Source organism: Silene latifolia, unplaced genomic scaffold, assembly GCF_048544455.1.
Source record: "Silene latifolia isolate original U9 population unplaced genomic scaffold, ASM4854445v1 scaffold_20.1, whole genome shotgun sequence".
Classification (NCBI taxonomy): Eukaryota; Viridiplantae; Streptophyta; class Magnoliopsida; order Caryophyllales; family Caryophyllaceae; genus Silene; species Silene latifolia.
This window is the reverse complement of record NW_027413163.1, coordinates 8964778-9036866: the sequence shown is the minus strand read 5'-3', so window position 1 is coordinate 9036866 and position 72089 is coordinate 8964778. Positions and strand designations below refer to the sequence as shown.

At 39.4% G+C, this 72089-nt stretch overlaps 2 protein-coding genes across 7 annotated transcripts; one reads left to right on the top strand and one right to left on the bottom strand.

The window, feature by feature from the left end:
• The first annotated feature begins 45569 nt into the window (after positions 1–45569).
• LOC141638223 (protein SPIRAL1-like 5) lies at positions 45570–51239 on the top strand. Of its 6 annotated transcripts, none has more exons than XM_074447637.1 (5): positions 45570–45711; positions 46760–46792; positions 46916–47036; positions 50120–50373; positions 50883–51239. In XM_074447637.1, exons 4-5 carry the CDS (start codon positions 50143–50145, stop codon positions 50955–50957), a joined length of 306 nt encoding a protein of 101 aa, XP_074303738.1. In that variant the 5' UTR covers positions 45570–45711; positions 46760–46792; positions 46916–47036; positions 50120–50142; the 3' UTR covers positions 50958–51239. The 6 variants fall into 6 exon arrangements, with proteins under 6 accessions (XP_074303738.1, XP_074303736.1, XP_074303739.1 ...); XM_074447635.1 differs by having other exon boundaries at positions 46760–46824; XM_074447636.1 differs by having other exon boundaries at positions 45571–45711; positions 46760–46824; positions 50141–50373.
• Positions 51240–61425: 10186 nt separating this feature from the next.
• LOC141638218 (mitogen-activated protein kinase 4-like) lies at positions 61426–65658 on the bottom strand. Its single transcript, XM_074447631.1, has 6 exons — positions 65353–65658; positions 63038–63167; positions 62751–62888; positions 62321–62653; positions 61971–62154; positions 61426–61884 (listed from the first exon to the last, which is right to left on the bottom strand). The coding sequence occupies exons 1-6, from the start codon at positions 65523–65525 to the stop codon at positions 61712–61714; spliced, it is 1131 nt and encodes a 376-aa protein (XP_074303732.1). The 5' UTR covers positions 65526–65658; the 3' UTR covers positions 61426–61711.
• Between the last annotated feature and the right edge of the window lie 6431 nt (positions 65659–72089).

The following is a 72089-nucleotide window of genomic DNA, read 5'->3' as shown; positions in this document are numbered from 1 at the left end:
TATGTGATATGACATCAAGGGAGAGGCGCACCAAAGATAGGCCCACAAAATAACGAACTTATAACGAATCTTCAAAAATTCATATAGAGGGAAACTGACGAAGAGGCGCAGCACGAGCTGCGTCCCTTGGAAGAGGCGCAGCACTTGCTGCGTCTTTTCCTGGGCGTGGCATTCCTGAGTAAAAACCCGATGAAACAGGGCTTTTGTTTCATTATTTCGAAACACAAAATCCTAATTTCTCTCTCAAATTCCAACCATTTCTCGTCAAAATTTGATCAAAAACTTGCATTCGCCATGGCTAATCTAGGCATGTGTATTATTTTGCATTAATCTTCTATAATTGATCAAATTGGACCGACAAATTAGGGTTTCCAAACCTAATTATGTCGAAAATTTGGGGCTTTTCCCCCAAATGATTTTTCCATGCAAATTTGACCTTGTAAATGGCTAATTGGTAGTATAAGGATCATAACCATGTATTTGTTTCGAATTTTCGTTGAGTTTTGAGCATTTGAGTGAATTTGAGACGGTCTCACAGATAAACCGTAAATCGCTTGGAAAATAGCCTTAGGATTACCCATTTGTGATGAAACTTGATATTTGGAATCCTTGTACAATGGGTAAACTTCCTATCATCTCGGAATTTGGATTTGTGACGGCTTTTTAGGACACTTTTCTAGGGCATAATCGTCGTTATAACGAAATGCTGTCGAAATTCTGACTCGAACCCATGACTAGGCTTCAACTTAGGCTTGACTTGACCCAAATTACCACATGAGCGGTCGGGTTTGTGGGAAAATTGCCAAAGCTGGCGAGAAAAGAGCGATTTCGGAGCTTTGAAAACTCGAAAATCCCCTAATTAAGGCTTGTCGTCACTTGACGCGGCCTAAATTCACTTTAATTTTTCAGGTGATGAGGCTTCTACGTCAGGGAGAGCTCCCATGGACGTGGATACTGCTATTGACCCTTCTCATTCGCTTGAGGAGGCGTTAGAGCAGGCTTTTACCGCCGCGGTGACGGCTACTGAGGACGAGGTCCTTGAGGAGGAGGAGGCCCCGAGACGGGCCAACGTTGGACGGGGTGGTCGCCAGCTAAGGGGAGCACCTGCGTAGGCTGAGACTTGGGACAGCAGGCACCTACTTTGGGCTGCAGAGGGTCACCTGTCCTACAGGACGGTGAAGAGCTTGGTAAATCGAACTCATCACTCTTCACTCACCTTCTTTCATTTCTTTTTGTTATTCCTTTTCTTCTTCATTCAAGCTAAAGATAGATTTTGTTTCGAATCCAAATAGGAGGCCGGGAACATCAGATCGTTCTCGGGCTACACGACGGCGATGGGGTGCAACGAGAGGCTGTCGGCTGAGGAGCGAGCCATCATTGAGCGGGGAGCGTTCGGTGCTTTGGTGCAGGGTTAGAGGGATATCACAAGGAGGAAACTTCGGGCTAACCTCACCCTAGTCCGAGCTTTCTTGGATCGATTTTGGGACACGACCTCCACATTTCACATGCCTTTTGGCGAGGTGGGGGCCACGTTGGAGGATTACGGCATGATTTCTGGTTTGCCGTGTGGGATTGAGGTGGTGGAATGACCGGAGACAGCCATGAGGGTAGACTCGGCTGAGGCTAGGAGATTGATCGGCTGGAACTTGATGCCAAAGGCTGCTGCGGTACCCGGGTTGGTGCTTAGTTCTTACGTCCGGGACTATTTTGCGGGGAAGACCCCGACGTCGGTGGTGATCGAGGGGAGGGAGACGGCTCCTCCTCCCTGTACTGCAGAGTAGAGAGTCTGTTTGTGGCTCTAGTGGTTCTTGTCTTCGATCTACCTCGGAGACAAGGGCGAGAGGCTATCGACGAAGCTCCTTCCCTTTCTTTCTGACCTGAGTGACCTAGGCCATTGGGACTGGGTCACTTTTGGTTTTGCGGTCCTCATTTGCTTTATGGGGGCCATGGTTCGTCCGAAGTTGATGGAGAAGGGGACTTCTCCTGCTGCTGTTAGTCCTGGACAGTTGTTGGAGGTATGAACCTTCATTTCATTTCATGAAAGATCATTTCCTTTTCTTATCAAATCACGAAAGATCGTTATTGATTATCATATTTTACAGGCGTGGGTGTACTACTACTTTCCGAGCCTCGCGCCCAAGAGGATGGAGCCGGTGGAGAGGGCCTATCCCGTTGTGAGGGATTGGGTTATGTGCCGTACGAGGAGCCGAAGTTCCTTTCACGACGTCTATCGATGGGAGGTGAACGCTCTTCAGTTGGATGGCGTGATTATTTCACCTTACGTTGTTTATCTTTCTTTTTTACTTTTTAGAACTGATCATAAGAATGACCCTTCGTTTGATTTTCCTAGTGGGTGCCCAGGCCTTGGGTGGACTACACTGGCGCTCCTCCATTTGTGGCTGAGGTCCTTCGACCTAGGAGCTCGAGCCGGTTGCTGCTTAGGACGTCGATGGGTCATGTGTGGTACTTGGGCGAGCGTTTGGCTCGTCAGTGCTCTTGGGATGTCACGGTTCTCATCGATCCTCCTCGGACGATGTTCAGGGAGCCTTCTGAGGCTGAGAGGGAGGCTGACCTGGCACGCTTTGGTGGTGAAGCCCTCCTTCTTCCTGGTGAGGACTACTCGGCGTTCCTCTACAGGAGGCTGGCATATTGGCCAGTCGTGGTAAGTGTTTTACTCTTACTTTGATCATTTTGAAAACACGATGAATGATCATCGGTTAATGGAAATCATTTGACTTTGAAGGAGGTCGAGGCGGCGGGCATCGAGCCCCCAGAGTACCCCGAGACCCTTGAGTACACTGACGCGACGGGGATGACGACGATCTCCAAGCTTCGCAACTTTGATGCGGCGGTGAGAGATGCTGGTCTAGACGAGTGACAGCATCTGATTCGGAGGGTGAGTCTCCTAACTTGTATAATTTTGTATAAGGACACATTTGCTTGAGTTTGTCCAATCGTTTAAGAATCTCTTCTTTCGAAATGCAGGTTGCGCCATCCCGGTTCGTGGCTTTGGGGAGGGTAGCCAACCGGCTGCGGGCTACTGCCGTCGAGGCACTTGTTGGCGGTCGAGGACGTCAGGTATGAACCTTCCGTTTACTTCGTTTTTCGAATTTTACTACTTTCTTAATGTTTGAAATGATTGACATGAGCCAATTCTTATCGTTTTCAGAGAGAGCGTGACCTGGAGCGAGAGCTTTCCCAGTCCCGGGAGGAGACAGCTCGCCTGCTGAGGGAGCTCGAGGTCCGTGACGCCAAGATTGCTGCTCTCGAGGCGAGAGTTGCTGAGCTAGGTGGCGACCAACAGTAGTTTGCTTGTTGTTTTTTTGTCTTCGGCTGTACTTTGCACATTTTGTACATTTTTAGTACCCACATTTTGGACATTCGGATTTTGTTTTGGGGCTCGAGCCCCCAGTTTGGTGTACATATCCCCTCTTGGTTATATGTATGATGGCCTGAGTGCCTTTGTTGCTGGGTTGCTTTGTTTGTACCTGTAGGTTAGCTTTGAACAGGTTTGGTAGATGACGGTTTATGTAGTCATGCTGCCGAAATTTACACAGAAATCACATAGAACATACATTTGTACACATGGCCTAAATTAGCGCAAAACAAAAAATGCAAAAAAATTTGCCGGAAATGATCAGATGGTAGGGAGGGTTACCCTCTAAAAAAAATAGAAACATATAAGTTTGAAATGTAATGTGGAACGGGAGTGAAATGATTCCCCAAAAAGAAAATTAAAAAGAAATGTATAAGTTTGAAAATGAATAAATTAAATTGGTGAAATGATTCCCCAAAAGAAAATTAAAAAAAAAGAAATGGATAAGCGTGCTAAGATGACGAAAATGTCGATATCGCCTCGAAATGCGTGCCCGTGGAATTAGGAAACACGAAACATGGTAATTTGACGGATTTACCAAAATAATAACCCGTATGAATAGGAAATTATTATTTGAGGAATTAGGAAAGATCCAACGCGGAAAAACACAGAAATAAGGTTGAGGAAGAGGCGCAGCAAGAGCTACGTCCCTTTGAAGAGGCACAGCAAGTGCTGCGCCTGTTCCCCAGTGTATCCGTCCTGACAGATTTTAGGAAACAGCTTTTAGTATAAATAGAGACGTCGAGGGAGGTTTTATTCACATAATTCTTCCGTATTTCTTTCGTCATATTACATAAAGCTCTCAAAATAAGCATACATCATGAATACTCTTGAAATTCGTCTGAAGGAGTGGACAAATGAGTTCTCCAATGTGGAGAAACACGACATGGGTGCTTATAATTTTGGATCACTTTTGAGCTTGAAGTTGATCAAGGTGTTCAAATCGTTCCTAGATGCTTGTCTTGATTATTGGACCCGAATTATCACGTGTTTGCCTTCCCCGGAGGCGACATTTGCCCATTTCCTGAAGAAATTGCTGCGATTGGTGGTTGGGACCCGGAACATTTGCCTGCTATACCCTCTACTTCTCAAGGATATAAGAACAAGTTTAGGGATTTGCTTGGGTTGACAAGAGCTGAGGTGGACCGTCTTGTGACCTCAAAAGGTGTGCGAATGTTGGACTTCATTGATCGATTCATCAATAGGGCAGATCCTACCATTTCCTATGTTGCAAGGCGAAGGGCATTCGAATTTTGCCTACTACATGTATATGTCCTTCAGGGGCATGTTGATGAGGATTTGAGAGGTGATCCTCGTTATCTAAGCCCGATTGAGCAAATGGAGCTGCGCAGGAGTCCAACTTGCATGTGCTTAGGAGAGATCTTGTTGGGGTTAGATAACAGGAAAGCCAACCGCGACCTTCCTTATTTGGAAAGTCCCATTATTTTGCAGGTAGAAGAATAAAAAAAATCTCTCATTTTCTCATTTTCTCATTTTCGTTTTTTCTTTTTTTTCGTTTTTTTTCTTTTTCGTTTTTTTTTTCGTTTTCGTTTTTTAATACCTGCTTTTGGTAGGTCTGGCTTATGGTGCGTCTTCGATTGATCGAGCCCCCAGTTAATGTTCCTACTTATCATGCTCGCTCAATCGCGATGAGGACCAGGCTCTACATGGTGGACTTCACTCGAGTCTGCAACTATTGGGAAAACAAACTGAATAGTGATGACGGCCCCTTGATTAGATGGATCGTACCATGGTGGCATCCTAAATCTGTCACTGGAGTATCATCCTTGGATCCTACCCGGTCGGTGCACATTCCTGGCTTGGAGTTTATGATATGCATCTTCCCGGAGAGGTTGATGAGGCAGGTTGGATTGAAGCAGATGATTCTGAAGCTTGACAGTGTCCTGCAGACTACCGTGGCGCTTACTACTGAGAGTCGAAGAGAATGGGCCATCAAATTGGCTCAAAGAAATATGTGGTTCTTGAACTCTTCTGTTAGTGCTTTATGGGTATCCGATTCTTATCTGCGGTGGAGGAAAGCTACTACTCCGGAGGAGCGCTATAGATTGAGGAAATGCGAACCTGTTGACTACAAGGTTCGTGATGTAGAAAAGGAGAAAGAGAAGCATCTGACTGAGGAAGAGGAAGAAGCCGGGTTTCGAGTTGTTCATCCTTCGAAGAAACCGAAGACTTCTCCCGTCGTCGAGATGGTGGTTGACAAGAATGGCAAGGCTAGACCACGAGAGAGACCATTGGTGATTAGGTCTGAAGTGGCGCAAGAACGTCTGGCTCGAGGTCGGGACAAGAAATATGATAAGAATGACAAAGGCAAAGGGAAAATGGAAGAGTAGCCTAAGTCTTTATTATTATTATTTATTATTATTATTATTGTAACAAGAAAGTGGGGTTTTTAGAATCCTAGCCTATATTTATTTTTTATATTATGTGGCATATTATTATCATGGAATAAAAGAGGTTGATTGGTTATGAAACCGTTACGATTTTCTATCATTATTCTTGTCGAATTCCAAATGCATTTGCAAATGTCCTTCTATTTACATTTAAAATAATTAATGGGTTGTATCCTGTGAAGGATTGCCTACGTATTCATTTAAAAAAATGAAATCAAACCCTTGCGCGTAGTTCAAGTAAATGTAAAAGAATAATTGTTCTAAGCAAGAGCTTGAAATGAACTTAGAAAATAAGCATGAGCTTTCATTTACTCCTAAAATGCATTTCAGTTTATTTGATTATATGTGGATGACAAATTGTCAAAATGCAAGAGCAAGATGACATTAGCTTATTTCAGCTTGGCCAGGGGCCGTTTATTTCGTGCCACAAGAGCGACACGTGAGGTTACGCGAGGCGCGTTTTTGCTCCTATTCTAGGCATAGTAACGCTTCAGTTGGTCGAGGTTTGTCGGGTTGGCAAATTCATTCCCATCTAAGTCTGTGATCCTAACCGCACCCCCTGGAAGTATGGACTGGACTAGGAATGGTCCGGCCCAGTTGGGTTTGAATTTTCCTTGTGGATCGACAGGTAAAAGAGCTCTAATTGATTTGAGGACCAAGTCTCCTTCTTTGATGTTCCTTGGCTTAACCCTTTTATTGAAGGCTTGTTTGATACGTGCCTGATATGTTTGCACATTATGTAATGCACACAATTTTCGTTCATCCATGAGGATGAGTTCTTCATAACTATCCCTCTTCCAATCGGCTTCTGGGATTTGACTTTCGAGTAAAATACGCAAGGATGGTATTTCTATCTCGACTGGTTGTACAGCTTCCATGCTGTAGGTCAAATAGAAAGGGGTGGCCCCAGTGGGTGTCCTAACAGATGTACGGTATCCCGAAAAGGAAAAGGTATCTTGCTTGACCAATCTCGATAGTTGTCAATCATTTTCTTGAGAATTGTGGCAACGTTTTTGTTTGCTGCCTCTACCGCGCCATTAGTTTGTGGTCTATATTGCGAGGAGTGGTGATGCTTGATTTTGTACTTGGCTATCAATTGCTCAGTCTCAGCTTGGAAATGTGATCCATTGTCACTGATGATCTCATGTGGGCAACCGTATCGACGGATGATGTTGGTTTGTATGAACTTTGCCACGTTCTTGGCTGTAAGACTGGTGTAGGAAGCCGCTTCTACCCACTTGGTGAAATAATCGATTGCTACTAGGATGAAACAGTGACCTCCTATTCCGGCTGGAGTGATCTTGTCGATGATGTCAATTCCCCAAGCATAAAATGGCCAGGGAGATGTCATGGTGTAAAGCAATGAAGGAGGGACATGTTGCACATTCCCGAAGATTTGGCAATTGTGGCAATGTCTTACATACTTGATGCAATCGGATTCCATTGTGGTCCAATAATACCCCAAACGTGTGATTTTCTTTGCCATCATGGGTCCACTCATGTGAGGGCCACATTCTCCATCATAGACTTCTTCCATCATTTTCGGTGCATGTGAATGATCAAGACAATGTAGGATTACCAGGCCCGTCTAACCCATGGTGCACTATATGCACTTGCACTAGGCCTCAAAATTTTGGGGCCCAAATCTTACCCATGTGATTAATAAAAAAAAAAGTAAAGCAATGAAGATATTAGCACGAAGCATGCTAATCATTTCCAATCCTCCACAATTTTCTTTCCCCAAATAATTAATTACCTTCCCTAAAAATAATTAAATTTGCTATTTAATCTTCCCCAAACTTATCTCACGTTTCTTTTTTTAATCTTTAAAATATAATTATCTCAAATCAATTTTTCACAAATCATTCCAAATTTGCAATTAGATAGAATCGAAACTTCGTCAGTTTCAATTGCATATAAAAATCCTAGTTATACAATGAGTTTGAAAGAGATCGAAATAGGTAATTTTTTTCTTCCTTATTCAAACTTCTTAAAGATGCATTATTTACGTTTATTATTAAGTTCTTGTTGTAATTTGGTTTTTATGGTTGAATTTTGTCAATTTCAGATTTTTAGCCTATTGGTTTGTTGAATTCTTTGCATAGTTCGTAGTTATAAGTTTATATTTTTTGCATAAACAAAAAACAAGCATGAAGAATCGCTTACGGCTCAATCATCAAAATTAGCATCGTTATAGACTATTTAGTTAGTACGGAGTACTTATTTTTTAATTTTTAGAGTTACTGGATAGTCTGGATAACGACAATTAAAAAGCTTTTGCCTGTTTGAAGTTTGAAGTTATTGAATCCATATTTACACTCAACCACAATGTTACGAGATCGACTCAATGGATTGGCGACGATGATAAGATCGAATAATTTGTTGGAGAATACTTATGATGAGATTTTGCTTTTGAGAACCAAGAAGAGATTTACTTTTTTCGTGAACTATTTTAATTTTTGAAAATCTTCAAAAACTTCTATAATATTTTGCATTGAATATGTAAAGACATATATGACGAATTTTGTATACTTCGGAAATTTTATATTAAGAGGGCCAATTTTTAAGTTTTGCACCGGGCCACCTCAATCTCTGAGACGACCCTGAGTATTACACCAAGAGGTGTTCTTTTGTATAACTCTCCTTGCATGAGAACGTATTGGGAAGCTAGTAAGCGTGTAGCGCGTTGTCCTCTTTTGTCCATATCCGGTGGATAGGTGCCGTTGAGTTTGAAGTTTAGGATCGCTTGGAACCAAGGTTCCTCTGTACTGTGATTTCCTCTTCATCGGTGATTTGGTGTACATAAGCCAGTTCTGACCATCGTTCGATGCATAAAGGCATTTCTACCATGCTCTCTGGCATATTAATCAAAGATGCAAGTTTTGCAAGAGCATCTGCAAATTGATTCTCCTCTAGAGGTAGGTGTAGGTAGGTTACTTGATCGAAGAATTGGGCAATTTGGTCTATTCTGGCTTGATAAGGTGCTAAGCTTTCACTTCGGATTTTCCAAGATCCCGTAATTTGGTTGATGATCAAAGATGAATTCCCATGCACTCAAAGATTCTTGATGCCTAAACCTACTGCTGCTTGTAATCCAATGAGACAAGCCTCGTATTCTGCAGCGTTATTTATCACCTCGTCGAGTTTGACAGAGATTGGTGTATGCTCGCCTTCAGGAGAAATGAGCAACACTCCTATTCGAAATCCTCTTAAGTTCGATGCTCCATCAAAATAAAGGTCCCAGGAGTCTACATCGGTTTGGAGTATATCCTCATCAGGAAACGACCAGGTGTCTATCGTTTGTGTATCATTAATGGGATTTTCTGCGAAGAATTCGGCAACGGCGCGCTCCTTTATAATTTTCAGAGGTACATACTTGAGATCGAACTCTGAGAGCATCAAAGTCCATCTTGCTAAGCGTCCATTGAGAACGGGTTTCTCGAAGAGGTATTTGACAGGATCCATTTTGGAGTATATTTTGGCGGAGTAGCTAAGCATGTAATGGCGTAGCTTCTTCGTTGCCCACACAAGAGCGAGGCATGTCTTCTCGAGTGGTATGTATTTGCACTCGTACTCCAAGAACTTCTTACTAAGGTAGTAGATAACTCTTTCTTCTTTTCCTACGGTTTGAGCTAGCATGGCGCCCATGGCCGTTTCAGTTACCGTGAGATATAAACCAAGAGGTTGATCTCGTTGAGGTGACATGATCACTGGTGGTTTTGCTAGTATTTCCTTGATTCGGTCGAAAGCCTTCCGACAGTCATCATCCCACATGGTGTGATATGTTTTCTTTAACTTCTTGAAGATAGGTTCGCAGATCATGGTGAGTTTCGATATGAATCGACTTATGTATTGCACCTTGCCTAGGAATCCTCTAACTTCTTTCTCCGTTTGAGGTTGCGGCATTTCGATTAGAGCTTTGATCTTAGAAGGGTCTATTTCTATTCCTCCTTGGCTAACAACGTATCCCAGGAGTTTACCAGATGTTACTCTGAATGCGCATTTCTGAGGATTGAGCCTCATGTTGTACTTCCGTAGCCTTGAGAAGAATTTGTGAAGGTTCGCAATGTGCTCCTCTCTATCCTTGGACTTGACAATCATGTCATCTACGTATACCTCAACTTCTTTATGCATCATGTCATGTAAGAGCGTAGTTGCGGTGCGTTGGTATGTAGCTCCGGCGTTAATTAACCCAAACGGCATAACCGTGTGGCAATAGGTTCCCCATTGAGTGACGAAGGCGGTCTTATACATATCTTCTCTGGCCATCTTGATCTGGTTATATCCTGCGTATCCATCCATGAAGGATAGTAACGAGTGATCTGTTGTATTGTCCACCAATATGTCGATATGTGGTAGAGGAAAGTCATCCTTAGGACTCGCTTTGTTTAAGTCTCTAAAATCAACACAAACCCGGATTCTCCCATCCTTTTTGGGTACGGGTACTATGTTAGCTACCCAGTCTGAGTACTCGGAAACTTTGATGAACCCGACTTTGAACTGTTTATCGACTTCTTCTTTGATCTTGAGAGCCCATTTTGTCCTCATTCGATGAAGCTTCTGTTTCACGGGTTTGAAACCCGGTTTGATTGGGATTCTATGCTCTGTGATGTCCCTGTCGACCCTTTTGGTAGAGCTCAAGGTCGTCCCTATCCTATGTTCTTGGGGTTCTAGTTCGGTTCCTACGTTGATGGGTTCAGTGTTTTCTATTACTGGTCCCCCTTCCCCCTCTTATAGTATTTCTTTGGCTATGTAGGGAGGTATCTCGTTCGAGTCTGGGTCTGGGTCATCCTCAGCATCATCGTAAACAGAATTGCATTCAAAATAACACGAAGAGTAAGTAGAACCTGATTTATTTATATTAAAGTTTTTGAAAAGTTGAAACAGAGAAGCCATCTGATCTGTAGTCAGTGGCGGTAAAGAGGCAGCCGTTGGGACATTTCCCGAACTACTGTACTACTTGATGCTAAGCTAGAAGAAACAAGGGGAATGAGAATGACGATAGGAGGAGACTCTCTAGGAACTTCTCTAGACTCCGACTCTGACTCCGACTCTGACTCTGACTTGAATTCATCGTCTTCTGGTTCTCCTTTGAACATATATCCTTCTCCAGTGGTAAGCTTGAAGAGTCTTCCTTGATTGTTTGTCCACTTGATCAACTTTCTCCATCCTTTCTGCTGATTGGTGTTGGTTTCTGTGATTAACGCGGTAGGGTTGAAGTGATCGTCTTGAAGTATCATGGTAATGATCTCATCCTGCGCGGCTGTAACAAATCGATCTTCTCCTAATAGTAAACTAACAGCTTGTTCGTCTTAGCAAGGTGCTTGACGAGTCTTGACGGTAGGAACCGTTTCTGGAGGAATGAAGTAGCAATCGTGAAAGATCTCGATTCCGGCTAGGTTCCTTTCGAGATAGTGCCAAGGTTCGGGAAATTCGTGAAAGATATCTTGACTTCCTTCCCTAACGAAGTATCCATTTAGGGTAGGGAGGTAGGGTCGCATTTGGATTCCCACATTCTTACGGTTTTAACTTGAGCGAGCATCTCGAGAACTTCCTCTTTAGTGGGTTTGTATCCTAGTCCAAGTGGTATTCTTTGTGAGTTGCCTTCTTTGTAGGGTGCAAAAGTGTTCCTTCGGATAGGATTCAAAGGCATGCCCGGGAAGTATCCCTGGGATTTGAGTATGTGGTCGATGAGGTGATGAGGTGATTGTCACCACTTTACCATTTAGTGGGATTTTGATTTTCTGGTGGAGGGTGGATGCTACTGCTTTGGAAGCGTGAATCCAAGGTCTTCCCAGAAGTATGTTAAAGGATGCTTCAATGTCCACTATTTGGAAGTTAACCTTTCGCTCAATCGGCCCTGTGGCTATGGTTAGGTTAACAAGTCCTACTACCTTTCGTCGTGTACCATCATATGCGCGAACACCTTGGTTGTTAGGAGTCCAATCCGACTCTTTCATGCCCAATTTGTATGCCGTTTTCAAGGGTATGACATTGACTGCGGAGCCATCATCTACCAAAGTAATTGGCACATTCTTCTTTAAGCAAATGACAGTGATATAAAGAGCCAAGTTATGACTAGCACCAAAGGGTGGCAAATCTTCATCCGAGAATGTTGCGTTGGGATCACGTAGGGTTGCCACTATACTCTCTAGTTCCATGACTTGCCTATTCACACTTTTTGTCCATGCAATGAAATCAGTGATGGTTGGGGAAATGGTAAAGTAGTTCCCTTCATTATCTATTGCATGAATTTCATCTTCGACTGGAGAAATGAGGTGTGAACAATCTATGGTAGATTCTTCACTTGTAATCACTAGAATTCCAAGAGGATTCTGAGTGTTGTTAGGCTTACCTCCAGGCGGTATTGGTAGGCGACCGTCTTCAATCATGTCTTGAAGTACATTTTTCAGTTTGTAGCATTTCTCTGTATCATGTCCCTTACCTCTATGGTATTCGCAGTACGAATTCTCATCCCAGAACTTGGATTTCTTTTCTGGTTCGGTTGTAGAGCCTATGGGTTGAAGTTTACCCAATTTCATCAACCTTTTTAGAGCAATGGAATATGTGTCCCCAATATTTATGAATTTCCTTGGTGGGGTACTCTTCTTAGATGGCTCAAGAAGGTTAACTTCATCAGTTTTGCTAGTAGAGCCGTAACAACGACTTGTTGAGCCTTGATATCCACGACCTACCATTTTGGATAAGAGCCCTTTACGGATGTCATATTCGATCCTTATTCCTAGTACGGTTAAGTCTTTGAAGGTCTTAATGTTTTGGTACCTCAAATGACTTGCATATATGGGCTTTAGGCTGTCCACGAATTTCTCCACGAGGGTAGCTTCATCTAGACGTTCAACAAGTTGAGTACTAGTCTTCCTCCACCTACTTAGGAAGTCGGTGAAACCTTCCTTGTCATTTTGGGTAAGAACCTCTAAAGTGCGCATGTTGACTTGGATTTCAGCATTATCCGCATATTGCTTGGCGAACTCAATTGCGGCATCGTCCTAGGTAGCAATTTTCTTGTGCTCTAGAGAATAGAACCATTGTCTTGGGATGGTGTCAAGAGATGCAGGAAATATCCTTAAGAACATCTCAGGTTTAATGCCTTTGATAGACATGTAATCCTTGAAAGCACGGATGTGGTTCAAAGGGTTTTCATGCCCCTTGAATTTAGGGATATCCGTCATGTTGAAGTTGGTTGGCAACTTGGAACTCACGGCTTCATATTTGCGATTATTTTCCCTATAAATGTCATCCCCTTTGAGATACATAAATTGTTCCTCCAAGTATTGGAGTTGTTTCTCAGCTGCAGTCATACCTACGGGAGGGTTTTCATCCCCGAAGTTATTCACGAATTCATCAGACACTTCACTTTCTCAAGGAGGCATCCTCGTTTCCACGGCATATATTCGGCCTTCGATTGTGTCGAGGCGATGATATAATTGGTCTTGAGTGACTTGGAGACGAGCTAGTGCGGCTAGGATTTGATCATTACCATTCTGGGGTTCGTTGTGGCTCACGTCGCTTCTTTTAGGCATCTTGGAAACTGGTTAAGAGATCGATGACGAATCAAAACACGATCGACCATTCTAGCATACTTACTCGAAAAAAGAAATGCTTTGACTCGTGAAGTGGGAGTGTGCCACTTGTGTCAAGTGATTTTTGAGGAAATGACAAAGTTTAAAAATGTTGGTCCTAGTCAACTTTAGTGTAGTTGTAGGAGTGGACTCGAAGTGAGGTTTTGAAATGGGTTTTGAGGCCCAAATTTTGACTCGACAATTGGACAGACTTTTGACTGGTTTTGCGCTAATATTAGGCCTATGTTTTGAAAAATTTTATGGTACAAACATTATACAAGCATTATAACGGGATGCTGAGTGCATTTAGAAGGGTTTTGTTTTAAAGGGTGGGTGACCATACCGAACAATCAAACCCGAGGTCTGTGGAGAGGCTCGTACCAAACAAGAGTAAGGCCGATTCCTAGTCCATTTCCTCAAGTAGTGAAAGTCCTTGATACAAACAAGAGTAAGTACCATGGTATGGATGACGTCAATCGCTATCCATCCCTAGGCCTAAATAAGAATTAGGACCGTTTAGACGGGACGATTGGTCGAATGGGTTGGGTTGGGCCTTGGAAGGCCGAATGAAATGATCTAGGAAGACCGAGTTATAAAAACCGACAATTGTCTTGTACAAACTATTCCCTAACCTTGTTCAAGTTTCATCCTTTTGGCTACACGTAAGTGTATTATCCCCAGCGGAGTCACCAAACCGTGGACGCGGGCCCACGAGGGCGAAAAGCGAAGCAAGCTTTTTCTCTTTGTTTGTTTTGCATTTGTGGAGTCGCCACCAATTTATTGTGGAAAATTGGAAACCGTTCGAATACCTCGTGTCATGTCAAGAGACAAAGTAATGACATGAACACCAAGAACTCGTTACCCTTAGCATTCTATGTCTAGAATGACTCTCGTGGATGCCAATGAACACGGATGTTCACAGAGATCTGGAGTAAGGGGTGAGGGTACGTATTAGGAAGCTCTTTTGATCGAACACCTAATCCCGCCCGCCTCGATAGCGGCCTCTACTAATGATTAGGGAAAATCATCTATACTTGAAATATTGTCGATTTATATGCATGCAATGCAACATCCATTAGATTAATCCTAACATGTGAGAATTAACTAAGTCGGTGAAACATGTAATTTAACATACAATTGATGTCAAAGTAGGAATTTAAGATCGATTACATGTGAGAGCATACAAGCAATACGATAAAAGAAATACAATAATAATACAATAAAGGAAAATTACAATAATTACATCGGATTTAATGATTTATGTCGAAAATACATTTTAAACGGATAATTTTAGAAAAGAAAGAATAAATGAATAAACGAACAGATTATGGATGATAATACGATTAATAGTTAATTAAATACGTAATTAATAAACTAGGTCAAGGCAGAAACAGGAGTTCAGGGACAGAAATCAATCGGGAACAGGCGCAGCAGAGCTGCGTCTCTTGAAGAGCGCGGCCGATCGCTGCGTCTTTCTGGGTTGAGTTTTGGCTGTGAAGCCGGAACCGCATCTCGTTAATGTTCATTGGTGAATTTAATGGTCGATTAATGGTATTTGACTCAGATGAAAGTGATTAACATATTATTTACATGTGAATGAGGTCATGAAAATGATAAAACATGAATGAAACTGATTAGAACGAATTATTTACAAGACGAGACTAATTAAAGAATTAAACAAACCAAACAAATTAATTAGGTTAAACAAGTTATTAATGATGAATTAATGACGGTGACGGTAAATAACAGATACAAGTATATCAAAGATGAATTCCAGAGATTCAATCTGGGTAAATCGAATCTCTACAACCCGAATTGACTTAATGACGAAAACCCGCAAATATGGATTATAAGAGATTTAAGTCGGGGTTTTGAAAGATGAATTAATTAATGATGATTAAAGAATTACAGGTCAAAATTATCATATTCAAATTGTTATGTTAATGAAACAATGAACAATTGATAACAAAGCGAAAAACAAAAGGACGAAGGAAGAAGAAAGGAAGCAGGAACTGCGGCAGCCTCACGAAGAGGCGCAGGAGGTGCTGCGTCCCTTCGAAGAGGCGCAGCAGTTGCTGCGTCCTTTCTCGACGGTTGTCTTCTGATAATCCGTAAAAAGGGTTTTTAAACAAGGTTTTACAAATCTGTTTTAAGAATACTTTCGACATAAATCTTACAATATTAACTACGATAATAAAGAACAATAAACAAAAGAAGGATTTACACCCTCAGACTTACATGTTTGACGAAACGAGATTGACTAAGTTAACGATTAGTGATTGCTCGACTCGAATGTACGACGAAAGTGTCCTCTAGAAGGAAAATGAATAAGATTCGTTAATGTTGATTGATGTGGAGTTGGTCAAATTGGTCGGTCATGCAAAACGAGGCTGGTACTCAGAAAGATCCGAGCTTACGTGGTCGAAACTTCAAGCATGTAGACGCCAAAAAGTAAGAACGTGGTCTTAGAATGCAAAGGGAGAAGAGAAGGGCGGACACTCGCGTGAGAAATATATGAGACCGAAGGTCTCTATTTATACTAATCACATGAAAGAACTAGGGTTTTCGGAGAAACTTTGGAAGTGAATCTCGAAAAGATACGAAAAATACGCAGAAAAGGTCTGAGGAAGAGGCGCAGCAGGCACTGCGTTCCTTGGAAGAGGCGCAGCACTTGTTGCGTCCTTTCCTCAGTGGTTTCCTCCTGCGGAAGAAAGATTTCCGCGTTTCTATTATGGAATAGATCTCGTTTCCTTAATATTTTGTGTGAATATTACGGGAGATATTTTACCAAAGATCAAAAGATTGGAAAATATGGAATAGAAATATCCGGAACATTCCAGAACATTCTGACTCGGCATTTAGAAAATGAAGACGATTTTTTGACCGGACTCCAATTGTACTCTAATTACTGCCAAAACGACCGTATCGGCACGTAGATGACAATTAAGAGGTAGACACAAGTGTTTGAGCGATCACTTGGTGATAAACTTACGAGTTGTCACAAATCGTTCCGTATACCAAACATGCGGCCCAATCATCACCGGGTGGTTTGCGTGAGGTGCATAAATGAGGTATCTACAATACCTCATAGCACAGCTTCCTCAAGGCCATCCAAAACCGCCATCGCCTCTGCCACGTGAGCCTCCCAATTCAGCGCCCGACCCACAGGAAGACCCCATAATACCTCGCCCTTTCCATCACGTCACACCAACCCAGTTCGAACTCCCTCGCCCTCCTTCGCCCTCGCATCGACATTAATTTGATGAAGCCATTCCTTGCCGCCCTCCAGCCTCCTTTCTCGTACTCACTGCCATTCCTCGACGTTCTTCTCTTTACTAGCCCTCTTGCCTCCAATCCACTCTCCCCCACCCCATCATCAATCACGTCCCTCACCCTTCGAACAATAGCCTCCGGAACCACCTCACAATTATCAAAGACTACCTTGTTACGATGCTCCCATAGAGCCCAACATCCAACCATAAGCTAAATACACTTCGCTTCAGTCGAGACTTGCCAGAAAGCTTCCACCCACTCTCACACATCATCACCCCTGCCCTCCGTAACACCGTCCATACCAAGCCCATCCCAGACCCAATGTGCCACCCTACAATCCCGAAATAAGTGAATACTAGACTCTAAAGACGAATGAAAAAAAGCATAGAAAGAATACTCACCTCCTGCTCGAGCAGCGATGTTTGCCCTCGTGGCCAAAGTGTAATACCCCAAATAAAATTAATTTTAAGATATATATAATAGTAGGACCATTAGAGACTTTATAGACTAAGCTCGTATTTTTCTGTATACACGAAGACGTCTCCATTTTAGTAATTTATCTAAAAATATATGAGTCAGAACCGTTACGATTTTTCTACTCTATTAGATATTTTTTTTTTTTAAAAAAAAAAAGAGAAAATTTAATATTTTAACGTGATGATTTTGTGACTCAGCAAATGGCTTGGGTGGGTGTCACCATATTAAAGTTTCCACCGTTTGCATGTATGTATATATATTATAAAAAAATAATAAGAAGAAGAAATAAAATCACAAATTTGGTTACGTAAAACCGAGAGGCAAAGGGAGGGAAATAAGAGTGTTGGTTTTTCATCGGGTTATCTTATATACCTATTAAGTTATGATTTCGGGATCCTTTGTCGTTAACATTATTTATTTACCGTCTTATATATAGTCGAATTAAAATGATACTAGTAGAAATTGAATAGTATTTTGACTGTAAATGTTATATGATTACCGTCATAATGCTCGTATGATTTTGGGACCCTTCGTTGCTAAAACTTAAATTAATTTATTTATCTTCTTATTTATAGCCTAATAAAACGATGTAGTAGTAACTGTTTATATAATTTGACTATTAGTTCGACTTATTGTCGTTATACTATACTATCCACATGCTCTATAAATGACTTATAAGTAAGAAAAAAATTGATAATAGTGCGACTTATACCTACTTTAACGTGATTATATAGAATTGGCCTATAATAACACAATTGGTAAAATTGACCGAGAGAATGGAATATCGATGTCGTCGAAGGTAGCTCTGTTTGGCTAAGAGAATGATAAGTGGGCGTTTGTCTAATGTTTTGGGAAAGTTGTTAAGTTCCAGAAGGTTAGTATTTAAATTGGTGATGGGTAGAATAAAATGTTTGGTATAATTTTAAGCATTAAAATAGGAAGGGAAAACAATGGGTTAATAAATAGTGATAAGCTGATTGTTTCAAAGATAGCCGATGACCTCCCACACCTTTAAATACAAAGGAGAAGTGTGTGTAAAATCATTTCACATAATTGGACTAATGAGTTAATAATAATGGACCTTTGTAAATTCTAAGAAAATGAGTAGATGGAATGCTAATCAAACGCTTGTATCATATTATTGTTTTGAGATTCGTATGACATGTAAATTTGTCTCTATGGTTATTATAACTATCATGCTGGTACTTTGTCATATTACATAATTGGTCAATTATAGCATTCGGGATACGACTATTGGATTGGGATGACATTATTATATAACCTGTGTACACATGAGGGGCGTTGGCCCTAGGGGCAGTAGCTCCAGGAGCGTTGGTTCCATATATATAAACTGAGGGGCGTTGGCCCTACGAGCGTTGGCTCAATATATAAACTGAGGGGCGTTGGCCCATGGGAAATAATTGTTAGCTTGTGTACATGGAGGTGGGTCTTAGATCCGGTGGGAGTTTTACTCCGTAATGTCTATTCTTTTCAGTAATAGTATACCGGTCATAGTGTCATATGAATATATATCCTATTGGTATGGTAGTCATATAATGTTTTTGGGATACCGGGTTGGTTCCTGGCATGGAATGCTGTATTTTGGTAAGTTATTTTATTGGATGATATATGGTAATAAGGAGAATTATATTAGATAAAGAATATGACATAAGGCCGGTGGAGGGAACTGGAGTCATACTCAGCCTGTGGTTGGCTGATTCTGTTACTTTCACTCTTTTTCAGGTACAGGTATCGGGGAAGGTCAAGTGTGAGGAATTGACATTATAGAGGATAATAAGTATAAGTATGTAAATAGTTTTAAGCTTTAATAGTTTATTTATTTTAATTGTTTAGCCTTGTATTCTCTGAAGGGGGAATATGGCGGTGACGCCCTTGTATTTCCGCTGCTGTCTATTATTAATAAAAGAGCTATTTTTGAGCTACCTGCTTATTTTCGGGGGCGTTACACAAAGCTTCACTACACAATTGCAAAAGAAGAGTTTCACGCGGGGCCAAACCAAAGTCTTCCAGAGCCGATTCCAGAGCCTTCTACTTCGTTCCCAATTTGAAGAGCCGGAGCCGTCCCTTTCATCACCCAACAACATCCTATACGCACTACTAACCGTATACATACCATCCCGTTCAAGGCCCTAACACCAAAGATAGTTTGGCCTATTTGGGCTCACCCTTATATTCAACACCCTATCCCTTTCGAAAGGCAACAAGAGTACTTGATTAAGCTTCTCCTCATCCCACCCCCCACCATTCGGTCTCAGCAGCGCAGCCACCAACATCCCCTCCTGTCCTTGCGGGCAAGGTGAAATGACACGTCCAGTCTGAGTGTTCGGGATCCAAGCATGCCCCCATACCTTGGTTTCGTTGCCATTCCATATGCGTCTCCTAGCACCACGCTCCATAACCACACGAGCTTCAAAGATGCTTCTCCAAGTGTAACTCGGATTATTTCCGAGCGAGGCCATCATAAATTCCTCATTCGAAAAATACCTAGCCTTCATAATACGCGACCAAATACTATCCGAGCAAGCCATTAATCGCCACGTTTTTTTGCCCAATAAAGCGAGATTAAAGAGCCGGGAATCAGGGAACCCCATACCACCCAACCCTTTGGGACAAGCCATCTTCTTCCATGCCACCCAATGGATGCCTTGTTTACCTTCGTCATGCCCCCACCATAATCGCGCCACTAACGATCTCAACTCGTCACAAAAGTTCACAGGAACTTTAAAAACACCCATCACATAGGTAGGGAGAGAATTGGCCACAACCTTATGAGAATCTCCTTACCAGACCTCTACAAAATTTTCCCGCGCCAACCTTGTAACTTTTTGCAAAGTTTATCACGAATAATATCAGTAATAACCTTTTTAGACCGTCCGATCACTGTGGGTAAGCCTAGATAACGAGCATGTTCCTCCACCTCAACAACTCCAAGCCGTGCAACTACTTCACTTCTACATGCCCGATTAATTCCATTGCTAAACGAAATCATTGTTTTATCGAGATTGACCAATTGTCCAGACACCGACTCATACCTCCTTAAGATGGCATTTATAACATCAACCTCCTCTAAATTAGAACGAACAAAGAAAATAATGTCGTCTACAAAGAGAAGGAGAGACACCGACGGTGTCGTGGCTACCACTTGAATGCCGTGTATAAAATTTTTCTCAATCGCCCGTCTCATCATGTTGGATAATGCTTCCGCGCAGAGAAGGAATAAATACGGTGATAGCGGATCACCCTACCGTAGGCCTCTCCCAGGTTGAAACTCATCCGAAGGAACACCATTAATAAGAACCAAAAAGGTTACTGTCGACAGACAATCCATCACCCGCTGTATCCACACTTGATCAAAACCCATAGTCACTAATACCTGTCTCAAGAATACCCATTCCACCCGATCATAAGCCTTAGCCTTATCCAATTTTATTGCCATATGTCCCTCAGATAATCTATTATTTTTCATGTGATGGAATATTTCAAACACAACCAAAATATTATCTGAATTCAAACGACTCGGCGTAATGGCACTTTGATTTTCTGACACAACATCCCCGAGAAAAAGCTCCAGTCGATTAACAAGGACTTTGGACACCAATTTATAAGCCACATTACATAGACTTATTGGCCTAAAATCACGAATTTATCCGGCGCCTTTTTCTTTGGAATTAACACGATATTAGTCTTATTTAGCCCAGCTGGAGACGTCTCACCTCGTAAAATAGCTAGCACATGTGACACCACATTAGGACCAATAACCTGCCTATAGGATTGATAGAATAGTCCATTCATTCCATCAAGATCCGAAGCCTTCAAATGATGCATTTGATTAAGAGCTTCTACAATTTCCGCTTCTCTATACTCCGCCTACAAGAACCTATTCATCCTACCCGAAACTCGTCCCTCTAGTCCAGCCAATACATCATCAAAAATAACGGGTTCATATGAAGTAAACAGCTCCTGAAAATAAGAATTCGTGACGCTTGACACGGCCTCATCCCCTTCTCGCAATATGCCCTCGTCATCAACTAATTTACCAATGAAGTTCTTTCTCTTTCGCTCTCCAGCTCTAGAGTGGAAAATTTTCGTATTCCGGTCTCCCTCTCTTAACCATAAGGCTCGTGACAGTTGTCGCCAATATTGTTCTTCTTTCTTGTGCAAACCCGCAATCTCATCTACAAGTTTTCGACTTCGTTTCACATCCACCTCCGACCTCCTCCCCTCATTAAGGCGTGCTAATTGTTTGCGTTTAAGCTCTAGTGTCTTGTTAATTTTTCCAATATTGATCTTCTTCCACGCCCGAAGCTCCTTTGCACACGCTGTTAATGTGCTCACCAGTTCCCCGTCCTCCCGCTCAACTCCCCGTATCATAGCCTCTTTGCATCCCTCCTCCCATACCCATATTTGCTCAAACCTAAATCTGCTTCTTGTACGGTCAACAATTTCTCTCCTATCGAATACAAGTTTAAGTGGAGCGTGGTCGGACCATTCCTGATCAAGGTGAAATAATTTAGCATACGAAAACAGTTCCAAACAAGACTCTGAGCACATAGCACGATCAAGCACACTTTGTCTATTAGCCGTATCAGCTTGACCATTATCGAAGGTAAAATCGTAGCCTTCCCAAGCAATATCTATTATTCCAGAATCATCAATTGCCTCTTGAAAGTTATTCATTTGCCATTAAGCTCGACTTCCTCCCTTCATCTCGGTAGAATATAGGATTTCATTGAAATCCCCAATACAAATCGACGGAAGCAACGACTGACTATATAATAATCGAAGTAATTACCACAAGAGATGACGATCCAAAACAGCTGGCCATCCATAAAAACCCGTAACTCTCCACTCTTTATCTCCCTCCCGAATATGGAAGTCCATATGATGACTAGAAGCCGAGACAAAAGTACAATTAATTTCCTTTTTCCACAAAAACGCCAGCCCAACTGACCTCCCCCTATTATCCACTTCTATTCTATCGTAACCCTCCAACCGTTCCCGCGCCCTCCTCAAACCAACGACCACAAAGTTTCGTCCCGCATAGAAAAATCATGGTCGGGGCTTCCCTACGCACAAGAGTACGTAGGGTACTACCGGGTCAGGGCTGCCCTAACCCCGACAGTTGAGACTTAGGAGATTCATTTGGCCCTGCGGGGTTGAGAGACCTCAACCTCCGCCTCAGGTACTAAGACGCCCCCGCCTGCTATCAATTTCAATCTTTTCTCCCCATCAGCACCAACCTCCTTCTCCTCCCTGGTTCGTTTGCCCCCACAACCAGTTCCCACCCCGACATCATCTCCCCCTCCACCTCTCTCCCATGCAAACCTCCTCCATTCTCTTACCTTGTGTACGCACTCCATCTCCTTACTACCCTTTCCAGCCAGCCTCCCACCATAAACTAGCTCCCCTACCACCTTGTCTTCTATTCCCCCTTTCACCTCCATATCCCGCCCATCTCCCCTTCCTTCTTCCTCGCCCCCAATCTATTGACCATGGACAGACTGCCCACCTCCCTCCTCCCCTCATTATATTTGCCTTCATTAAAATCAACATTTGTACCCTGCCCCTTCTCCAAAAACCCCTGCTCCACTACAGGTTCTTCACTCATGTGAACCATAGTACTATCTGATGCGTGCATTTTATATAGGCATTTTGTAATTCATTTGCATGCATTTCTATGCATTTTGTGTAGTGTTTTGCTATAAATGTCCCCCGAATTGTCTACTTTGGTTTCTCTGGTCTTATTTACAGAAATGAACCAAAGAGAAGCTAAATCAAGCTTAATACATGTCCCTATGCATGCATTTAGGATATTAGTTGAGTCGGAGCCTTAAGACTACTATTTTGAGATGTGCAAAGAAGTAAGATAGCTAGGCGAGCAAAGGAAGAACTTCAAATTACTAGTGCCTACTTTGAAGAGTCATATCTCGATTTCTACAACTGATTTTCAGGTGATTCCAATTTGAGATGTGTAACACCCCTGATTTTCGGCTAAATTAAAACTAACTTTTACATATAAAACTCGCCGAAATACAGAGATATTATAATTAATATACAAAGTCTCTTGTTACAAATCTCTTTTACACAATAAAATATAAAATAAAACAAAACTTTTACAACACTTTAAATAAAATCTTGTCTTGAAATATAATTCTTTTTAACAGCAGCGGAAGACCTGAAAGCAAAATCAGAAGACAGAAAGGAACTACCCCCATGACGAGTAGCCCCGAAGGGAGAAAACACGTCAGCCGGAAAGCTGACTAACAGATAATACCTCAATAGAAGCAGAATAATTTTTGGTCATGGCGTGGAAACACATACACGTAAAAAAAATAAAAATAAATAGAGAGAATAATAAAAACACTCCCCATAAACTAATCTGAAGCTCAAAGCTACTCCACAATATAGACACTCTCGTCCCAAAAGTTAACTCAATCTCAACTCATTACTCCATCTCAACTCATTACTACGTCTCAACTCATTACTACGTCTCATAATATAATACTCCAAAGTAACCAGATATCGTATTCTCATCGTCGACCCTAAGACCGGGACAAGGGGTGAGTGAACTGGCGGATAAGACCGCGAAACAATATATCCATCTCAATGTCAATTCCAATCTCATAATATAACTCAATAACCAGGGTCACTCTGAACCGTAAACACAACTTGGCTCAAAGGCCCCATAACTCAATACCAGTAACCAATTTCCATCTCAATTTTAATATCAATATCATCAAAAGGTTCAAAGAACCGTGCTCAACACTTAAAGTACAAGGCTCTAAGCTACTCACCCACGAATCGAGGTCAAAAGAAAAGACAATTTAAATATAATACCAAATATCCGAAATAACAATACGGTAAAAACGTAATGGATTGCCAACACTTTCCTCGCTGAAACTCCATACTCGATTATTCCAACAACAATCCTAAAGCTATTTCTTCTTAAATCCACTTCCATATTTTTCCACAAATAATACGAATTTCTTCCTAAATCCACTTCCATATTTTTCCATAAATAATACGAATTTCATCATCAGCCATTAGTGCCTCATCCTAGTTACGTAGCTTTAAGACCATCAACAATTATCTTTATCTATCTTATAAACCCCTTAGCAACTTGTTAATTAATCATTAACATCTTACGCAGTTCTATCAACCCATCTCACGAAAACAAAATTAACAATCAGAAATAATATATTATTCATATTATAGATATTAACAACAGTAAACAATATGTCCCAACAAAAATTACAGCATATAAACCCCAAACAAGACAATAACAATTAACAAATATAACATACAACCTCAAACAATAATAATAGTATTAAGATCGGTAGAATCGTGTTACCTTGACCGTTGAAAATTCGTACGAATAAGGTGATAAAAGGACACTTATAAATCAAGGTTACAGAGGACAAATATGCCCGTTATCTATTGTAGTGGATTGGTTATTGAAAAATAATGTCACCAAAGTGTTGATAAGTAATTTATGGAGGATGATCAAATAAGTGCTCCAAAACGACAGACATGTTTAAAGAGATTAGGAGAAAGAAACCTAGTGATATGATACAAGCTTTAGTTTATTCTTTATATATAAATAATAATAAAATAAGATACGTAATGCCTTTCAATTTCAATTTGGACGAGAGTGACAAAAGCCAAATTGGAGTTGTACACAAAAAGTAGAATCCGATCAAATATTTTATAGCTTTAATCTTTTTTTTTTAATTAAAATAAATATTAAAAATCAGAAATACTTGGAGTATTTCAAGATGAAAGATTGTCCTCTTATCGTTCAAACGCCACCGGAAACGCTCTGTTTACCCAAGTAACGAAGAAATGGCGGCCATTTGAAGTTCAGTGCACGAAGCAGGAATTGTGCGCTGGAAAGTACTCGATCGAGTACTATATTGTTAGATCGAGTCCTTTTTCTACTCGATCGAATGGGGCTTTTTTTGATAGTGTTCGATCGAGTACCTAAAGTATAGGTACTCGATCGAGAGATTTTAGCTTGGATTTATTCGATCGAGTGATATAAAGTTGCTCGATCGAGTGACTAGCTTATATACTCGGGATTTTTATCCCGTGTTAGGTTTATTTTATGTTAATAATGACTTCCCTATATAAAGGAAGTCGGGATTAGGTCATAAACACACTTTTTACATCATATACACTCTTAAGCACTGTTTTTCTCTCTTAATTCCTGCTACTTTGTTCTTGCCTCTCTTTTTCCGGATCTTAACTTGTAATTCTGTCTCTTTACTCTCTTTAATTTGCAATGGTTATTATTTATTCATCTCTTGTTCTTGCTTTATTTATATTTATGCATAGCTAAATCTATTGTTAGGATTTAGGGGATTCGATAAATTATTGTTAGTTGCTAATTAGGTTTACAGATCTTTCGTTGTTATCATGTCTCTGTTGTTAATCACTGCATTTAACTGTAACTAGCTACTTGAATCGATGCATTTAGCTTAATTAATTTTGGTAAGCCTTAACCTATACCGGAAGGTTGGAAGGGGTGAGACTCGCAGTGAACAATAGGATGCTTTAGTGAGGGCGGAGGCTGAGCTAATAGTATTTTAGGGCGAATTGAGACCGGGAGGAGATATTCGTTGCCCCTTAGACCGATAAAATTGACCGATCTGTGACCTTAGCTGCAATTAACCGATATTTATTAATGACCCGACAATCCTAGTTCTCTTCCTTTATTGTTAATCTCTCTTACACTTTTCTCACTTTAATCTCCTTTAGTTTTAGTTCAAACAACTTAAACCTCCAACTGTGACCATAGACAGGCTAGGATTAACGAGTAGATAGTGACCGCCTCCCTATGGAGATCGACCCTACTTACCGCTGACTTCTGTTAGTAGTACTCGGGTATTTATTTTTGGTACTGAAACGACGGTATCAAATTTTGGCGCCGTTGCCGGGAAGACAACTTATTTATTTACTTGTTTATTTTTGCCTGTCTTTCGCCTCAAGGAATTTATTCCTTGAGGCAGTTCTTATCTTTTTCCTTGAGTGCTGTTTTGATAGGTCCTACAGGTCCTACCTAGACAGATCTAGGTAAAACATCATCAAAGGGAAGGCTTGAGTACCTTTGATCTTCCACCTATGTTCCATCCTATGGCGCAACAGGTGGTTTACTGTGAGAGATGTGGTATTGCTGGGCACAATGTCGTTATTTTCTTGGCGGGGAACGATGAAGTCTATGCGTTTAAGCAGCGTAGACAAGCTAGTCATTCCATTGCATGTGTGCCGCCACATACGTTTCAATAATGAGGCTATCAAAAGCCTCCATTCGTTTGGCCACCGCAACAAAAAGCTCCTCCTCCTGATAAACAGAAAAAAGCAATTGCTAAAGTGAAGTCTTTGATTAAGACACTTGCACTAAAACTGCAAGAAGATGATAGATATAAGGAAGCTCAATTCAATGAGTCGGAGTCCCAAATAACTCGGTTAGTTGCTGAGTCAAACATTAGGCATTCAGAGAAGGTACACTCTACCTACACCGATAGTAGTCTTTCTTATGAAGGACCCAAGTTGCCTATCGATACTGATGATTTGTATGACTCGGAATATGAGGATCTATCCGTAAACGACGCATTACTTGAAGATTTCTGCATTGTACAGCAACAAACACTCGATCGAACTGGTTATAGTGTTCGATCGAGTGAAATATCTGAGGAAGTGTTCAATCGAACAGAGTTATCCACTCGATCGAACAACTATTATGAGGAAGATCTCGATCGAGCAGATCTTTGTGTTCGATCGAGTATTATTCAGGAGGAAAGTCTTCGATCGAGTACTATCTTTACTCGATCGACCATTTTGGCCATGGAGAGTAATGGAATGTCATCTTGGTTCGTTTTGGATGACGATTTTGATGAAGACAATGGTTACGGTGAATCTTCCCTTTTCAAAGCCGAGTTGGATGCTTTAGAAGCTGCGATATATGGGACAGAACCCACAAAGGAGGGACATGAGAAGGTAGCTGAGTTAGTAATTGTTCCTAGCAGCACGGAAGAGGTAATATACTCTTTTGTCAATGATTCCGACGTTAGGAGCAACCGATCTGAGGTAGTTAACGATAATTTTATTATTGTTGGTATTAATAGTACACTATCTCATATGACTCTTGCTTTTTATTTTGATGCTCTACCCCCTTCCGTATGGACTAATAAGTTAATAATGTTTCACCGTATTTGTCATCGAAAATTTGTTAGGCTGAGGCGGTATTTTAGATTTCTTTCATATGCTCCTTCTTTATTTTGGTGCTACTTATGCTCTTGTGTAGCACATGCGCAGATTTATGATCTAATACTAAGGGCTTTGAATTGATTTGATTATGACTAACTGGAGCGGTTGGTTGAAGAAAAGAAGGTCGAGCTGGGACCTGTCTGAAACTAGCGCTACCCGGGAGGCAATCCTGATTATAATTTTTAGTTGTTTTTCAAACATTTCAGTTGTGTGTGTAATAATTGGTTTTTAAACCATAGACTCTGCGGAATAATATTTAGACTTGGTCTTTTGTCGTATTTGTGGTTGCTTTTGCGTCTTTGCAGGTGTCATCATGTCGCCTAGGAGAGCGCACATTAGAGAGCTCATGTTCGAGTGCTATTCTACTCGATCGGGTGTTTACCTCTATGATCGAATGATAATCTTCCTCGATCGAGCGACCACAAATAATGACCATTCGATCGAGACCTTTTGCAGCCCATTCTACTCGATGGAGTCCTTTTACCTCTCGATCGAGACCTTGTGACGCTGTTCTGCAGCTGTTTGCGACCTCCCACGTTACTGGCTGGTTTAGGGAGGTCCCTACTTCGCGTTTTCTTGTGAGTTTTCCGTATCTTCACTCTCCTCTTTTCTAGTTTGCATTTCCTTTCCCTATTTTTGGGTACAATGAGGGCATTGTACGGTTTGGTTTGGGGAGGTTATGCATCCATATCTGTGTCTGCATGTTGTCTTTACTACATTTTTGTTATCACGTTTAATTTCTGTATGCATTGTTGGTTATTTTTCTAAAATTCAAAAATCTCATAAAAATTAAAAATTCAAAACAAAAGAAAAATAAAAAATATCACGTTTATTTTAGCATATAGGTTGAGTCGGAACGGTAGATTTCAATGATAAAATAGCACTATAATTTGTCCTTTTCTTAAGCCTTGCATTGAACTATTATCTTTTAGCTTTGTCTTATGCATATATACGAGTTAATGTTAAAATTTAGCTGAACGAATAGACTTGACCTGAAATTTTGGCAAACTATTTATAAATTCTAAGGAATTAGAGCCCTATAAAATCGTGTCATTTATGACCAGTTAATGTAGGATTGAGAGTAGTATACTCCTTGCATAACATGTTCATTAATTTGCACGTATATGAAATTCAATTGCTTTTTGCCTACATACATTCGGGTTAGTGATTGGTGTCACATGCAGGGAGGTGCTTACATTCCCTTTTCCTTTCATTTTTACTCATTAACTCCACATTTAGCCAAATTTGCCTGTTGACCCTTAACTACATCCAAATTTAGCCTGCCTTGTCAAGCTAGTTTAGATTGTTTTGCGATATATAATTTATTGTGCCAATTTTGGCTTGTATCTGATGGTTTGGAGTTGGTAATTTTTGAAAGAGGATGATAAAAAAAAAACTTGAAAAAAAAAACGGAAAAAAAAAAGAAAAAAAAGACAGAAAAAAAAGGAAAAAAAAATGAATGATGAAAAGATTTGTTTATAGACGTTTTTCACTCCTATGCCTTATTTATATTTTATGAGGAGTATGTTTGGTTTGACTGAGTGAGTTTGTGTGCCGAAATAAGGGGCACTTGTGCTTATTTCTAATGATTAAGAATCGAATTTTGTTTAGTTTGGTTTTGATTAGGTTGCTAGCTTGACTATTAGCCTCACAAAATCTTTTGCCCTTTCTTACTCATTGCCACACTAAACCATATTTTTGTAAGCCCTCGGCTGTGACAGACATTGATTGGTTGGAATGTATGTGTGGTGATTAGAATTGTCTATCATATTAGTTGCATGTATGTTTATGTGGGTCGTATTCTAGGTGAGCGACTATATTTCTTTCTCTCTTACACTCATATGCTTACCCTTTGCTTCATGAGAGAAGAGTGACCCGTGAGAGTCCAATTTCAAAGGTCCTGCAAGGTCGACGGTTCAGCTTTATTATAAACATCTTACAACTCGTTTGCATTAGACATTTTGCTATAAGTGATAGTTTGCTGCATTAAATTGGTTTAAGTGGACAATTTGTAGCTAGCTCTGAGTTTTCTATTCTGTTCCATTAGTTTTGCATATAATTTGCTTGGAGACAAGCAAAGGTTTGGTTTGGGGATATATTGATGCGTGTATTTTATATAGGTATTTTGTACTTCATTTGCACGCATTTCTATGCATTTTCTGTAGTGTTTAGCTACAAATGTCCCCCAAATTGTCTACTTTGGTTTCTCTTGTCTTATTTACAGGAATGAGCCAAATAGAAGCTAAATCAAGCTTAATACATGTCCCTATGCATGCATTTAGGAGATTAGTTGAGTCGGAGCCTTAAGACTACTATTTTGAGATGCGCAAAGAAGTAAGATAGCTAGGAGAACAAAGGAAGAACTTCAAATTACTAGTGCCTAATTTGAAGAGCCATATCTCGAGTTCTAAAACTGATTTTCAGGTGATTTTAATTGGAGATGAAAGCTTGTCCTCCTATCGTTCCAAAGCCACCGGAAACGCTCTGTTTGCCCAAGTAACGAAGAAATGAAGGCCGTTTGAATTTCAGTGCGCGAAGCAGGAATTGTGCGCTGGAAAGTACTCGATCGAGTACTATATTGTTCGATTGAGTCCTTTTTCTACTCGATCGAATGGGGCTTTTTTTGATAGTGTTCGATCGAGTACTTTAAGTACTCGATCGAGAGGTTTTAGCTTGGATTTGTTCGATCGAGTGACATAATGTTGCTCGATCGAGTGACTAGCTTATATACTCGGGCTTTTTATCCCGTGTTAGGTTTATTTTATGTTAATAATGACTTCCCTATATAAAGGAAGTCGGAATTAGGTCATAAACACACTTTTTACATCATATACACTCTTAAGCACTATTTTTCTCTCTTAATTGCTGCTACATACTTTGTTCTTGCCTCTCTTTTTCCGGATCTTAACTTGTAATTCTCTTTCTTTACTCTCTTTAATTTGCAATGGTTATTATTTCTTCATCTCTTGTTCTTACTTTATTTATATTTATGCATAGCTAACTCTCTTGTTAGGATTTAGGGGTTTCGATGAATTATTGTTAGTTGCTAATTAGGTTTATAGATCTTTCGTTGTTATCATGTCTCTGTTGTTAATCACTGCATTTAACTGTAACTAGCTGTAGACACCTCGTTTCTGCACCTCCCGCAAACCACCCGGTGATGATTGGGCCGCATGTTTGATTCGCGGAACGATTTGTGACAGTTCGTAAGATTATCGTCAAGTGATTGCTCAAATATTAATGTCTACCTCTTAGTTGTCATCTACGCGCCGATACGGTCGTTTTGGCAGTAATTAGAGTACATTTGGAGTCCGGGTTAAAAACCGTCTTCATTTCTTAAAACCGTCAAATCCCGAGTCAAAGCAATGTGCTTGTCTACCTAAGGTTAGGATGTCATAAAATGTTGAGATTATATCTCATTTTGAGTCTCATGTCACTTCGTTAGGCTAAACTAAAAGTTTACATTACAAAATGTGCATTTCATTTAGCTAAATGACAACCCGACTTTTAGGCCCGTTTTACGAGGTCATAACGAGTTTTATGGGTCAGGCCTATTTCACATAAAGTTCTAGATCTCTTTCTTAGCTTTCCAACGCCACCGAAATCACCTTAATACGAGTCTTGTAGAGAAAGTTATGCCTAAAATACGACAGGCTGTCAAACGCGTTTTCTACGCGCAGAGGAACCTACCCGGGAAAGGACGCAGCAAGTGCTGCGCCTCTTCCAAGGGACGCAACACCTGCTGCGCCTTTTCCCAGGGCTTTCTTTTTGTCCAAGTTTCCGCGTTTAACCTAAGTCGGTTATTTCCGGATCTTTCCTTCCGTATCCTAGTCTTACCATAATTCCGTCGCATGATTAGTATAAATAGGAGCCTTCGTTCCTCATATTTCTCACGCGAGTGTCCGCCCTTCTCTTCTCCCTTTGCATTCTAGACTTCGTTCTTACTAATTGGCGCCTACGTGCTTGGACTTCCGACCACGTAAGCTCGGATCTTTCCGGGTACCAGCCTCTCCGTTGCATGACCGACCAATTTGACCAACTCCACTCAATCAATCTTAATTAATCAATTTGTTTTAATCGTTTTCCTCTTACGAGGGCACTTTCTTTGCATTCGCGTCGAGCATCACTAATCGATATCTTAGTCCTTCTCGTTTCGTCGACATGTAAGTCTGAGGGTGTATCTCTCTCTTTTATTTATTGTATTTATTTTATTGTAATCACTCATGTAAGGTTTATGTCGAAAATACCGATTAAAACCGATTTCTAAAACCGTCTTCAAAACCTTTTTTTGCGGATTTCCAGTAGACAGACGTCGAGAAAAGACGCAGCAACAACTGCGCCTCTTCGAAGGAGCGCGGCACCTGCTGCGCCTCTTCGTGAGGCCCGCGAGCTCGCTTCTTTTCTTCTTCCTCCGTCCTCTGTAATTCGTATCAAAAATATTTCTTTTGTTTTGTTCGTCTGTTAATTCGTTCGTATAATTATTCATCATTAATAATTCATATGTATATTATTCATTCATCATTCACATGTTTAGTTCATTATCATTCCGACTTAAATCCCTTATAACCAATATTCGCGGGTTTTCGTCATTAATATTCAATTCGAGTTTTAGAAGTTCAATTTCATCATATTGAGTTTCTGGAATTTACCTTTGATATATTTTCATATTTTTGTCATATATTCGTCTTATTCGTCATGTTTATCATAATAATTCGTTTAATTAGTTAGTTTAATTAATCATTCATTAACATCGACCCTTCACATATTTAATCCGTTTTATTTCCGTGTCATTCATGTTTTACTGTTTTATGACCTCAATCATATGTAAATAATCTGCTAATAACTTTCATCCGAGTCAAATTATAAAATCAATCCCTAAATTTACCAATTAACATTAACGGTTTGCAGTTCCGGCTTCACGGCCAGAACTCACCCTTGGAACAGACGCAGCAACTGATGCGCCTCTTCCAAAGGGCGCAGTGCCTGCTGCGCCTGTTCCAGGTTGAGTTCTGTCTCTGAACTCCTTTTCTGCTTTGACATAGTTTAATTGTTTGCGTATTAATCAACTAATAATCGTATTATCACCTTCTGACTTGTTCGTATTTCTTTGTTTTATTCTTTTATTCTTTCTTTTCCTCAAATTATCCGTTTTAAAGGTATTTTCGACATAAATCACCTATTCCGTTGTAATTAATGTAATTTTCATTATTGTAATTTATAATTATTGTATTGCTTCTATTGTTTGTATGTTTTTCACATGTAAATGAGCATTAAATCCAATTTCGACCCAATTGTTTGTTAAACTAATTGTCAACCGACTTAGTTAATAATTCACATGTTAGGATTAATCTATGGATGTTGCATTGCATGCATATAACCGACGATATATCAAGTACAAATAACTTCCCTAATCATTAGTAGAGGCCGCTATCGAGGCGGGCGGGATTAGGTGTTCGATCAAAAGAGCTTCCTAATACGTACCCTCACCCCTTACTCCAGATCTCCGTGAGCACCCGTGTTCATTGGCATCCACGAGAGTCATTCTAGACATAGAATGCTAAGGGTAACGATTGCTTAGTGTTCATGTCACTACTTTGTGTCTTGACGTGACACGAGGTATTCGAACAGTTCCAATTTCCCATAAAAATTGGTGGCGACTCCATACAAAATGCAAACGCTTGTCCCTCGTTTCTCAACCAAGCGCCCCCGTGGGCGGCCCGCTGTCCACAGTTTGGCGACTCAGCTGGGGATAATACACTTACGTGTAGCTAGGGTGAAACTTGAACAAGGTTAGGGAATAGTTTGTACAAGACAATTGTCGGTTTTCATAACTCGGTCTTCCTAGACCGTTTAATTCGGCCTTCCTAGGCCCAACCCAACCCATTCGACCAATCGTCCCGTCTAAACGGTCCTAATTCTTATTTGGGCCTAAGGATGGATAGCGATTGACGTCATCCATACCATGATGCTTACTCTTGTTTGTATCAAGGGCCTTCACTACTTGAGGAAATGGACTAGGAATCGGCCTTACTCTTGTTTGGCACGAGCCTCTCCACAGACTTCGGGTTTGATGGTTCGGTATGGCAACCTACCCTTTAAACCAAAACCCTTCTAAATGCACTCAGCATCCCGTTATAATGCTTGTATAAATGTGTATACCTTACGTGATCACCATTTCTAAACAAAACCATGACAAATTTTCAAAAAATCAAAATCCCTTTTTTTTAAAAAAAAAAAAAAGAATTTCGAAAAGGCCTTTGATTAGCGCAAAACCCAGTCAAAACTCTGTCCGTTTGTCGAGTCAAACTTCGGGCCTAAAACCCATTGCAAAACTCATTTCAAAAAACCAAAAAAAAAAAAAAAACAAAAACAAAAAAAACGTAAAAAAAAGAGGGTCCGAAAAAAAAAAAAAAAAAAAAAAAAAAAAAAAAACGTTTTGTTCAAAATATTTTCAAACAATGTGAATGTAAATTCAATTGGGCTAAGTTAGAGTCGAAGTTCAAACCGACTATGTCCTAGTCGGAACTATGTCGAGTCATAAACCCGTCTTCCTTTACATTTTGGGTCTTTTCAAAATTCAAGTCAAGTCCTAAGGCGTCACGCCGTCATTTTGGACCCCCTACCCCAATTCAGTTAGGATCTAAACACTCGAGTCACACGTTCCGAGGCTTAACACACGAGTCTCAATGGGCCTCATATTTGAGTCTAAACTACAAGAGTCTTCTTAACACCTATAAGCAAACCTCGAGTCCAGAATCAACATGTGTCATCAATCCCGTCAATAAGGTCAATCATATAAGGGTCACTCTGTCAAAGTCAACACTCGAGTCCAAAGGTCAAAGTCAAGCACCGTGAATTCAAACACGAGAAGTCGCTCACGACATTTCATGAATTCACAAGTCAAGTCTAGATTTGTCATCTCGTCATGTATCCTTTGTTTGTTGCCTTAGTATGTGTGATCCCGCGTCAAGTCAAGTCGTAATGCGCATCATTTTCTTCTCGGTAGGAATTCCGCAATTTCCAATGAAAGTATTCAAGAACGTTTATCTGTCGACGTCAAGGGACTAAGTGCTGCAGTCATTAAGCTTCAGGCCACCGTTGAAGACTTGAGAACTCGGGTCACCAATATGGAAGACAAGATAGACATGATGAAACCTTTACCATCTTCTCATACCCCAAGGCCAAGTTATAGCTTCAACACGACTCACCCATCTAAGAAGGCCAATGAAGGCAAGGGAGTCAACCTTTTGGAAACTCCACCCAGAAGGCCGGGACGAGCCCATAGGGAATTCGTTGACCTCGGAACCACATATGAAGTAGCTCTACGAAGACTGGTTTCCCAGGGAAAACTTCATCCAATCGGTCCAACCCCGGACCCTGAAAAGATATTCCCTAGATGGAAGGGCGATTCATATTGTCAGTACCATCAAGGTAGGGGACACGATACGGAGGAATGCTTTTGTCTAAAGCATATTATTCAGGATATGATCGAGGATCGCAAGCTTCCTGTGCCACCTTCCGCCAAGAAATCCAAGAAGACCGACCCTCTTGGGTCCAATATCATTAAACATGACGAAGAGTCATCTCTAGACTGTTCTCATCTCCTCGATCCTCATGATGATAAAGAAATCAATGTCCTCGAAGACGGAGATATCCAAGATGGAATGCTCATGCTTTCCAGGGCCTTTGACAATAAATTCTCCAAAATAGAGGGAGCTATTGATACTCTAAACTCTCGACTTTCCAACATAGAAAACCTGCTCGCCGAAACGGGTAAGAAGCTTGATGCCCAACCTCTCAAAATGAAAAGTGTCCAGACAAACCCTCAATTTGACAGTCCTAAGGAGAAAGCAATAAGTAGACAATCTATTCTTAGTTCTTCTTATCCGGGAATCAAGATCAATAAAGGCATCCTCATGGATCCTTCGTCAAAGAAACCTAGCAATTCTCCAGGGTCATTCACAAAGGCTTTTGACAAGAAGGATACACCACCCAGGAAATTTACCAACATTGGTATTACATACGCCGATGCCCTTCAGAGACTCATGGAGCAACGAATGTTGAAGCCAATCGGTCCTACACCTGACCCCGAAAAGAAATCCAAGTTCTGGGATGGGAATTCCTACTGCAAATACCATAGAGGCAAAGGGCATGATACAGAGAAATGTTACAAATTAAAACATGTCATTCAGGATATGATCGAAAGCGGGAGGTTGTCCCTCTCAACCTTTAACCCACAAGGTAGCTTAGGCAATCCTCATGGATATACCACTTATCAAGAAACTCTTCTTGACTGTTATCCTTCCAACGTTCCCAATGATGAGGACGAGGTGCTCAAATGGGTGAATGCTCAAAGTCGGATGTCGAAGCCAGTTGCTGGAAGAGAAAATGTTCAAGCATGGGCCGATGATTACGAGTCTAGATCTGAAATCGAGTCAAAGTCCGGGTCCGAGTCCGAGTCTTAGGCTTTCTATCCCATAATTTTGTCATAGTGTCATTTCTTCATGTCCATTTTCATTCCTAGTGACAACCTGGGGGCTGTCCCACGAGTCACATGTCTTCTCGAGTCTATGCTAAATACATTCATTATTCATTTCAATAAAAATACAATTTTCAATCCACATATTCTATCATATCTCTTCCTTTATCCATTTCCTGTGACAACAAGAATTGGTTTGAGACATTTTAAAATGAACAACAACGCATGCCAAGTCGATGTGAGTGCATTTAGACAATGTTCCGTTCAAAGTTGTAGAGGACCTGAAACTCCGTGTTCTTTCTTTACCTATTCCATGTCTGGCAATAGAAACCACAATATAACCCTAGTTTAGCACGAGCCTATCTCAAGATATTCTAGGATGAATCCAGACCTTCTCCCTTATTAACGATCCATGACAGAAGGCAAGCCCATTCCCCACAATAAACAACCCGTGTTACTAAAGACCAACCCGATTCACATCAAAAGGTGCTAGTCTGACCCAAGAAATCCAAAACGATACGAGCCACGAACAAAGACAAAAGGCTCAATCAAGAGAAACCAAGCTCAATATCCAAGGCCACAATTATGACCATAATCCAAGGCAAAAGAGTCAAAATAAGAATAAGGCTCAATCAAGCAAGTCAATACCCAAAGTTAAAATCATCCTCAAAAACCTGAATCAAGAATCTGAGCAAAAATCCGAGATATATTCCGGACCAAGAATCTGAGTCTGAATCAAGAACAATATTATACGAAATACTACTGAAGTCTATATAGGATCAAGACATCAATCAAGATGGTCAGCTAGCACCCCCACTTAGCCTTTCACACATCACACACCCTAAGTCCTTCTCGAGACCGTTACGGGGAGATAGTTAGGAATTTTGAGAATCCTCTCAAGCTCGTCAAGTATACCCATCCTTTAGGGCCAAGACATGGAAACTTGAACCCACGTCATTTTAACCTACCTTTATGTGCTCAGGCTACATCAAGCCAAGAGACTCCATTTCCAAGCCACATTACAAGCCGTAATCCCATCAAGCCTTAACTCCACAAAATCAAGCTCCAGAGATTTGTTCATCAAAGCCTCTTATTACCGAGCTCCACATTCCAAATATCCAATCCAGTTTCACCTTGACCCAAACACGGAGTCTTCAAATACTTTGCTAGCTAGAACGGGACATACCCAATACATCCTTAGGGTCCACTAAGTGTGCTCACGCGACAAGGAAATTTTTACAAACTTAATTATACCTCTTTGGTCTATGATCATAGGGAGTTATCTCAAATCAGTTCTTCGAGTCACCAAAGGATATTACCCTTGTGACCCCTGCACTATAAGGTCCTAACAACATAGCTTAGGCACACACCTGAACTACGATCTGGTTTGATTTCACCGCTTCAGGTGGATACGTAGGCAGTCCTTTTCTTACACAAGAAGGATACAACCACAACACCCAAACAAAATTAACCAAACCTCAGAACTACGATCTGGTTTGATTTCACTTCACGTGAATACGTAGGCAGTCCTCAAGGACACAACCATCCCAACTTTCAATCTCAATTATCACACCATCAACTTTCAACCTCAATTATCAACCATCCCAGTTTTCAACCTTCCAACCTCAATTAACATCCCTTCCACAACCAATACCTCTATACTGGGGGCTCCTTATTGTCGCCCAGTCTCTCTTTTACCAAAAGTCCAGAGTCATCTTCTCATCCTGGGGGCTTCTCTTCCGAGATGCCACCCTTCCTTTATTCCTTTCTCATTTGAGTCTAGCTAGTACTCGGTCCGGACAATGACAAAGGTCTTAGATCGATTCTCGAAGTTATTGTGCCTCAAGAGGAGTCTCTTTTATAGCAAACGATGTCAAAAGATGTCCAAGTAGACAAATGATCCATGGCTCATGCCTTGCCTTTATATGCCTTCATCATTCTTGCAAATCTTATACCTTTGGAATTGATACGCATTGTCGCCCACACTTGGCTAGGGGTTGCGCATACTTAAACAAAGTCTGTCAAAGTCGCGTCAAGTTTAAGTTAGTGTTGCGTCAGTCCAACCTACGTCTATCTTTTGCGTCTGTCAGAGTCATCCATGCATCGCGTCAAGTCACGTGTCTAAAGCCCATTGAATATGCATATCGCATTACAAACGACAAACTTTTTGAACAAGTTTTAAACGACTTTTAAAAAGAAACAACTTTTGCAAAGCCTAAGTGTTTCCTCATTTGAGGTCCATGTGCTAATTGCATTTCCTCATGTGATGTGTGTTGTTTTCCTATTAGATTGCGTTCTTGTGTGGCTACTAACCATGCAGGTAAGTATCAGAAGCAGTGCTCGCTCTAACTGGGGGCTTCGCTCAAGTCTCCATTCTCCCCAGTAGAAGCAAAGATTTTTGCAAGATTGCTCAAATTGTTATGTCCAGCGCAGCGGTATTTTGCAGTATTGCTCACCCAAGGCTTCCATGACGATCAAGATGTTCCTAATCGTCATTTCTCTCCAGCGCAGCGGTATTTTGCAGTATTGCTCACCAAGGGTTCTTCCATGACGATCAGGATGTTCCTAGTCGTCAATATATTCCCCAGTGAGAGTTTGCTTGAGGACAGAGACAGGCAGATTCCCCAAAGTCATCATTTCATTCCCCAGTGAGAGTTTGCTTGAGGACAGAAGCAGGCAGATACCCCCAGGCGATCCTTCATCCCTTTAGGTAACCCTTTTCAGGATAGACCTTCATACCTTTAGGTAACCCTTTCAGGATAAACCCTTAGATCTTTTAGATCCTTTAGATATCTTTCAGAATAATCCCTTCAGACAACCCTTCACATGATTCTTTAGATAATCCTTTATACCTTCGATGACCCTTCGTATAACCTTCACATAATCCATTATCCCTTCATACCTTTCTTAAACTTACCTTGATTTTTCGTATAACCCTTAGATATCCCCTTCAGATAATCCTTCCTTCACCTTCCTCCCTTCAGATAATCTTTTATTTCTTCAGACACTTCAGAATAATCCTTTCAGTAACCTTCAGATTCCCCCCAGTTAAGTCCCCTTTCAATCCTTTAGAGAGAAGTATCCTTCAGCCAATCCTTTAGAGAGAATTATCCTTCAGCCTTCCCTTTAGTAAGAGGTAGCCTTCAGAGTTAGCCTTCAGAAGTATTAAGAAGTTTCTTCAGTATCCCTGTGATCCCTAATGCCTTCAGACACCAAGTTATCTTCAGACCAAAGAATTTTGCCGAAGCGTCTTGATCCCGTTTCACCCAGGGGTATCTCGGGTATGGTCTCTTCTTATGGTCAAGCGAGCTTCCTTACGTAGTCTAATGGACTTTAAACGACCCTCCCGATAGTCGACAGACTCTAAAATGTTCCCGACGACAGTCCTTGGTTCGACCCCTTGAGCGCCTCGCGTCGCCATAGTCGTCAGTTGTAATCTTCGATTGATTGATGGCTATACTTTGACTTTCGCCTTGTCCAAGCCTCGTCAAAGTGGGGGCTCAGAGACACCTCGTTTCGCACCTCCCGCAAACCACCCTAAGATGATTGGGCCGCATGTTTGATACGCGGAACGATTTGTGACGATTCGTAAGATTATCGTCAAGTGATTGCTCAAATATTAATGTCTACCTCTTAGTTGTCATCTACGCGCCGATACGGTCGTTTTGGCAGTAATTAGAGTACATTTGGAGTCCGGGTTAAAAACCGTCTTCATTTCTTAAAACCGTCAAATCCCGAGTCAAAGCAATGTGCTTGTCTACCTAAGGTTAGGATGTCATAAAATGTTGAGATTATATCTCATTTTGAGTCTCATGTCACTTCGTTAGGCTAAACTAAAAGTTTACATTACAAAATGTGCATTTCATTTAGCTAAATGACAACCCGACTTTTAGGCCCGTTTTACGAGGTCATAACGAGTTTTATGGGTCAGGCCTATTTCACATAAAGTTCTAGATCTCTTTCTTAGCTTTCCAACGCCACCGAAATCACCTTAATACGAGTCTTGTAGAGAAAGTTATGCCTAAAATACGACAGGCTGTCAAACGCGTTTTCTACGCGCAGAGGAACCTACCCGGAAAGGACGCAGCCAGGTCTGCGCCTCTTCCAAGGGACGCAACACCTGCTGCGCCTTTTCCCAGGGCTTTCTTTTTGTCCAAGTTTCCGCGTTTAACCTAAGTCGGTTATTTCCGGATCTTTCCTTCCGTATCCTAGTCTTACCATAATTCCGTCGCATGATTAGTATAAATAGGAGCCTTCGTTCCTCATATTTCTCACGCGAGTGTCCGCCCTTCTCTTCTCCCTTTGCATTCTAGACTTCGTTCTTACTAATTGGCGCCTACGTGCTTGGACTTCCGACCACGTAAGCTCGGATCTTCCGGGTACCAGCCTCTCCGTTGCATGACCGACCAATTTGACCAACTCCACTCAATCAATCTTAATTAATCAATTTGTTTTAATCGTTTTCCTCTTACGAGGGCACTTTCTTTGCATTCGCGTCGAGCATCACTAATCGATATCTTAGTCCTTCTCGTTTAAACCGACATGTAAGTCTGAGGGTGTATATCTCTCTTTTATTTATTGTATTTATTTTATTGTAATCACTCATGTAAGGTTTATGTCGAAAATACCGATTAAAACCGATTTCTAAAACCGTCTTCAAAACCTTTTTTTGCGGATTTCCGAGAGACGATGACGTCGAGAAAAGACACAAGAACAACCACGCGCCTCTTCGAAGGAGCGCGGCACTGCCGCGCCTCTTCGTGGGTCGCGCAGCTTCTGCTTCTTTTCTTCTTCCTCCGTCCTCTGTAATTCGTATCAAAAATATTTCTTTTGTTTTGTTCGTCTGTTAATTCGTTCGTATAATTATTCATCATTAATAATTCATATGTATATTATTCATTCATCATTCACATGTTTAGTTCATTATCATTCCGACTTAAATCCCTTATAACCAATATTCGCGGGTTTTCGTCATTAATATTCAATTCGAGTTTTAGAAGTTCAATTTCATCATATTGAGTTTCTGGAATTTACCTTTGATATATTTTCATATTTTTGTCATATATTCGTCTTATTCGTCATGTTTATCATAATAATTCGTTTAATTAGTTAGTTTAATTAATCATTCATTAACATCGACCCTTCACATATTTAATCCGTTTTATTTCCGTGTCATTCATGTTTTACTGTTTTATGACCTCAATCATATGTAAATAATCTGCTAATAACTTTCATCCGAGTCAAATTATAAAATCAATCCCTAAATTTACCAATTAACATTAACGGTTTGCGCTTAAACTACGGCCGAACTCACCCTTGGAAATGACGCAAAGAATCGATGCGCCTCTTCCAAAGGGCGCGAGTGTTCGCGCTTGTTCCAGTTGAGTTCGTCTCTCGAACTCCTTTTACGCTTTGACATAGTTTAATTGTTTGCGTATTAATCAACTAATAATCGTATTATCACCTTCTGACTTGTTCGTATTTCTTTGTTTTATTCTTTTATTCTTTCTTTTCCTCAAATTATCCGTTTTAAAGGTATTTTCGACATAAATCACCTATTCCGTTGTAATTAATGTAATTTTCATTATTGTAATTTATAATTATTGTATTGCTTCTATTGTTTGTATGTTTTTCACATGTAAATGAGCATTAAATCCAATTTCGACCCAATTGTTTGTTAAACTAATTGTCAACCGACTTAGTTAATAATTCACATGTTAGGATTAATCTATGGATGTTGCATTGCATGCATATAACCGACGATATATCAAGTACAAATAACTTCCCTAATCATTAGTAGAGGCCGCTATCAAGGCGGGCGGGATTAGGTGTTCGATCAAAAGAGCTTCCTAATACGTACCCTCACCCCTTACTCCAGATCTCCGTGAGCACCCGTGTACATTGGCATCCACGAGAGTCATTCTAGACATAGAATGCTAAGGGTAACGATTGCTTAGTGTTCATGTCACTACTTTGTGTCTTGACGTGACACGAGGTATTCGAACGGTTCCAATTTCCCATAAAAATTGGTGGCGACTCCATACAAAATGCAAACGCTTGTCCCTCGTTTCTCAACCAAGCGCCCCCGTGGGCGGCCCGCTGTCCACACTAGCTACTTGAATCGATGCATTTAGCTTAATTAATCTTGGTAAGCCTTATCCTAGACCGGAAGGTTGGAAGGGGTGAGACTCGCAGTGAACAATAAGATGCTTTAGTGAGGACGGAAGCTAAGCTAATAGTATTTTAGGGCGAATTGAGACCGGAAGGAGATATTCGTTGCCCCTTAGACCGATACAATTGACCGATCTGTGACCTTAGCTGCAATTAACCGATATTCATTGATGACCCGACAATCCTAGTTCTCTTCCTTTATTGTTAATCTCTCTTACACTTTTCTCACTTTAATCTCCTTTAGTTTTAGTTCAAACAACTTAAACCTCCAACTGTGACCATAGACAGACTAGGATTAACGAGTAGATAGTGACCTCCTCTCTGTGGAGATCGACCCTACTTACCGCTGACTTCTGTTAGTAGTACTCAGGTATTTATTTTTGGTACTGAAACGACGGTATCACTATCCATTCTACTTCCCTTCCGTTTGATTTTCAGATCAAGGGAAATGGATTTTAGGCGTTCAATCATCAGTGCAATATCCTCCTCTGCTTCATTTCTTTTTTCAGGGTCAAAAGCCGTCGAAGACGATCACTGGAAATGTGGTGGATGCAAAGGAGAAAACCTTTCTTTTCCGGTTTGAGTTGGAACGTGACAAGGCGAGGGTTTTAGAGAGGCAACCTTGACACTTTGAGAAGTTTTTCTGGTGCTTAACGAGCCGAATAAGTCAGGTAAGGTTACTGATGTACCGTTGTTTCATTTTCCGATGTGGTCAAGAGTCTACGATCTTCCTATATCGGGTCGATCAAGCCAGGCGAATGTGGAGAGAATTGGAGCATGTCTAGGGTGTTTCGTTGAAGCTGATATGAGGCCAAATTGTGAGTTAGACAGCGCTATTAGGGTGCATATCATTCATGATGTACAACAACCTCTTAAGGCAACTATCCCAATAAAAATGAAGGCAGGCCGTATTGTGGATTTCGATGTGAAGTATGAGAGACTTCCTATTTTCTGTTATGGTTGTGGGGTCATGGGGCATGGCGAGAAGGACTGTGAGCACGGTCCTTATGAAGAAGACGACCTTCCATTTGGGGAATGGCTTCGGGCCTCTCCTTGGAAAGTGACTAAGACAAAAAGTGAAGGCTCGGGGAAGGCTAAGAGGGATTTTGAAATGTCTAATGTTTTGGATAAATATGGTTTTGACGAGTATCTCTCTCTTTAGACGGATATATCCGTTTTAAAACTAAAACGGATTAAATATTACCTATTTACATAGATGGGACAAGTTTTTTCGCTAATTTCAATGCATTTTAATTTTGTCTTATCTTTATTAGTTGAACCTGTTTTAAGTTTAGGATGGATATATCCATCTCAAACATAAATTTACGGGTTTTGACTTATCAATTTCATGATTCAAATGTTTTAAATGAAACATATTTTAACAGTATATAGTATCCATATTTTATATCACATAATGCAAAATGTTTTAAAATACATTTTTCACTAACTTTTCACGGGTTGAGCAGCACTTACTCTTAAGTTAGCTGGCTGGCTTATTCACATTAACATAAACTTATAGTATGTCTTATTTACTCTTATGGTCAAGCAGGTTGAGTCAAGTTTCGACTTGAAACTAACTTCATTAAAGATTCAGATTGATCGGGTCACGGGTTAAGATCTACATAATTTGATCTTGGAAACAACGGGTCTGCACGAGTTAGATTTAAGGTTCGAGTCAAAATTTGACAAATCTACAAACACGACATTGGTTCACCAGTTTCAAAAACTGTATTAATATGTTATCTTTAAAAACGAAGAAATCGTGATACAAATATTGTAATTCACAAATAAGTTATCCAAAAAATTTAATATCATTTGCACATTACTTTTTACATAATATAATTTTTTTTCGTATTTTTATTTGCTAATTTTCTTAGGATATGTTTCTAAATGCGAAATGTATTGTTAAATCATCACATTTTGTTATGACCGACATATATAATATCTTAATTGCTAATGTAATTTATAATTCAAATCTAATAATCTTAAATATGACATCGTATAAAATTTGACAATTTTTATATATTTTTAGTTAATAATAATGTTCTAAATAACATCCCGTGCAATTTTGCATGGGTTTAAAACTTGTTAAATACAAACTAGAACACCACAAATATTACAATTTATATTTTTAACTTTAAAATAAATTAACGATTTAAACAACAATTAAACATCAAAGTAAATTCCAAATTTTAATTTTAAGATTTTATTGTTAAATAAGTTATCCCGCAAAAAAAAACTACATTATATTACTATAATTTACTGCGTTTGTAAATGTTATCGTCTCTTACTAGCTTAGGACCCGTGTAAAATGACACGAGCATATAAATTGAACAAATAAATAAGCTTTTAATATTTTATTCGTTGTATTTAATTGTGCAATATTATGTTGTATAATTGTATCCATTAATTTCAATGAATTGGTTATATATAAAAAGAGCTTGAAAATAAAATAACATATTTTTTTTCATATTACTTCAAATATTATATAGCGTAGTAAATTAAAATATCATAGTACAAGGATAACATAGATAGCACCGAGTTACTTTCATCCAGTATTACGTCTACTTACCCATGTAATATCATAAATTATATAAAAATAGATATTAAAAGTTATGGTTCTCACCAAACTACATGAATTATAATTCAGGTGAAATATTTTAGTGAGTTTGTGTTAGCAACAAAAATGTCAACATGTTTCATACTAATAAGGTTACAGTCATGCATAAATATAAACAATTAATCTCAAAAGCACCCATAATTTTCACCGGTGCAAAAGCTAGTTATATACATCAAAATAAATGATTAGTTGCAACGTTCTATAATAAATACTCCGTAATAATTAACGTTATAAAATACTCTTTTTTAGTCACATGAGTACTAATTAAAGTGCTTTAACCTTTGATTCGAAAATAACCAAACCCAAATAAACCTATGACTAGACTTGGAAAAATTGACCCGACCCGAACCTCAGTCGACACCTGAACTTGACCCGACCTGGTATAACCCAACCCAGATTTTTATTGTTGCAAAATGATTATTATCCACAAATAACTTGATCATAATTGACCCGAAATGACTCGTACACAAAAATCATTTGGTCCGACCCAAAGTCTGTAGACTCGAAATAACCCGGCTTGAAATTGACCCGACCCAAATGCGAGTCGATTGACCCATTTGCCAGGTCTACCCATGAATCAATCCGAAAGAATCCGACTGAAGAATCAACTAGACATTCAAAACTGACCAAAACCTAACTAACCCGATCCGATACGAAACAAAATCTATTTAAAATCCGAAATAAATCCATCCAAATTTATCTGACTCAAACCCGATCCGATTTAACCCATTTAGCAGGCTCTAACCGCTATTGGAGAGTCCCAGCCTACTTTCATCACCCAAAGCCCAAATATGAAACAGTTAGTTTTGCTGAAAACGGGTCGAAATAAATGACGGATAATGTCACACACAAAACGGAGAGGGGGCAAGCTCATTTCCTTCCTTGTATGCCCAAATTTGGTCTCGGAAGGACAATTTTTTGCAGCCATACTCCCAGGAAAAAGTTTTTAAAAAAATGAGAAGCTGCGGAAGTAGCGGAATACTGGCGGGTTGATAGGCTGAAGCACAGGATACGTCGTCGTTTTGGATTGATTCAACGTAATCACGTTCACATTTCTTCGTCTTCTTCCCGTGTTTATTGCTTCTGTTTTGCGATTGTTCAAATTTTTAATTAACTCTGTTTATATGCTCGTAACGCAATTTCAAATTGATTCAAGTTGAAGAGATTTTCGTTTAGAGTTGATTGTACAAAGCAAACGAGTAATACCGTAATTTGAGTGTTTTAAACTGGATGCTGTACCAGAATTGGACTTGAATACTTGATTATACATAGTATGTCGTCGTAGTAAACGAGGTTTGTGTATAACCGTCTTACAAAAGTAAGTTTTCCCTGAATATATGATCTTTATCGTATGGTTATTAGCCGGCGTAATTCATTTAGGTTTTGTTTTGATAGAGTAATTTAGAGGGAAATAGTTTTACTTTGTTGGATTTGAATTGCATAATAGGCTAATAAGGGATTAGGAGCGAAAAGGAGTGGAGGCCGAGAGACGGGGAGGGATTTGAATTGCATAATAGCCTAATAGGGGATTAGGAGCGAAAAGGAGTGGAGGCCGAGAGACGGGGAGGGATTTGGATTGCATAATAGCCTAATAGGGGATTAGGAGCGAAAAGGAGGAGAGGCCGAGAGAAGGGGAGGGAAGTATTCAAAATCCCTTGTTAGGTAATTAAAGCGAATAAGAAGGGAATAGATAGGGAGGGAAATAGATCCTGCTTCCCCCTCCCTGCATATTGTAATGGTGAATACTCGATTTAGACAAGCTTTTAGCAGTAAAAAAAGTGACTAGACCTTTTTAATGATACTGAACTTGATTACTTGAATACTTACTGTTTACAAACAGTACTTATTCAAGGTTTTTGAAGGAGATTGGTGGTATATGATGGCAGGGAGACGGTGGAAAGAGGAGGCGATGGAGAAACTATTTGCCCATTTAAGATTAATGCATTACTCTACCGGCAACTATTAATCTTTCATTCTCATTTTCACCTCTCATCATAACTTTTATTTATTTTCTTATTATTTCCAACTCTATTATCATATTCAAGCAATCCTTTATTTTCTTTACCCTTGGCATCTATTACTCAGGTTATGATTAATACCATTTCAAGCGAGTTCGAGGTAATGGAGATTAGGTCTAAGGGCTTGTGAAGGTGACCACAAGACCCCATTCGCCTTTCTTGTTTTTGAATTCCTGTACAAAATGAAAGCCATGAGTCTAATGTAGTCAAATTACTTGTGCAGTTCTTTTAGTTCCATAGTTTGTTCTTCAGTAGTCTGGACAACGACTAGCGTTTGATCGGATGGACGAAGAACAATGAAAATGCTCTGGTACATAGTACTGCAAACTTTGCAACATCAGCGGGTAACTTCTCGGTTTAACCTTCCTTATAATGTTCTTTTTTTTTTTCTGATTCATTAAGACATTAATGTTGCTTATCCCTTTTGTTAATTATGTGTGATCCTAATTTTCTGATGTAGATTGGAGACCTAGGTTAGAATCCTGTTTATTTTGAGTAAGCTTTGCCTTAGTAAACCTGAAAGATTTTTGTGAACAAAGCAAATGCCATTGCCAAAAAACAACTGTTTGTTGTGAAAATGATGTGGCGTCCGAAATGGAGCAAATCAACAAGGGATCTTTAATCATCTAGTAAAGTATTCTGGCTTTTTCAACTCATAGGCCCTCCAAATCATTTGATTGTCTTCACCACATCAAATCTACCCCATAGCAACAGGATTCACATGCCCTAGCTGCCAATTTTGTATATGCTGTATGATTAGGAATCTTTTTGGATGCTAGGGCTAATAAAACCATCTTACCATCTGTTACGGAAAGACCGTATGTGTTCATTATTAAGGCATATTCAAGATGGTTTTATCTATGTTCTGTTGTTACAAACATGGCATTAGGTCTAGGCGGTGACACTGAATTACAACCAAATTAGAAAGGTTTTGAATGTTGATGCGATCTTATTTTGAGATGGTATCTATCAACTGTAAATTTGTTCGCAACAACCGAGATCAGATAACAGTGACCAAATTCGAGATCAAGTCTCAAATAGAATTTTGACACCTAAGTACTCCTGCCAACTTGATCATTGGACCTGCAGTGTACTTGGGCTCACAAGCTGATTTTCCTTTTATGTTGTTTTCTTGTCTGAACTCCTGCCAGAATGAAGATCGGCCCACCTAGCTAACATAAATACCACATACATTTGTGATTTGACCCTCCTTACACCCATCTAGCGAGAGCCCTTGAGGCACTAGGGTAACATCGTTGTTGCTTTAGATAAACAACTCATTGCGGCTTTGTTTCTTGAACTGTGTATCTTAGCTTTTCAACCAAAAACATTTTCGACAAATAGCGACAGTGTAAAACAGACTGGCATGCTCCACCAACACTAAAGGCATATAACTTCAGCTATCAACAATAAGTTGATAGAATGCATGGTGACCTTTCTTGGGTTTCTGAGTGCATTTTTCGGTTCAATTGCAATGCTAATGATACTTTTTAATAACAAGCTAAAGTTTTCCCATGAGTTAAAAAATTAAACTTGGTTAAGGAAAGGCTTTTTTAATACCAACTTGGCCAACCCAAGTAAAAAGTACAGGTGTCCTAGCAAGATTAGTAGACTTGGAGTACAGTAGTGTATCTTTGGCCTACAGGCACCCTTCCAACCGAGCGCTGGATATCATAAAATTGACATGCTGAGTAGATCTACTTTATACAGGCAACAACCCTGGTGGTTAGTGACGGAACCAGAATCTTAAGTTAGAGGACGAAAATATAGGTAGAAAAGTTTAGGGAGATAAACTAATAAACAGGGATTAAACTTTAAAAAGCAATTGAAAATTTTAACGTTAGATTTTAAAGTCTTCATTGTTAAGGTATACAACCGTCCCTACTAGCCTCTCACTCCACCATTGCTATAGTGTCACATTAGGATGATTTAACCCCACTTAATTTTCCCTCTTTGCTTTATTAATTAAATAAATCATCTGTCTTGATCATAAAGCCATTTAATGTTCATTGAGAGTAAAGATTGTGTGATTGTGACTCAATTTGTCCCTCACTTTTTTGAACTTTTCGATTGGTTCTTTTTATTATGGTTTATTATAGTTGATCATGTTTGACATGGAATTATAGCTAGGTTTATTTAGGGGATTTCTTAGTGTCCTTAATACTTATAAACAGTTACCCAGGTCTGGTTGATGTATCAGTATCATGCTGTGACCTATGTTACTCCGACGTTCCATTTTAGTCCCATGCCCGACACAACACGACACGACACTTCGACACTTCATTTTAGACCAAAAAATTGAAAGCTTCATGGAAATAACCTTATTCGACTTTCTAACTCCCGACATTTCAACACTTCATAGATTGTGACCGAATGTGTCAGACTGTAGAATTTCTTATTTTCTTAGCAATTTTATGGTTGATGGTTGATGACTTGTACAGTTGCACATACCTGTTAATGCTGTTATTATCATAATGGTCATTGTAGACGACCTTTCTTAGTCTGATTGCAACATGGTGCTTGTTTTTGTTAACTCTTATCAATTTTATAATTTCTATTTATGAAGGATGCAGATATACACTCTTCTTTTGTTCTTAATGATAATGGATAAAGCAAAATGGTTCATCAAAGTATTGTTTTTCTTTCTATTATAATCTAGTAGTCATTTGATGCAATTCTCGACAACATATTCAATTTGGGGCTTCTGAAAACAGCACGTGTACTGCTAATACAGGCATGCATACGCTACGTTGATCTGATCGACCCTTTCCTTATTCCTCCATTTACGAGAGTCCTTTATCAATGGTAATGTCGCCATTGTTGTATGTTGGAAGTAAAAAACGTCTTAACATGGCTTGTTACTACACAAAAGTCCTAACCCATTATATATGTGGTATCTGATAGTATTATCGTCATATGATTTGTTATTATTGATGCTGTTTTTCTATAGCATACCATATAATATAGTAATATAGAACCGAAGGCTAATAGAATCCACAATTACCGACTTCACGTGTAACAGGCGTTTTTTTGTGCCACAAGAAAATAAGCGTTTCTAAAGGTTATCGTTGGTATTGTGTATAGACTAATGTGCGGTGAAGATGTGAAGTCATTGACCAATGACACATATGAACCAGGTTTAGTACTCGCCGACTTCAAAACCGCTTCATAAATACCATTACACCAAAAACTAACTTATACTCCATACATGATGACTATGAAAGTATGAGTACATCATAAGCTATAGGAAAGTTGGTCCATACGTCAAAAGTCAAAATCAGTTGATAAAAACATGTTCCCCTTTCATTAATTGGTATGGTTGTATATGGGGTCACTGTACCGAGTGGAATGCTGGGGTATGCACTTGAAAAGTTACAGAATACAGTCTATATATAGTAACATGTGTATGCTACCTTATTTGTCATAGTTTCCAAATTTTGTCAAGCAGCCATGAGTAGAGGTGGAAGTTCTGGAGGTGGACAAAGCTCTTTAGACTACCTGTTTAGCTCTCAAGGAGGACAGCCGGTTAAGGAACCTCCTCCGTCGCCCTCCAAAACTATCGATCCACCATATGGTATCGACAAAAGCGAAGATGAGATTGCGACATCTAACCCCAAACAAGAACCCAATATCAACAATTATCATAGAGCAAATGGCCAAAACTCGGGGAATTTCATTACTGTAAGTCTTTATTTCAATTGTTTACGTTTATGTACATCATGGTATTAGATTCGGTGTGAGACTTTAATAGAATTAGTTTGTTCTTAATTAATTACATTCGTTGCCATAATATAATTAAGAACTTATTCCCCTGTCCCAATCATTTGTTTACCTTTTTTTATTCTTTGTAACGTAAGGAGTATTTTAATCAAAGGTAAACAAATAATTGAGACGGAGGGAGTAATTAAAGAACACAGATTTAAGGGAGAGAAGCTTTATTCATATTGAAGAGCACAAATAACAAAATACAGCTAGGTTATGACATAGAGAGTACTCCGTAGTCCGTATATAATAATCTCTAAACAAAGGCGGGAACTAATAAGTCTAAACAGATAATCTTAGCAAGAAATCCAGAATAAACAGGTAGTTCAGTAACAATGTGTTAGCGAGTTTCCGTGCTGGGTTGTTCGAAAAGGGGACTTAACCGATTCAAGTCGTATTCTAACATTTGTTTATTTTAATCTTTGTAGAACCGTCCTTCAACAAAAGTGAAATATGTGCCTGGGGGAAATTCTTCACTTGGGTACTTGTTTGGAGATAAGTGATGCCCTTCTGCATTAAATTATAATCTTTTCAGTAATGTCTAAATTGTATGATCAATCTGAAATTAAGAGGTTGTCTTTTAATTGAATGTACCTTCCTGGTTTTTTTATTTATTCTGCTTGGTTTTCTAGTGTGTGTGTGCCCATGCCCGCGTGTGTGAATCAGATTGTATTCGTAAGAGGAGCTTTAAGCTAATTCTAGGGTTTCACTGTGTGCTGTGTATATGTAATAATGTATGAAGTAATAGTATTTAAAATAAGCTTGAATGTCTGAAAATTTCTGAAGATGAGTTGCCTTCCTGAATTTTTTGGGGTATGTATTATCGACACCTCTTGTGTTGTGTATTTGTTGAGACGGATGTATTCAAGGAGTATGGTAAAATACTGCGAGACAGCAGTTGGTGGATGCAATTCTCGAAAGCAATAGGTATTGCCGCATAACTGGCCACCGGAAACAAAATCAAATCTCCAGGCTTATAGATCTAGTGATTTCCTGCATAATTAGCAGCAAAAATGAGTTCCAATTCTTCTAGCCCTAGTATAGTCTTTCTCTGATATCTGATTCTCTCTCCCAAGAAGTGGAAAGGTAGCAGCTAGTCTTGCTTGTGACGGACAAGCTTGTGACCTCTCACAAAAAGGGAGATGGGACAAGGTGGGGCACCCCCATGTGCTTCCCACTCACCTCTTAATGGGCATTTTGTGAGAGGAAACGGTCTCCGTCACAAGCTTGTGACGGATATCGTCCGTCTTCAATGAGATTTTGTGATCTAACATTGCTTGCCCTTTGATATACATTGTGTGTTGTTTTGGAGCCATTCTTAATATAAAGGTTTTCGATTTCCGAATCCCAAAGGCCTAGATAACTACTAGTAAAGGCTTAATCTAGCTTAATTAATTAAGATATCGAGTTCAAGACGTTGAGTATCTTCTTTTCCGATATGTACTTTTTAAAGGTCAAAAGTTAACGAGTTGCAAAGAAACAAGAGCTAGAGTTTGAATTAGCGTTAAACATCAGGAGGAAGATTTTGTGTTGCCTTTATAGTTCTACTCATCTTCGATTTAAATATAAAAGGAATGGTGCAAAGTGCAAACCAAATAAAACTTTTGTTTATCTAACTCATGCAATTGTGTAAATTCATAACTCTTAGGTTGAAGAATAACCTACATTTGGTTTATCTAACTCAAACCAATTAATTTTTTAAATTATTAACTGATTAGAAGTATATTTTAACCTAAAACAACCATAAACATCTTAGGTTACGCTAACGGGTACTATTCCGTCACAAGCTTACGACGGGCCAGATGTCACCATTTTTTGAGAAAATGTGACCATTTTGTAATAGTACCCTATTAGGCATAATATCAAAGATATTATGCTTGTAAATATTAGCATAATATTAAGTATTATTTTGTATATCTCGTAAATATTTAGCATATCGTAACTAGCTCGTTTTAGGCCTTATTTCTCGGGATTTGGTTAGCTGCCATTCCTATTTTGTAGCCTGTGAATATTGTATAAAAGGGGAACGACGTATGAATGAAAGACACACAAAAACTTTCACAAATTCTTCTATCTGTTCTTCATTTTACTATATGGTATCGTGAGCAAGGTTGTTCTTGCGATTTTTTTCTCTTTTTTTTGATCTTTCACAATGGTTGACGATAAGTCGATTGGTGGTGAAGGGAATAGTACTAGTCACACTGTTAATCCCGTTTATGCTCTCTCGAACCAGGATGGAACGGGGGCACGCATAACACACGTTCAATTAACCGGTCCGAAAACCTATGCTGAGTGGGCAAAGGGCTTTCGTGTCGCGTTAGGGGCCAAGCGAAAGCTTGGATTTATCGATGGCACTCTCAAGCACAAGCCTTCCAATCCGAAAGAACATGAGGATTGGGTGGCTGTTAATTACACAATTATCGCATGGATTTTTAATACGATCGATTTTAGTATTCGTCCGTCGATTTCTTATCGTGAAACTGCTTTTGATCTTTGGGAGGATATTCGAAAGCGTTTCTCGGTGGCAAACGACATCAAGATTTATCAACTTCAAAGCGATCTTGCCGAGTGCAAACAAAAGCCCGGTGAGTCTTTGATGGATTATTTTGGTCGAATGAAATCATTATGGGACGATATCAATGATTATGATGTCTTGCCCGTTTGTGACTGTTGCTCAAATTGCGATTTGCACGGAATTATTCGCAAACGCAGGGAGATAGAGCAGGTACGAGGCTTCCTTATGGGGCTTGATCCGATTTATGCTACGGTTCGATCAAGCATACTCGGGTCTCCTCCGTTGCCAGATATATATGTTGTATATTCTCGGCTTGCTCAGGAAGAAAATATCCGTGCTATTGCCCAGGCTCGAGAGGATTCTGTTTCCTCAATGGCTTGTGCGGTCACTGGTGGAGGCAGGGGACAGCAGGCGAAAACCAAGGGGGCTTTACGTCCTCGTTTCAAATGCACACATTGCAATAAAGACGGTCACACCGTTAGTCGCTGCTGGGAGAAACACGGTGTAACACCCCCTCATACCAAGGTGCCTTACCAGGACCACCCTACCATGAAAGTGTGTTACCATCTCGGTTGCCCGAGGTTAGTACATATCAAAAGCGACTGAACTGAGCACATTTATTAAAGTACTGCAAGGTATAAAGTTTACAACATCCAAATCCAAACACTAATTTAACAAAATACATCTCCAATGTCTGACAATAAAATAAATCAAACTAAGACTCAGACGGTGATGCTATGACTGGTGATGACAATACTCCCATGACTGTCCCTAAGCTCACACTAGCAATACCTGTCAAGCCTGCTCACCATCCCCGAATGGATCACCGCAGATTCCACAAACAACAACGGGGTCAGTATTACTCAAATATTAAGACAAACAAACGAAGTAATCAACTGATCATCACCAATTCCCAATCATCCATTCTCACACAGTAACCGACTACACACCGAAGTGTGTAGCCCTGCCAGATTACCCATCGCAACAGGTAATCCTCGCCGCCAGTGGGTGACCGCAGCCGATCCCCACCTAGTCCAGCTCCTCAACGAGCGACAACAATCCCTGTCCCTTAATGTGCACATCCCCTCCCGTGGCGGGTTCCACGGAGGGCGAACTAGGGTGTGAAGCCACTCCCGCAAGTGACTCCACCACAATCACAATCACATGACATCACAGCCATCTCAATACACTCACACCAACATCGCCACAATAATCTCCATACTCCGATGATCAACAGATAACAATAATCACAACAAACATGTCTTACAAAGAACAGTAAACTGAGTAGGGAAACCATACCTTAGCAATCAACAGTGGAATGAACTCGAACAATCAGAAAGGCTCCTCTACGAAGTCTTCTCATATACCATAATCATATACACAATTACACATTGCACAACCCCCATATTCCCAATTCGGTAAATGTACAAGAACCCTAACGAATACGAATAACATAGAAATAGAACTTACCAACAGTAGGATGAGGAATTATACGCAAGAACTCCGAAGATTTCACACACAACAAAGTTATGGGATGATTAGGGAGTGATTAGGGAGAGATTAAGGTTAACGTAGAAATGATGAAGTTGAAATGATGTTTTAAAAACTGACGCGGGATATAAAAATAATCTTAAACACTCCCTAATCAAACCGTCAAAATAACACTCGCCAGACCGAATACTCGGTCGAGTAAAGTTATACTCGGCCGAGTATCCGCTACTCAGTCGAGTATTCACTATACTCGGCCGAGTATTCATCGGCAGAACCAAAACAACTCACAACAACAGCACTACTCGGCCGAGTAGGCTCTACTCGGTCGAGTAGTCACCAAAGAAAATCCGTAGTATTACACACGGGTTCCCCGTTGGTCATCCGCGGCATGTTCCCAAAACAGGGGAGACATCTTCTTCCACCTTCTCTGCCAAAGCAAATGCAATTTCTGGTGAGCCCACTGTTGTTATTAACATGATCCGTTTAACTGGTAAGCCCTCTTCTACTTGGATAATTGATACGGGTGCTTCCACATATGTTTGTTATGATGAAAAGTTATTTACATCCCGTGTCAATATTGCTCCTATTTCTATTGGCTTACCTACTGGTGCAAGTGTCTCGGCTATGCAAGCCGGGACGGTTCGGCTCAATGATAAATTATTTCTTTACAATGTTTTGCTGGTTCCGTCCTTTACTTGTAACCTCCTGTCTGTCTCTCAGCTTTTGTCCACACAAGACTTGAGTGTCCAATTTACTAAGTCTAAATGTTTGATACAGGACCATGTCTTGACGACGATTGGAGTGGGTAATTCTTCGAATGGGCTTTTCTACCTGACTATGACGGAACCTACTCGTGTAGTCGTGTTAATGTTGTTTCTGGTCAAGATACTGATGAGTTGTGGCATCAACGTTTGGGACATCCGTCTACTCGGGTTATGAAGCACCTTCCTTCTTTTAGTTTACATTCTGATTTTTCGAATTGTGATATTTGTTTTCGAGCCAAACAAACTCGTACTCCTTTTCCGTTGAGTGATAATAAGGCTGATTGTTTATTTGATTTAATTCATTGTGATGTTTGGGGACTGTATCATCCTAATCGTGCTTGTGATTCCCGGTTTTTTCTTTCTATTGTGGATGATTTTTCCCATTGTGTTTGGGTTTATTTAATGAGGACTAAGGACAAAGTACCTACTCTTATGCGTAATTTTTTTTCGCTAATTGCCCGACAATTTAAAGGCTATGTGAAAATTGTTAGGAGTGATAACGGGACGGAATTTCGAGGTCTTCTTCCTTATTTTCGAGAGCATGGTATTATTTTTCAGACTTCAATGGTTAAAACACCCCAACAAAATGCCCGAGTCGAAATAAAACATCAGCACATCTTGAATGTAGCTCGCGCCCTCCGTTTTCAAAGTTCTTTGCCTATTGATTTTTGGGGTGAATGTGTGCTCACAACGGCTCATTTAATTAATCGAACCCCTTCTCGAATTGTGCTCAATAAGACACCCTATGAATTAGTTTTTGGCAAACTCCCTGACATGAGTTTAATGCGTGTGTTCGGGTGTTTATGCTATGCTAAGAATATTTATGCCCGTGACAAATTTGATTCCCGCAGTCGTCGTTGTATTTTTCTTGGGTATCCTTTTGGCAAAAAAGGTTGGCACTTATATGATCTTGAGACGGGAGATTATTTCCAATCCCGTGATGTTCGTTTTATAGAAAATCAATTCCCCTTTGCTTCTCCTGAGCTTAGCTAGGAAAACAGTCCTGACGACCCTTTTGCGGAACCGGATGGTGGCTCGTTGTTTATTGCCGAGGAGGGACCTGTTTTAAATATGGGGGAAGGGACTTATAACACCCCCATACTCCAAGTGCCTTACCAGGACCACTCAGGTATAAGGATACTACCATCTCGGTTACCCGAGGCAATGATAATCATAAGACAATAAGGAAACGTACTTTATTAAATAAGTTTAAGTGATTACATAACAAAACCAATCTGCAAAGCAAAATACAACGATCTCGAACTATAAACCACTTTGAATGGAACTGTCTTAACAAACACGGAGGAAGACTAAAGACTCGATATGTGATGACTCCATCCCCACTAGATCCCACGCGTATCCAAGATATACACACAAAATCAGCTCACCACCCCGAATGGATCACCACATTTTTAAAATATTTAAACGGGGTCGAGACTAATCACACAATTCAATATATCAACAATAAGATAAACAGACAGCTTAACCGTCACACACACACAACCACACCAACACCAACAATCTCAATCACCGATCGTCCACCGGACCACCGCCTGATGGGGGACCGCAGCCGTACCCACCAAATCCCCGCTCCTCATAATGAGCGATAACCCTGTCCATTAATGTGCACATCCCTTTCCGTGGCGGGTTCCACGAAAGGCGAAACTAGGGCGTGAAGCCACTCCCGCAAGTGACCTCACTCGGTAGAGGACACGCCTCGAGAACCATAGACAACAATCACAATCACAATCACAACCGTCACAATACAATTACTATATCAAACAATCAATCTCAACACATCAACAATCATCCCATTATGGGACTAATACTGAGTAGGAAATCCTACCTGGAACAGCAACACAATCAGACGGTCTCAACAGCTGTATTAAAATTCCTCTTATACGAATCCTCTTCCTAGCATATAATCACATAATCACTAATTACACAAAACTACCACAAATCCCCAATTCCCAAAATTAGGGTTTAACGAAATTTAATTAAATATAACAAATTCGATACATAGATCTTACCCTCGACGCAAGGATCACAAAGATGCAAAGAACGATGAAATCCGACACCTCTAGCTCCGGGATTTGCTAATGATGCGATGACAGACAAACTACGTAACTCCTTTTCTCCTCACTTAGGTTTTAGAAAAGATAAAAGAAACTAAGAAAAGTGACGGACAACCTTTTATACTTATCTCGCATCATTTAACAAAACCCGACAAAACATCCCCCGTAAACCGGCTACTCGATCGAGTAGCTGAGGTACTCGATCGAGTGCCCCCTTACTCGATCGAGGATCAAGGTTACTCGATCGAGTACCCAACAGGTCAGAAACTACTTTTAAAACGCAACACACCCTTACTCGACAGAGTAAGGCCTACTCGATAGAGTACCCAGAGACTCATAAAACCGTAGTATTACAGGACTGGTAACCCACGGGTTGAAGCCGAAACCGCCTCAAACCAGTCGGAGCAGGGTCCTCGGTAGGGGGGGGGGGTGGGAAGTCCAATTCGACACATGACATTGTTCACTCCCTTGTCACTAGTTCGTCCCTTGATAACCAGTCGGACCCGCCGTCGAGTGAACAACCGAATACTTCTCCTGAAAGTTCTCTTAATGCAGAGGGTAATGGGAGTACTTCCACCGCAAATATTGATAATTCTAGCATGAATGGTTCGGGTACTGATGACAGCGACGAAATGGGTAAAGGGAAGAGAATAAAATTTGACAACTCTCGTCATAAAGATTTTATAAGCTGGGACAAGTTACAGAAACACATTAACACTACTTTGGTTCCGTCAAGCCCGTCACCCACTACCAAGCGTGTCACAGGTACTTCTTATCCCATAGCTAATTATATTACTTGTACGAATTTTTCGATTGCCCATCAAAAGTTTATTGCAGCTATCTCCAATGATACGGAACCCACTTCTTTTAAAGAAGCTATTCGAAATCCGAAATGGAAACAAGCCATGGAGGAAGAAATCGCTGCTCTTGAGGCTAATAATACGTGGTCTATTGTGGATTCGCCGTCACATAAGACCGCTATTGGATGTATGTGAGTTTATAAAATCAAGCGACAGTCGGATGGGACGATTGAGCGATATAAAGCTCGATTGGTTGTGTTTGGAAATCATCAGCAGGAAGGCATTGATTTTGCCGAAACATTTGCACCCACGGTAAAGATGGTAACGGTTCGTACATTTCTTACAGTTGTAGCCATCAATAATTGGGAGCTCAATCAAATGGATGTTCAAAATGCTTTCCTTCACGGGGATTTGGAAGAGGAAGTGTACATGCGACTTCCACCTGGTTTCAGTCATGGTTTGCAAGGAAAAGTATGCCGTCTTCATAAGTCCTTATATGGTCTTCGACAATCACCTCGATGCTGGTATGCTAAACTCGCCACTGCTTTATGTGATTATGGTTTTTCATATAGTCCTTGTGATCATTCTTTATTTGTTTATCGCAAGGATGATATTTTTATCAATATTCTCGTTTATGTTGACGACTTGGTTATTGCTGGGAATAACGGTGTTGCTATTCAACATTTTAAAACTTATTTAAGCCAATGCTTTCGTATGAAAGACTTGGGAAAGCTGAAATATTTCTTGGGTCTTGAGGTGGCTCGTAATTCCAGAGGCATTTTTTTGTGTCAACGCAAGTATACTCTTGATTTATTTACTGAAACTGGCCTTCTTGGTTCTAAATAAACCTGCTTCCGTTCCCATGGAAGAAAAACATGAGCTTGCTTTACAAGTGGAACCATTATTTTCTGAACCCACGAAGTATCGTCGTTTAGTTGGCAGGCTTATTTTTCTCACTCTTACTCGTCCTGAGATTACCTATGCCGTTCATATTCTTTCTCAATTCATGCAATCTCCGTCTCAAACACATTGGGACGCCGTTATTCGTGTGGTACGATATCTGAAAGGAAATCCGGGGCAAGGTATTTTGCTACGAGCCGATACGTCTATGACACTCGAAGCTTATTGCGATGCTGACTATGATAGTTGCCCTATTACTCGTCGCTCTGTGTCTGCCTATTTTGTTTTTCTTGGTGGTTCCCCGATTTCTTGGAAGACAAAGAAACAAGCCACTGTGTCTCGATAATCCGCCGAGTCTGAGTATCGTGTCATGGCCTCTGCAACTTATGAAATTCTTTGGCTTAAGGGATTGCTTCGAAGCTTGGGTTTTGAACATTCTTCCACTGTACCTCTCCATTGTGATAACCAAGCCGCTATTCATATCTCCAATAATCTTGTGTTCCATGAGCGTACGAAACATATCGAGGTTGATTGTCATTTTGTTCGTGACGAGATTATTCGGAAAACCATTGCACCATCTTATGTTACGACTTCAACTCAGCTTGCGGATATCCTTACCAAAGCTCTCGGACGTTCTCAGTTTCACCGATTGTTGGGCAAGTTGGGCATTGCCAATTCTCATGCTCCAACTTGAGGTGGGTATTAGGCATAATATCAAAGATATTATGCTTGTAAATATTAGCATAATATTAAGTATTATTTTGTATATCTCGTAAATATTTAGCATATCGTAACTAGCTTGTTTTAGGCCTTATTTCTCGGGATTTGGTTAGCTGCCATTCCTATTTTGTAGCCTGTGAATATTGTATAAAAGGGGAACGACGTATGAATGAAAGACACACAAAAACTTTCACAAATTCTTCTATCTGTACTATATACCCATTTTTATGTGTGGTTACATTTTATCATAAAGTGGTCACATTTGGCCCGTCACAAATTGTGACCGTCACAAGAGAGACCTATTGGGTTACGCTAAAACAACCCAAAAGCATCTTCAAATAGAAAATTTTCTTACATTCCGAAGAACAACATTTTCTAGAATTTTCTGATTCAATCCTTGATCCAATGTTCGTTTTTCTTGTTAAATGTTTTGTGTTTTGAGCCTGCCGTCGGTTATTTCTTCAGTGTTCCTGTCGTCATGATTCTCCTTCCACGGTGCAGCACCTCGGAACTGATCGTCTATCTAGTTCTCCTTTTCCGTGCATGCAACTAGGGTGGTGATCCCCCCATTTCCCCCCATCATCCTAGGCTCCACGGTTGGTCTGTTGAAGCTACTATGGGTCTGATCGGTTGTCAGGGAGGTGATCCCCCCACTTCCCCCACCTCCCTTGGGTTCGCGGTCGGACTGTGTTGTAGTCCGTTGTTAGTTTTTTATGGGTCTGATTGTCCGACTTGGCGTTCCCCTCTCCCTCGCCCCCTCCCCCGCTAATCGGATTGTTGTCTGTGTCCTGTTGGGTTTTGGAGTCGGTCGGTCTCCTGTTTCGGTGCTTGCATGTGTGTTGTCGGGTTGTTTTCCGTGTGTCATGGATCGTCCGAGGGTCTCCTTTGCTGGCTCTTTTTAAGTTTTTTGTTGTCTGGTCTTTTATTGGATCAAGGGTCTCGGTCGGAGTTATTCTATTCGGGCTTTTCGTTGTCACTTTACTGGGTGTTTTGTAGTGTTTTGGGAGCTGATTTTCATGAGCAGTTGTATAAGGACCTATCATTCTCTGTTGTTTCTTGTTCGGTTTTACATTGTAGTACTTGAGTATGGCTTTAATAGCCATATTACTGTAATGTAAGACTTTTGCGTATTTACAAAAAAAAAAAAAAAAAAAACATTTAAGAACTTCAAATTTTCTGAACTTTATTTTATTTGATTTTCTTTATGCAAAAATTAAAGTAAAAGTCTTCAATGATAATCATAGTCAGTGCTACCGCGGTTTTGTCTTATGTTCTTTGATCTCATTGTTAGATCTTAAACTTTGTTTTTTCAGTTCATTTGTGATTAGAACATCACTTTGAAAACGGAGTACTTTCGAGTCTTAAGCACAATCAGGGGTTTATGTAGTCGGAATAGGTTACTTAAACAAACCAATAAGATAAATATTCAAAATCATTGTATTGCTTGTTGTTCTTAATTTGCATCTTATTTCAGCTGCAATCTCTATTATTGTCTAACCTTCACAATTTTATTACAAGTAACAAAAATTGTCAATTCTGTATTGTTGTCTTACTGCAAAATCGAATAAGCCACAGTCTGTTAAACTGTTATCTCAAATCTGTTGGTTCACTTGGTTGTTCTTGTTTAACACGAACACTCTGCAGTCAATATGTGAAATCTTGTAGAAGAAGTAGCAGCATGAGAAAATTGAATAATGCAAAGCACAGATCAACAAGTGTACAGGTTTATATAAATATATAAATTATACAGAGTAAAACGGTATGGCACAAATTATACAAAATAGAAGAAAATAACTCATTGTAAATATTCTATATGTAGAGATCATGGTTATTACATAACCCAAAATCCTAGCTATATAATTCCCATTTCACTTATTCTCCTATTTCGTTCAACGAACAATAACCCAAGTTAAATACATGATCCAACTTCATTTGACCAATCTGGAATCTGGAATGAATTATCAAGCAAAGCAATTTGTCGGGTCATTCCACTTAATGAGACGGGTCTGGGTTGAACTTGACCGATTCCTTCCAAATAAGCTCTTTGACAATCTCTTCGGTCAAGGATGACTGCTCGAAATCTACAAGGAAAGGTGTCGGGCAGGCAGGCTCATCGTTGATGTCATGGAGAGAAGATAAGTAGGGGTGGCAAAGAGCCTCGTCCACTGTAAATTGAGTTTCATTTCATACAAAGAGGATTAATCAACAGACGAATGCATAATCCAAGTTAACCAGTGAACATATTTCGTACCTGTTATACGTTTGTTGGGATCAAAGAGTAGCATCTTTTCAAGTAAATCAGTGGCATCTGGGGTCATGTTAGGAAACCTTGCCGAGAATTGCTGTTTCGGGTACTTTGGGAGTTGTTTGACATACCTCCTGGCATGGTTACTTCTCAGGAATCCTAAGCTGGTTTCATCTGGTGAACCTATTAGCTTTTGTACCCAACATAAAATCTCTGTCAGACTCTTTACCGAAACAAGTTCAATACAAATTCCCAAACCAGACCGTCTCACACACACACACTATTTTACGGTTTTACCCAATAATCCAACCCTCACCAAACTAACCGTGGAAGAAGCTAAGCCTAGGGATTCATACCTCAGTGATAAGCCTGAGCTGGTGAACATAATCTTTGCCCGGGAAGAGGGGCTCTCTTGTCATCATTTCACCAAAAATACAGCCAACTGACCAAACATCAATAGCAGCAGTGTATTCAGAGCAGTTCAGGAGCAATTCAGGGGCTCGATACCAGCGAGTTACAACATATTCAGTCATGAAATCGGTTTCAGTGGTGGTCCGAGCCAAGCCAAAGTCTCCAATCTTGAGATCACAGTTTGCATTTAGCAGCAAATTGCTAGGCTTTAGATCACGGTGCAAGACCTTTGCTGAGTGCACGTACTTTAGTCCCCGTAAAAGCTGATATAAGAAGTACTGCAAGATTCAAAAACATATCATTTTCAAAAGAGTCTCTTAAAAATGGTCTCAAGTTAAAAGGGCAAAATAATCGCATGGATGAGAAATGACAAACCTGACAATGGTCATCAGTTAAAGGTTGGTTAGAGCGGATTATCTGATGAAGATCAGTGTCCATCAATTCATAAACAATGTATACATCATTGAAAGCTTCCTTCTTTGGTGGTCTTATGATATCCTTAATGGCAATAATCTGCAATAAAACCAAGAATAACTGAAAGAATTCTGATATGAATACAATCACTCCAAGAGTCATCTGGACAGCGGAAAGTGCAACGATTGCAGAATAAACAGCAGAATGCAGAAAAAGATGCAGTTATTATATGAAGAAATGAGGCTCACATTTTCATGGTTCATATGGCGAAGAAGTTTGATCTCCCTGAGTGTCCTTTTTGCATCAACGATATTGTCGAATGCATTGCCAATTTTCTTGATAGCTACCTCCTGGTGTGTCTCAGAGTTTACAGCAGCACTGAGTATATAAATTAACACCATTATTCCTTGTTAATAATTTTGATCAAAATGTGCTTAGAAGATACTCCGTATAAAAGGTCAACAATGTTGGGACGAAGGCAGTACTAGCAAAATAGAACCGGAGTCGAGAAAGCAACTAAAAATTCCCAGATCAATACACTGTTACAACAGCCTGACACCCAAATCGACTCTAATCCAACTAAACTTGAACCAATACTACAAGATGCAAAAAATCGACTCTAATCGACCTTATAATTGATTTGGCCTTAATCTTGAGATGTCTCAAATTTATGGAACTTCAAATATTTCATATATTCATAGGAAAGTAAGTGAGTGAACTTTAATTTAACATAAATAGTCAATGTTTCTTCACACAGATATGTCAATATTATTTACGAGTAGTTTAATAACCCAGACGTACTGATCTAAAATAAAATGTAATTCGAATGGAATCGTCCCATTTGATTCTCTTTCCCTTTCTTAAAGCCCCCGAACCAAACGCCCCCTTAATATAAACTAAAATAACTTCTGAAATAAATCTAAATGAACCCAGTTCAAAATGATCTGTTATAAACCTTATGTGATATACGTGTTAGGCAGGTCTAAAAAAAACAAGGTTTTCAATAGACCAAGCAAAACTGACACGAGTCAAATGACTCGACCTCCACTCAAACATAGTATACAAGTTGACCTACAACCCAAATTAAACCGACCTGAATGTCTATTGATGTATACTTATATAACATTCAGAAGTCAGAAGTAACCTTATAGGCAGCCCATTTCATTCATGTTAGTTTGTAACTGAACGGTCCAATAAACAAAATGTAAGGCAGCCTACTGAATGAAAAAACAAACTCACTAAATAAACAATACTACAGTTAAGAGTCGAGACCGTCTTACTCGACAATTGTCTTAGTTTATAAATTTTCAATTTTTTCATTGTGCATGGCACAAGTAAATCAGCAAGTCTTATTGAAGACGGACATATCTGTCATAAGCTGAAGACGGGTCAAGTAATACCCAAGTGGCTAGATAAGACAAAAGCAAATTGCCTAGGAAGTAGCATTCTGCTTTTGTCTTATTTACCCACTTGGGTATTACTTGATCCGTCTTCAGCTTGTGACGGATATGTCCGTCTTCAATGAGAATTTGTGCAAGCAGAGGCGTATCTACGGGGGGTGCAGTGGGTGCGGCTGCATCCCCCATTATTTTAGAAACATATAGCTATTAGTTTCATATTATTTCATTCTGATTGTTGTGTCTCAATGGTTGGAGTCTTACCTTGCTGCCCAAACGTCAGGGGTTCGACTCCTCATAACACCATTTAACTTTTTAATAAATTAATATCCAATTTTGTGATCATGTAATGCATTAATATCCATTTAACTTTTTAATAAATTAATATCCAATTTTGTGATCATGTAATGCATTAAGTACAGTCAATATGCATTAACCATATTTTTCATCTTTGGCTACTAGTCTACGAGTCATAAAAGTGGAATTAATGCAACAAAATGATATTTTGACATATCATAAATTTAATGTATTAGAGATGCAAATGAAGATTTTTATGTTATACTCATAATTTTATTAGCGTTCTTTAAATACTCCTTTATCTATAAGACTTCAATAGAAATAATATTTTAATATATACTATTATTTTTAAGCAAAATAAGGTCCGGTCATTTTATTTCAAGTCGATCAATCCGCTGCTCCTATGTGGTTAATGAGAAAACTCATCGATATAAGTATAAGTACAACTCCACCTATTATATGATTTGGCTTTAAATTTTTCGGGTCAGTTGTAAAAAAAATGTCTCTTCTAAACCGAGTATATAAATTTTATTCTAGTTAATAGAGAAAAATGACTCTTCTAAACCAAGTGATTCAGTTTCAAATTTTATATGCGTATACACTCTCTCGTTATCGGAACCTAAAAACCGCTACTAACTCGATATTTTGTTTGTTAGATTTTTGCATCCCCTGTCTACAATTTCTAGATACGCCACTGTGTGCAAGTAAATACCCTACTAGTCCCTAGCTCCGCCACTGGATGTTATGGATATCTTTCCAATATGGCCTTGTTGCCTTATGGGTTAGATTGAGTCGGGTAAATTTTGACAGGTCTATAAGTAAATACCCCGCAATCCAAAAGAAAGAAAGAAAGAAATAGGAGGAAATACCAGACGAGGCCAGAAGCACCGCGACCAATGGGGCGAATAGGAGGGGCATATTTGGAAGAAACCTCAAATAAACTGCCGTGCACATTGTATTGCACGTATCTTCCTCCATGTGTTAACACTCCTTTTATTTTCTCTCCATCTCCCGTTGAATGCAATGCCTCAAAACAATCCATTTTTTTTTCTGTCTTTTTTTGTATGCAATGAATCTTTTAAAATGTTTGATTTTGTTAGATTGATAATATGGGTTTGTCAAGTATCTAAAGAGCTAATGATATGGGAAGTTGTTTTTTCTTTTGATATTTGGTTGTGAAAACTGTGATTTTTGCAACTAGAAAATAATAAAGGAAACACAGGTTAAGCGCCTCTTTGCCCTTTTAAATTTTCTCATTTTGAGAAGCAAAATTTAGAAACAAAGAGCTGTCTTCTTTTTTGGAATTTCCGTGAACTCAAAAATCGACTGCTTTTCACGGGCTTTTGTGCCACGCGTTTAGCTTTTTTCTCTCCGTGTTACTCAAAAATCTAAATCTAGGCCTTAGTTCAAGATGATTAGCTCTTTTGCATACAAGTTTTCTGAAATAACTCGTTTTTATATTTTTTTTAATTACTCCCCTTTAAAATGCATTTTTCTCAAAAATTATTTCAAAACTTCAAATTAGTTGACTTATTCCATCTGTTTTTATGCTTATTATCAATTGTTATAGCTTTCAAAGTATAAATTGGCTAAGCCAGAAACGCTGTAAGTGCAGAAATAAACGGAATAAGTGACTTAAGTTGAAGTTTGGAGTAAATTTTGACAAAAATGCATCTTAAGGGAATAATTTTTTAAAAAAAATTATAAAAGGGAGTTATTTTAGAAAACTGATATGTAAAACAGAGTATTGTTAACTGACTCTTAAGATTAAAATAGGGTAAATACACACCACTTGCATAAATAAGACAAGTTTTTTGTTTATGTTTTATCTATAAAAGTGGTACTTATTTGACCCGTTTTAAACTTAAAAAAAATATTATCCATCTTAAATGAGAATTTGGGCTAGCCTTTTAGGAGATCCTATTCTTTGAAGGGTATCAAAATTGATCATTTTGGTTGTGGAGGAACTAAGATTGGCCATAGTTAGATTAGTTGGATAGGTGCATCTACGTAGTAAGCGAGTTAATTGAATTGGGTGGCGGCCAGGTTTATTAAGATTGTGTCATTTTTGGGTTGAATCGAGTCGTTTTGGTTATTTCGTGTTTAAGTCATTTTCGCATATGTTTTATTTATTTATTTAGAGATAATAATAAACGTTGTTTAGCATTAAACATTTGGGTTGAATTAGATGGGGTTGATGCACTTTGAGTTGCAGATCAAATTCAAGTCTTCTATTCAAGTGTGGCATGTGTATGGGCCGAGTCATTCAAAACGGACAGATTTAGGCGTATCGATCAATTTTGATTGGGTTCATGTACGTCACATTTATAAAAATTTTCGTTATTTGTCGATCCCTTTATTACGTTTAAATTGTTTTACTTTTTAAAATATATACTCCGTATGAAGGAATTTTTGAAAAGTATGCAATATAAAAATAGATGATGAAGAGAGTATTTGTTGTTTAGATAAATTTTGGTATAAAATATTGGGAACATGTTTTTTTTTTCCATTTAAAATTAGGTCATTTTTGGGACTAGTTTAAAATGGGTTATATAGGTCTGATTGGGTCAATTGCATGTCAAATAGTTTTGCGCCGGGTAATTTTGATCGATTCAATTTGATGTGAATTTAGGTATTGGATCATATGTGACTATGTGAATCATGCAATTTTAGGGTCAATTATAATTCATGAGTTGCCTGATTATTTAGATTGGATCAAATGTTATGAACACATTGAAGCATATTGTTTCATAATCAAGAACAAGAGTTAGCTACCAACAAATATCTCTATTTTCTCTCACCCCTTTTTCTCTCTAAAAACCCTAGTCTCCAACAATCAGTTTCGGGGCTTCCATCGACTATTAATCGATGGTAAGCCCCATAAAAGTTTTATTTATCAATTATTAGTATGAAAATTTATGAATCCATTAATAAAAGTCTCCCTTTTGGTGAGATCCGTTTGTCTGTCTCCAATTTCGGAGTTTTTTTTGTCTTTATATTATTTTAGGGTTTTGCTTTATTGGAAATATAGATAAGAGCGATTTGTTGATGATTTGTCATACGACTCTACAATTGATACGCGTTATTCGCCGACGATCTATGGTGCCGATAAAAGGTAAATTTTCTCCATCAATGAATCAAACGAAGGATCCCTTTACCATGAAGAGAGCGATACAAGGACGAGCCGAATTGTCATATCATGTTTTGAGATCCCCAGTTTTACGAGAGGAATTTGTCCTTTGGCTTCTATTCGATTTGTTGTTTTCGATTATACCCATCTCTTGTAAGTGTCGTTTGGCGATTTATTAATAAATTGATATTTTCCTCAAAAAAAAAGAACAAGAGTTAGCTAGCTTAAATAATAAGATCTCTTTTATTTCAACTGTAATGTTGGCGATTCAATTTTTACCACAACGTAATACACTCATTTGAACCAAAAAAAATTATTGTTTCGTAATCAAAATGGCTTTCAACCTATATATGGCACAAATTGTGGTCATCCTAAGCTAAGCATTAACTGGTTCATTATTTTGCTCTTTTCTTCGTTCAAGTATTCACTCTTTTTTGTGGATAATGTTGCGACATTTTGCATGATCAACATAAGACAACATTCAATAGCCAAGTAATTAGGGTCTTTCGAGAGGATTTGGTGGTTGTAGGAGCCTAGGAGGTCACGAGACATAAGCTCTTATTCACATGCATGTCCTTTTGAAAGGCTAATTCTCAATCCAAATGTCACATTATTTTGAACACAAAATCTCATTGAAGACGGACGATATCCGTCACAAACTTGTGATGGATACCGTTTCCACTCACAAAATGCCCATTGAGAGGTGAGTGAGAAGCACATGGGGGGTGCCCCACCTTGTCCCTTCTCCCTTTTTGTGAGAGGTCACAAGCTTGTGACGAAATTAGCCCGTCACAAGCAAGACTAGCTCTATTTTGAAAAGGTCCGACTTTTTATATACTCCCTCCGCATCACACCAAAGGTAACGTAGGAAAAAATGGAGTATTTAAGAAAAAGTGGAAAAAGTAAGGGTAAAGAGGGAAAAAATAGGTGAGGTATGTAATTGTGGGTTTAATTGTGGGTTGGTAGGTGGGGTATGTAATGACATTTTTTGTAAATATCAAATGGGTATAAGGATAACTTGGTAATATTGTGGGCCAAATAAGGAATGTTACTTTTGGTGTGGTAGGTCCATTTATAGTAAGTGTTACATTTGGTCTGGTACGGAGGGAGTATATACCAACGAACTTGGGTTTAAGATTCCACCAATTTTAGAATAAGATGTTCTCACGAGTTGAGACGGCTTTTTTTTTTTTTTTTTTTTTTTTTTGTTTTTGGAAAAGAGCATTTGTTTATTTCTATTAATAAAAAATGTAATTTATACAAATCGACCTTCTTAAAATGTGAAACTGTTTCACCTAATAATTTACTATTAAAATTTAGATAGATACGAGTCTTCCTTGATTTTGTACACCTTAATGCACAAATATCAGTCAAAACTCTCCAAATGATTAGATAATCAAGTAGATAATTGATCGGACTCACTTGGAGGTTTAGTTTTCGGTACTTGTCGTTAGGAGCACCTAGACCAAAACACAATTTATAACTCCACAAACAACTCTACAATTAGTAAAGAGGCAAGTAAAGGTCGGATCCCAAGGGACGGGAATTGATATGAGATTTTCAATTGCAACTAGTGGTGTCTAAGGGTATCACAATTTGGAGTTTGAAGTAGAAGATCACTAAACGAAATAGCAATAAAAGTAAACAAGCAAGATGATTAAAAATGGGTGTAAACAATTGATAAAAGGCACTAGGGTGTCATGGGGTCATAGGGGATTCATGGGAATTGATCATACAAACATATTCTCAAATTATAAGCAAGCAATTATTGTTGTGATGGATCGAGTTGGTTTATATATTATTATCCTAGGAAAGTTTGGGTTCCGGAGCCGAATCGATTAGATTGTACAACACCTACAAGTCGACTTAATCTTCCCTACTCAACTATATGCATGGTCTAATGAGACTCGAGTTGGTTTATGTCTTACAAGTCTCATTGAAAAGATAGGTGATAGGTAAAAAATGCAAGGATTCATAGGCTCGCATTTCATCAAACATAACATGTGCATAAGTTGAGATCACAACAAGCAAGCAAATAAACTATGAAAACATATTAATTTAAGCATGAATCATCCCCCAAGTTGGTTTCCCCTAATTACCCATTAACCCTAGCTAAGGAACTACTCACTCATTATCATGTTGAATATGCTAGCAAGGTTGTCAATCACACCAACAGAGTAAAACATGATGAATAAATGAAGATAATTAACAATAATTAAAAAAGGATTAAGAGAATTATACCTACTAATGATTCCAATAATAAAGCAAAGAATAATAGAAGTACTTGATGATTGATTGAAAGGTTGTCAATCTCCCAATAATAACCCAAATAATCTTCAATTACCCAAAATGAAAGATGAACCAAAGAGAGATTAAGGAAATGAAATTTGTATTAAAACTTGATTAAATGTTGATTACAAGATTAAAGAGAGATTTGATTGATATAAACTACACTAGAGATTGCTAAGAAGAACATGATAATCTAATTAGCCTAATGGGGTATTTATAGTGGGGATTAGTTACATAAATTAGGGTTTGCTAAGGGCTTAAATGACGATTAAGTCCTTGAGGAATCGCCGGTCTCAATGCAGACTCCGGTCTCCTTTTCGCCGGTCTTAGAAAAATATGCGCATCCTTCATGAAACGTGTAGAAGACGAAATGGCTGACACACAATCCGAGTGTCCAGGGCACGGGACGGGCGTATTGTGGGCGTCTTGGACGAGCGGATTCGAGGGGTGGACGGGCGGATTGTGGTGTTTCTGGACAGGCGTCCAGCTGGGGAAGACGCTCAGATTGCACCTCTTGGACGGGCGGATTGTGGGCAATCCGCTCGGATTGTCTTACAGCTTTTTCCTTTCTTCTTTTCTTCCTTTCCCTTCATAAAATCCTTGAGGATTTCCTCGGGGATGCAAGGATCTTTTTTCATCATTACCCATCTACTATAGTATGTACAAAGGCCTTCTAATCTTGTCTTCTCTTTGATGCTTGGTCATTGAATTCAATCAATTTAGCACTATTTTGCCATGAAAATGCAAGGTTTGCACTCCTTTCCTACCAAGGAAACAAAACCTCAAAGAATATGCAAAACAAAGGATTAAAGACAATAAATGACCCAAATATGCACTAAAAAGCATGGGAACAAGGCTAATTCGGGGACTAAATATGCTCTAATTATGGTCACATCAATAATAGACACCTTAGAGCAATAATATTAATAGTTCTTAGCATTGAGGTTGTTACCAGGTGTGGACGCGAGCCCACGGGGGGGCTTTGGAAACAAGCGTTTGCATTTGTGGAGTCACCACCAATTTATTGTGGAAAATTGGAAACCGTTCGAATACCTCGTGCCATGTCAAGACACAAAGTAGTGCCATGTCAAGATGAACACCAAGAACTCATTACCCTTAGCATTCTATTTCTAGAATGACTCTCGTGGATGCCAATGAACACGGATATTCACAGAGATCTGGAGTAAAGGGTAAGGGTACGTATTAGGAAGCTTTTTTGATCGAACACCTAATTCCGCCCGCCTCGATAGCGGCCTCTACTAATGATTAGGGAAAATTGCCTATACTCCATATATTGTCGATTATATGAGTGCAACGCAACATCCAACGTTTTAATGCTAGCATGTAAGAATTAATACTAAGTCGATAGACACGTAATTTAATCATACAATTGGGTCAAAGTAGGGATTTAAGTTCAATTACATGTGAAGGCATACAAGCGATACAAGAAATACAATAATGAAATTACAATAAAGAAAATACAATAATTACATTAGTTGGATTAATGATTTATGTCGAAAGTACATTTAAAACGGATAATTTAAGAAAGAATAAATAAATTAACGAACATGAATTAAGGTGATAATACGAATAATAGTTAATTAAATACGTAATTAACAAACTAGGTCAAAGCAACAACGGAATTCAGAGACATAAATCAACCAGGAACAGGCGCAGCAAAGTTGCGTCCCTTGGAAGAGGAGCAACAGTTGTTGCGTCCATTCCTTGGCTCAGTTCTGGCTGTGAAGCCGGAATTGCAAATCGTTAATATTCGTTGGTGAATTTAATGCTTGATTAATATTATTTGACTCGGATGAAAGTGATTAGCAGGTTATTTACATGCGATTAATGGTCATAAAAGCAATAAGCATGGATAAAACCGATTAAGACTAATTATATACAAGATTAATGGATTATTAACAAATTAAACAAACTAAATTATTTAGGTTAAACAGATTATTAGCGACGAATTAACGATGGTGATGATGAATAACAGATGCAACTATGTCAAAGATCAAATTCCAGAGACTCAATATTAATGAATCGAATCTCTAAAACCCGGATTGACTTTAACGACGAAAACCCGTAAATATTGGTTATAAGGGCTTTAAGTCGAATTAATTAACAATGCATTATGAATAATATATTACATGTTAGAATTATTATGCTATTATATCAAAGAACCAA

What these genes read in the sequence shown, in the direction of transcription:
- LOC141638223 (XM_074447638.1), top strand. Translation starts at nt 50,143, where the DNA reads ATGAGTAGAGGTGGAAGTTCTGGAGGTGGACAAAGCTCTTTAGACTAC. An exon ending in ACTCGGGGAATTTCATTACT is followed by an intron (nt 50,374 to 50,882) that starts GTAAGTCTTTAT and finishes TAATCTTTGTAG; the next exon opens with AACCGTCCTTCAACAAAAGT.
- LOC141638218 (XM_074447631.1), bottom strand. Translation starts at nt 65,525, where the DNA reads ATGGATTGTTTTGAGGCATTGCATTCAACGGGAGATGGAGAGAAAATA. An exon ending in TAACTGATGACCATTGTCAG is followed by an intron (nt 62,654 to 62,750) that starts GTTTGTCATTTC and finishes TGAATCTTGCAG; the next exon opens with TACTTCTTATATCAGCTTTT. An exon ending in AGCTCAGGCTTATCACTGAG is followed by an intron (nt 62,155 to 62,320) that starts GTATGAATCCCT and finishes TGGGTACAAAAG; the next exon opens with CTAATAGGTTCACCAGATGA.